We start from the raw sequence: 72,089 nt of genomic DNA, 5'->3' as shown, positions 1-72,089 counted from the left end.
GTCTGAAGCACAGATTGAACAGATCCCAAAAGCTGCTTTCATATCTGTTTGCCAGGTCTCTATGATCAGATGGCCTCACTAGAGCAGGACAATTATTGGGCTTTAAACCCTGCAACTTAGCTGCGCACATGAATGCACACACACGCATGCACACTCCCTTCCGAACAACATCTGTTTTATACGGCTCCAGAAGAGCATGATGAGTCCATCTGTAGCATGATTACGATCCTCACTGCAGGTTTGTTAGTGCGCATCTGCGTTATGGTCTGAAAAATAACTTTTTTCAGCTTGTTTGGTTGTACGAGTTTATTTGGTAACTGAATCATTTATCATGCTAAGACTGCTTTCATTTCTGAATGCTTGGTCTAAAACGAAGTTCACTTCCACACTCTTTTGCTTCGGGGTAAACTGAGGTTGGCTGGTTTCTCCAAGCAAACAGCAACCAAACGAAATGAACGCTTATGTCAGCTGGACTTGAGTTCACACAAAAAGTAATAGGGTGAAGGGGCATTAAAAAGAGCTAGAGTACAAAGGAATGAATGCAGGGATCTTGAAAAGTTTGAGTTGAGCTACTTTTGTTTGATACAGCATTTAAAAAAATGCAGTGCTCATAGGGCAAGACTCTGAAGAAAAAAAACAGTGACTTGTAGTAAAGACGTCTGATTTTGATGCGTAGATTTGCCGTTATCTTTGTTCTAGTCTAATAGACCTCAAGTCTCAAAGACTTTCGTTTTACATTTCATTTTAGAAGTAAGCTAAAAAATCAGGCCATTGCTTTATCAGGTCGACTCATTCCACCGTGACCTCTTTCCTGATGGTGGAGGTCATTTGTTCCAAGCCACAAATTTGTCATGATCCCTGTAGGCAATGGGGTCAGGTGCATCGTCCATCCCTTCGGGTAAGGTGACCCAACTCTCCTTTGTATCGCCAAAGGACCCAAATCAAAGCTCTCTAGTCCTATTTTTTGTAGGGGCGTAGGGAGTGTTACAACAGACAGATGAGAAGGCTTTGTTTTTAACAGCACTGGTGGCCCAGCCAGGCTGATCTGACTGACAGCTCCCCGCTGATAGAGCAGAAAGCGTGGCCGGCTGAAAATCTGTCTTGCAGGCTGCAGGGCCATCTGGACCTTCTGCACGCTAAAAGGTTGGACACGGTTTGAGGCGACATCACAAAGCTGTACACAGTTCATTTTGGAAGGGCGGGGGCTTCGTCAGCAGTTTTCCCGCTTCCCTTTTTGTTCGCGCAGAAAGAAAGGAAAACAAACTGTAAAACAATGCAAACAGAAATGAAAGTGTGGGCTCCTTGTAAAGCCAAGGTGAGAAATAGAACCTGAGAGTTTAATAGCATGGGTAACCGAGAACAAACAGGAGTGAAATGTGTGGCACTGTGGGTACCTGCCACTTTGAGATTTTCCAAAGCTCCCGAGGCAGGCTTCCAACGGATATTGATTTTCAAAGAGCCCACCCTGGGCAGCAGGGCGGAGGATGATATAACCGTGGAAAGACACTATTAAAACTTGGTGAATGAATTGTTAAATACCTCTATAAAGAAATAGAAGACATGGCCCCATTTCTTTGCAGGCACGGCTGCTCTGTTGGGCCCTGATAAGCCGTGGGGGGAGGTTTCTGGAGAGTTGGCCCTCACGCGTGCCGTCATATGATTGGATTCTCTCAAGCTGGAGATTGTAAAGCACACGGCCGGCCTGCTTGGAAATGTATGATTCTCACGCCATGCGATGGAAGCCGTTAATTGTGGCAGTGTTACCCAGAGTTGTTAGGATTTATTGACAAGGTGTGTACAATAAAAACGTAATGATATAAAGACTAATTTCATAATGATGTAAAATTGCTTTGTTTTTTCAATAACTTTTGTCTGTTTATCGCTTTACATCAATGTATATAACTTATCCTTTAAAGGTCCCATGGCATGAAATGTTCATTTTATGAGGTATTTCAACATTAATATGAGTTCCTCTAGCCTGAATATTGTCCCCAAGTGGATAGAAATGTTGATCGGTGTAAAACCGAGTTCTGGCTGTCTTTCTCTGCCTTTGAGAAAATGACAGGCCAGACTAGCCAATCCTGAAGTCTCCTGTTTTGACGGCCTCACAGGAACGGTTACCTCCCTTTCCTCCGCTCAGAGAATCTGGCACGCCCATGGCCATGCAAGCGCTGTATTTGTCCGAGAGATCATGGCTTGTGAACGAGTGAATGCTGGCAGTTTCTCAGTGTTTGGATGTACAAATGAAAACAGAAGTCTTTTTTCAGTTCCTTCTGATCTGAGATCAGTGATTTCTTATGTGTAGCTAATTATTTATTATTCGTGCACATACTGCGGCTTCTCTCTCTCCCGACAGAACGGTGTTTTCTATCTTGTGAATCAGTGTTTTTGTACGTCCTCGTCGCGTCTATCTGTTCTACAATGTGCATACAGTCATGAGTTTCTGCTCAACATCGGCAGACTCACATCTCTTTAGAGATAAACCTCACACACGCCGAGGCTCGGGCTGCACTGACCGGTCGGCCTTCAACATCCCCGACCCCCAGTACTGCATCTGGCCCACAGCGGAGGCACCAAACGCGGCGCGAGATTAAGCAGAAGGGGGGTAAGCGTGAGCATATCCGGGCTAGCCAGCCTAGCCCCACAATAAACTGGATTACATTCGATTACTGCTGTTGTGTCTTTGTTTGTGCTGTGTACTCAATGCACGTCACTGACGCTTTTCATATGATAGGAAAATATCTAAAACTAATGCTATAATCAACACTTACTAACTCGTTCATCTCGCTGTAATGGTACATTGCATGTGTTACAAAGTTGGTAGAATAATGATGAAGATGGACTCGGCGTGACTGGGACTCGTGTTTATTCAGAACTCTCAGATACAAACACAATAAACTTGCGCTGACAGACAGCGCTCTCACAACTCAGTAGTTACTATAAATAACTTTGTTAGCAATCGCTCCGTCTCCGTGATGTCCGGTTCGCGAATGAATCATTCTTTTGAATCGGTTCTTTTTAGTGAACCGAACCAGTTCACCAAATCGGACTGAATCGTTCTAAACGGTTCGCGTCTCGAGTCAGCGCTGATCCATAATTTACTAAAGTTACTAACTTTCTGACATGAGTGACAGTCCCTCCGACTAGAAATAAACTAATAACCTGAAGTATATTCTAGTAACTACAACAGTTCACCCTGAACTGAGACATGCTGAGAGAACTGATGTGAAGTGAACTCCGGTCCATCCGTCTCTCTGGCAGCAGCTCGTGCCTGCTCGTGCGTCGTAGACTTCGTTAAACCACGCCCCCTCCGCTCATATCAAATGCAAAGATGTCAGCCAATCACAACAGTGGGCGTTTTAACTGAAGTCTCACAGCAGACACGCCTCTTGAAACAGGGCACTCAGCCACAGGGCAAACAGCAGTATAGAAAAAATGCCTTTTATTTCTAAATTATGACATTTTATGATGTAAAAATCATACTAACAATATAAGTACACCTCAGTACACATTATAAAATAATAGAAAAATGCCATGCCATGGGACCTTTAAGGTATTGGTCCTCACTGAATTTGCACACTTTTTTGCATCCTATGAGATGCATTAAATCACCATATAATCATTATAACATTTTGGGCTTGGAGTGATTCTAGGGCTTCAACATTAGGGGGGGCTCAGCCCCCAATGAGGGTATGATTAAAAAAATAATAATAATTATATAGGCTATTGTTTGTCTACTAGGCTTGGCATGAACAATACAGTAGGTTCTACCTATGAAGTCAATCGCTGAATATTGAATTAATCTCTAATTATTTTAATAACCAGCTAATATTCATTAATATTAATTAAGAAAATAGACACATTTTATATTACTGTAATTGTTTAGATTGGCAATATGTGGGTACAAATTTTTTTTTTCAACACATAGTTTTAAACACTATTATTTTTAACTACATTTGTGCAGTAAAAGCTTAACTTTAAAGATCATCAACATTTATAATTTTCATTCATGGAGATAACATGGAAAATGTGCCATGCTTTAGTTGAGGATTTCTGTCACCTGGTGGGAAAAAAACACTTTTAACATGAAAATTACATGGAATTACCATTATAACCATTAGATGGCTGCAGAGGACCACTATAGCTCATTTGCCATTTCCACTCCCTTTTATAGTTCTTTTTGCATGTCTTTCTTTTTGATTTATTATCAAATTAATATTATAACAAATTTTATCAATACTCTCATGCCATTTAGATTAAATGAATTTCGTAAAAAAAAAAAAAAAAACATAAATAAATAAGCCCACATTTTACAGTGGATGTTGAAACCATCTTGAATTGCTCCTGCATCATATTATGTAGTCTGCATTTATGACAAATAACTATACAGATGTAGCCTATAAATCTAGACACACCCTAGCGGCAGCAAATCTAATTTGCAGCCAGGGTCATCTAGCAACTCTCCGTTTTAGCCCTCCTAAAATAGGCCTAGTCATGCCCCTGTTTTGGGCTTTTACCTTTTGTTAAAAAAGGTAAGAAGGTAAGAATTTTTAGCAAGTAAAGTCAGTCGCTAAACAGGGTGCACACACATCTGACAAGTTCTCATACTGTGTTAGAGAAAAATCCCAGCCCTCTTCCTGTCTGCTCACCTGAGTCTGAAAGCAGGCAGTGGAATTCTCTGCATGGTCCATTTCCCTGCAGAGAAAATCATGCATTGCCATGGCCATTTTGTCAGCAGGAAGCCCCCAAGGGACAGACTTCTGGGTCAGGGATCAGTCGAGAAAATTTCCCTGTTGACATTTGTGTTCCTGGCACAATATTGACTTCTGAGGGGAGATGACGGCAGCAGTGCTACTGACATTCTACAATGGAAAGAGAATTGTAATGAAACCTGTTAAAATGTTGTGCAATTAATGCATTATTTGTAATATAACACTGCTAATTATAGCCGCTTCCCAAGCCCGGATTTTGTTTTAACAGCTGCTTTAAAACTGAAGTGTGAGGTTTAAGCAAAAATACTTGTTAGGTGTGACATCACTATTAGCAGTTAAAGGAACACTCCACTTTTTTTGAGAATAGGCTAATTTTCCAACTCCCCTAGAGTTAACCAGTTGACTTTTATTGTTTTCGAATCCATTCAGCCGATCTCCGGGTCTGGCGGTAGCACTTTTAGCATTTTTCCTCCATAATAATCAAGGAACTTTGCTGCCGTACCGTGTGGGTGTAGCAGGTGCAATGATATTAAGCTAACTTCCGTCAACATAGCCAATAGTGTTGTAGTCAAGACCACCTAATCCAAGACCAAGTCGAGACCAAGACCAATGTGTGTTGAGACCAGGACTTTGAGGGGTTGAGACCAAGACAAGACCAAGTCGAGACCAAGACCAATGTGTGTTGAGACCAGGGGCCAGTTGCATAAACTAAGCCATTATGTTAAGACAGTGTCTTAAGATCTAGTAAGAGCCACTAGCAGTTAGGCAAGTGGCATTCAGTCTTACTTTTCGTATCAAATAAGGCCAGTCTATGTTTTTATGTAACTGATTAAAAAAAATTATGAACAGTCTTAAAGAAAAAAATGTTTGTCTAACTTGTAAGACTAGTCTTAACGGTTTTTGCAACCGGCCCCAGGACTTTGAGGGGTTGAGACCAAGACAAGACCAAGACCAAAACTTTGAGGGTTTGAGACCGAGACAAGACCAAGACCAGGGCAGGACGAGACTGAGTCAAGACCAAGACCAGACCAGCACTCCTTAAATTCATAGAGATCCACATTACCACCTGAGAAACAACTTATAATAAATGACTTATAATAAATATAATCACAATAAGACACTATATCGAGCTGTTACCAATCAAATGAAATAATTAAAAACAAAATTCATATTTGTACTACAGAGGTGATACAGAAAATGCATCTGAATTGGTAAATTACAAATGCATAAATAATGTTGAGGATAATGTTTTTAAAAAAAAATCTATATCATTTTTGCAGTCATGCTCAAATTTGTGAAAACAGCTCTCTTGCTCTTGTGATATTGGTTAATTATATCAGATATTATAAATCCACATCTCATTCAAGAACTTTTAGCAACAATATCTTCAATTTTGTGAGTCATTTTTGGTGACATTTTTTGCACAATCCCTAATTAATTTCTGAATCGGCACAATAAATAAATCAAATTAGAAATACGTTATTGATTGCATGTGAAGTAGTACGTTTTACATCCAATCACATTAATGATGTTAATAAATAAATCAGGCAATGCTCTGGCAATTTATTAATATCACAGCAGTTGTGGTCTTGACAAGTCTTGAAACAAAATCCCGAGTCCTCTTAGTCTGAGACCAAGACAAGACCGAGTACAAATGTGGTCGGGACCGAGACAAGACCAAGAGCGTCAAAAAATGCTCTTAAGACCGGTCTTGAGTACTACAACACTAATAACCAACCTGCTTGCACAGTGAGCATGCTGGGGAATATTTTCAGGTGCTGCGTAATATCATTGCGCCGCTGCACTCATGGTACGGCAGCAAAGTTCCTTGATTATTATGCAGGAATGAGAGAATAGTTCCTAACTTTTAATTTTCCGTCGGTCTTAGTATGTAACTACAGAAGAGTCAAGTTTTAAATAGGAAAAGTATCGAAACTCTTCGGTCATTTTTTGAGCGAGATGCTAATCAGATTCAATGATCTATGCTAAGCTATGCTAAAAGTGCTACCGCCAGACCCGGAGATCGGCTGAATGGATTCGAAAAAGGTAAAACTCGACTGTTTAACTCTAGGGGAGTTGAAAAATGAGCCTATTTTTCTTTAATGTTTAGAGACCTTCATATTCTAGAAATTCTTTTTGATTATGTTACATGAGTGAAAATGGAATTATTATAATTTCAGAGGTAGAACGCAATGGTTGAAGCTAAATATAGCAGTAATGCAGTGTGTCATATCAATATGTTTTATTATTTAATTTTTTCTTCCTAGATGGTTGGAAAAAGCCTCCGCACATCACAAGATGTTCTTTTTGCTTTGTCACATGATCCACACCTTGCAAACTGAAAGGAGTTGGATTGCAATTTTTTTCTCTGATTTGACAGAGCCGTCTTATTTTTTGCCTCATTAACATTCAACACAAATTCTCTAGCAATGTGCCAGAGACTGAATCACAATTTTTCTGCTTTTGATTTTTCCTTCCTTTTCATGGCCACTTTCAAGGTATTAGAGGCCCTTTTGAGTGCTCTAAATATTTTATTCCTGCCTTTGATAACTAATTTCATTCCATTACCTGCAAGAGTTTCCCCTTTTGCGAATCAGAGAGAAATTATTCTTCATTCAGATTTGTGAATACAGATTTATGGAAAAGACTTCATTATTGCGGGATATCTTCAAAAGGAATCAAATGATTTGATTGCCATTAATGGTGTTGAGACAAGTCTTTGAAATTTAAAAGCTCATAATGTGCTGTTGGCATATAGCAAACAAAAGACAGAAGCCACTTCATTTCCGAAATGGCCAACCCTGAGGGTTGTTTATCTTTATTTTTCTTTCCTTCCGTTTCATTGCTCCTCTACCCCATTTTTTTTGTGTTTGAGTTTGTTTTTATTAGTGGTGCTTTCACATGAATTACTTTTGCTCAAGTAACACTTAGTATTAAACTTTGTCCCATTACTACAGACATGATCGATAAGAAACTACATAGCAGCCATTGGTGCACGCTCGTATAATGACAGCAAGATTTGCAGAAAATGTACAAATGTAGCTGTATTTCCAGTCTAATTCCTGTTTGGATCATGAAGACACATCTTGAGCACAGTAAGGTATGAGCATCATCACTGAACTCGGGCATCCGTCCAACCATAGCTCACGCCTCTGTCTTTGAAGTGTGGAAATGTTTAGCATCCCTCTTAATCCTTTTAATGTCACCAATAAAAGATGTTTTATTAAGGTGACATTGGGATTAGTGTTTAATTACCACTGAGAGGCATTTAAATATGTCTGCTGGCTTGGCAAGCTCAGGCTAAAGGAGCACTTTACTGTGTGTTACTGCTAAAGCAGCCAAACCAGATTAATGATGACACCATCGTTTTGTCCATATGATTAGGTAATACAGTATGGCACATTTCCAGAGTTTTGTTGCTACATTTCGAACAGAGTGTCTATTCACACCAAGTGCAAATAGCGTGCCTTGTTGGCAAGTGCTATTCGCACTTAGACTGCAACACAGTCTGGAAACCTGTACATTCATTTCTACTGCTTCTGTTACACTTTTGCGGGAACCAATCACAGACTGGCTTATCCACCTGGCGCGCTATTGGCGGGTTTAACAAGATGACGGATAGAGAAGCGATGGGTCGTTGCCTGTTGATCACGCCTCTTGTGGTCTGATTGGTTGAAGGACTATCCAATTTTATACAGAGTCATTTGAATTATGCTCGTTTATCACGCCGCTTGTGAAGTAGAAAATACATAGCAGACTCCCCAGACCAATGTTTAATCCTAAATTGAGTTTGGTCTGGTGATAGCCAGACAAATTCGCACTAGCTCCGCCTAACAATGCCTGGTTGGGCCAAATAAGATAAAAAAACATTTGTATTTCTACGTCTTCAGTGGTGTAGTCCGTAGAGCGTAAAACTTAAGGATCTTGGTTTTGACGTGATCGACCCGGGTTCGAATCCGCCTTTTGGTGAGCTTGCTCTTATCCCTTTTCTCATCACATCGGAAAGGCATTTACCTTCAATAAAAATTAAGGAAATGTTCTAAATGTGGAAATAATGTGTCTAACGAAATGTTTAATAATAATAAAAGCATTTATTGGGTAGGGTTAGGGGTAGGTGTTGGGAGGGCTTTTATTGTACCATTACGGCGGCATCCATTTAAAAATTTTAATAAATATAATCATTTACATTTTGTTATTATTACATCCAGTTAATGTACAACAAATGCAATTTCTATTTACACATATTGCAAAGAACTGCTACTTTTACATGGTGTAAATAGAATATATCGCTATTTTCACTTAGCTATTTGCACTTAGTGTTAATATAATCTATCGCTAAGAAAATATGATATTTTCACTTCGCCTTATAATAAATGTCATATTTACCTGTGGCCTTCCTACCTGTTAGACATACAGTATACAAAAATTTAATAAAGTTATCAAACACCTTTCTTTACTGCATAAATTATAAATTAAATATAGATTAATCCTTCTTAAAGCTACAATTTTCTCTGTTACCTTCTTTGATTAACATTAATGACAGACATCATTAGTGGCTGCTGTCACTTTAAGATCTGCCGCTGCCGAACATGACGCGGATCTGACGCGCTGTTTTGCACATCTCTCACAACTATATACATTCATCTAAGATGTTATTTATCCCATTTAAGACCTCTCTTATGAGAATACTCAACAAAAGGGGCATTTTGGCATAATTGTGTGTGTTCAAGCGTGAAAGAGCATTATAATTCTCGCGTTCTCTTTTGTCTTGTTGTGCTTAAATTGTTTAAAACCATTTGTATGAATAAGAGCGTGATCATATAATGTAACTCTAGCCAAAGGATGATAGAAAAACCAATGCTGCTTTAATCCGTGTTAAAACGCGTTAAAATGAAAAAAGGAAAAAAATTGCATGCATTAAAGGTCCCGTTTTTCCTGTTTTTTTGAAGCTTTGATTGTGTTTACAGTGTGCAATATAACATGTGTTCATGTTTCGCGTGTAAAAAAACTGTATTTTTCACACAATTTACTTATCTGTATACTGCTGTTTTCACTGTCCTAAAAACGGCTTGAGGATTTCCTTATTCTATGAAGTCCCTCCTTCAGAAATACGTAACGAGTTCTGATTGTGCCAGCGGTTCCCATGTTGTGATTCGACAGCAGCTTAGCGCACGTTGCCCGGAAAGGTCACGCCTCTCACCATAACGGGGAGATGCATGTGCTCAAAGTACAGCGTCCCTGAAGGCCAAACAAAGGTGATTTGACTCCGGGATGAAAATAACAGTGTCTCGATCGGTCTCGACGACATGGCGACAAACACACTCTTGCGAACGCAACACTTCCTCTTCTCCACGTGGGAGAGCAACAAGACCACGCCCCCTTTTTTGCATATTCTTGTGGGCGGAGGTTAGTCAACAAACTGTTCTATCACTCTAAAAAAAAAAAGGTTCTATATTGCACCAAAAATGGTTCTTGGCTCGTAATCATAGGGGAACCTTTTTTAGTGCTATATAGCACCAATTTTGGTGCTTCAGTGGTTCTTCAGTGGTTCTTCAGAGGTTCTTCAGCGGTTCTTCAGCGGTTCTTCAGCGGTTCTTCAGAGGTTCTTCACCGGTTCTTTGACTAAGGTGCTATATAGCACCTCTGAAGAACCGCTGAAGAACCACTGAAGCACCAAAATTGGTGCTATATAGCACTAAAAAAGGTTCCCCTATGATTACGAGACTTTTTTTTCAGGATGTACAGGGATGTAGTCCAAACAGGCCGTTCGCTGTAGGCTTTGAAAGGGAACTTCTGTTAAATAAAATATCTCGCTTGGCATTGAACTTTGAGCTTTATAATTTTACAGGTATTATTTATGCTCTAACAGCAACATTACACACTAACTAAAGTTTGAAAAATGGGATCACGAAGAACAGGACCTTTAATGCACACATTTTGGCAGCACTAATAAATACCAATAAAATAACATGGATATTTTTGTGCTTTTCTGCTAAATGCAAAGTTCTGTCTTGGTGCAGGTCCTTAACTCAATCTGCTTGCAATCGCATCATTCTCTATATGGCACAGCTGATTGGTTCCTGCTGTATCAGTAGCCAATGAGTTCGCTGCTCAACCTTCAAATACTTGGTCAGCATTTGCTGTAGCAGTGCAGCGCGCTTTCAGAAACCCTCCACCTTCCCCAGCTCCACCTGTATAGATCTGCTACGGGTATAATTCATGTACGCTACATTGTGCAGCAGCAGCATATCTTACTTTACTCACAGCAGCATGTCTGTATGTATTGGCAGTAGCAATAACAGCAGCAGTGTAGCAGATCCATTCCGCTAAGACCAAACACACCAACATTATCATATCCATTTCCATGACAAACACTCAGCAAGTTGTCATGACAGTAATGTTATTTAGGGTCCATAGACAGGCACATGCCTGTTGTGTTTCAATCAGTTCATCAGCGCTACATACTGTGAACATCCTCAGTAAAGAGATGCATCTGTTTTTGTCCTCTAAGCACTTTGCCCACATTTTATTTCACCAGACGCCTGGCCGACCCCTTAGAAGTCATAATTATCATCTGGCACTGTATGTGTGTATGTACTGTATGGATATGTGTTTGCCTCCATAAGCCACTAATTGTCACAGAAACGTAATACCATCAGTTGTGGACTTTGTATGAAAAATCCAATCGCACAGGTTCGGGAACAGCTGTACAGGGCAGGATTGGGCCGAAGCCCGTCTGTTGAATGCAAGCACAGGGTCCAGGTTATTTTTCAGCCTGGCGGCCTCAACCCTGAGCTCAAAGCGATGGACAGATGGTCCATTTGAGACGCTACCAAACTAATCACGCTGTTCCATTAGCGAAAGTGTCTCAGATAAACGTCTGACCATGAGCACGCCCGTGGACTCTTCGCCTTCCAATTACTCTATTGATGGCCGATGTTTTGACACAAATTAATTGGGTCACCATGTTGGTGTGATGGGGGAAAAAAATGCTACAGGCAAAGTCATTGTGTGATCATGGAAGAGTAAAGCTATTCACCGAATTTAATTGATTTGCAATTAAATATGCTTGATATATATATATATATATATATATATATATATATATATATATATATATATATATATATATATATATATATATATATATATATATATATGATTTATGGCCTGTTAGAACCTCTATTATGCAATATCCTATCTGAATGAAGTCAATTTATTTCTAATCCAAATATTGTAGCAGTAATATTGCAGATAATAAGTGACCCTGGACAACAAAACCAGTCATAAGGGTATACATCATCCGAAAGCTGAATAAATAAGCTTTCCATCGATGTATGGTTTGTTAGGATAGGACAATATTTGGCCGAGATACAAAAAATGAATATCTGGAATCTGAAGGTGCAAAAAAATCTAAATATTGAGAAAATCGTCTTTAAAGTTGTCCAAATTAAGTCATTAACAATGCATATTACTACTAATAATACATGTTTGATATATTTACGGTATAGGAAATGTACAAAATATCCTAATGATTTTTGGCATATTTTTTTCAAAACATAAATTTTGACCCATACAATATATTGTTGGCCATTGCCACAAAAATTCCAGTGCGACTTATGACTGGTCCAGGGTCAAATATGGTCAGTTATTAACATTTATTTGTATTAATACTTAGCAGTACATTCGGATATTTAGACAAACTTTTGTTGATATATTTTTATTACATATAGATTTGTGATATGCCTTGTAACTATGAAGCAATTTAAATTCAGTTTCTTGTGCAATTTAAATTTTTTCAGTTTCAGTCAGATATGTAATTTTTTTTTTTTTTCAAATGCATTCACATTTGAATTTAGATAACCTGAACATGATCTGGGAAATTCTATGATGTTTGCAAATTAAAGTTATTATTTGAAGTTACTACGAATTGTTTTAAGTATTGTGGGAAATGCTACATGAACACCAATATCGTCCATATTAACTTTTTTTTTTTTTTGTAAGGAATCAAACTTACCAAGACCCTGTTGTGTATTGCAGGAGTTTGCGGATGCAATTTTCCACCTGGTGCGAGAGAAATACACAGAGCTGGCCGGCTGCTCCTCACTGCTACATGCGCGTCACAAAGGCCTAGCGGGCATCGTCATGACCAGAGGTATGGCATCATTTCAATCGGCCTGTGAATTATTTAAGACGTTCAATAAGGGGAGAGAAAGCACCTCTAAGTCTCTTTGTGTCCTCTGAATGTGGAGCTTTGTATGAAATATTTACTACTTTATCACCTGTGAAAAATCAACAGAAAAAGATGCACATATATCAGAAAGAATTCAAAGAGTAGTCGAAGAATAGACTAAAATGATTTACAGGCAATGAAGATCTTTTTTTCTTCTGAACAATATTAAAGGTGATGTGCGTACTTTTTTTTCCAAAGTTAAAATACTTTCTCTTATCATAGATTTATATTCTGCGTCAACTATAAGTCATTTATGAAAGGTGCAAGCACTGTGGCGCTATCAAAACATTGTTATTAGTTTAAGCATCCAGCCAGCCTGACATGGCAACAGCTCAACCAATGATGTGAGTTCGGGGTGTGTTAGTCTGACCAATAGCAGACTTGGGGAAAGTGTTTGGGAAACCTGTTTATAAACAGTCCTTTTTTGCACTTTTATTTGGTGACTTCAGCTTTCATTTTAGATTTTAACTTTTAAATGTTACATTCTGTGAAGAAAATGGTTTGTTTGGTTGCTTGTGAGTTAGACTTGGTTATTGGTGTGTTGATATGTGGTTGCTAGGGTAGTTGAATATGCCTTTTTAGGTTGTTGCTAGTGTGTTGTAGTTGATGTTTGCTTTCTCCACCAGCTGAAAATCACAATGATCGCATGATTCAGTCCATGATCGCATGATCGCATGATCGCATGATCGCATGATCGCATGATCGCATGATTCAGTCCATGATCGCATGATCGCATGATCGCATGATCGCATGATCGCATGATTCAGTCGCATGATTCAGTCCATAGAACTAACAACTAACAACTAATAGTTTAACACACTATATAATGGCATAGCTAAATGCAACATTTGTTATTATGGGTTTTTGTGAATATTGTTTTAATTTCACTTTTACAATTAAAAGTTCTGTAATTGGTACATAAAAACAATATAATAATTAGCAGTTTTAGGCCTGGCTTTGCACTGTAATGTTAAATTCTTATAATTACTCATTTTACCTTATTTTTAGGGGAATCATTCAGTGCTTAGTAAAAAAAAAATGCCATTAAACAAATATCAAATATTTAAAATAATGTGTGAAAATGTATTTATGATAACAAATTGTGAGGTTTTTGCCATTTACCACATTAACTTTTTTTGCTTACCAGCCACTGTGGCTAGTGGTTTTCCAAAGTTACTAGCCACTCAGCATTTTCACTGGCCATAATTTTGACATTGATACCAGAGGTAGAAACTCCCATATAGATATTTTTAATATTATCTCGTAATTTGGCAGCAGGTATATTAGGCTGCTGTCACTTTAAGAGAAATTTGTAGCAGCTGGTACTGTGCGTCTATTCTGCTGAAAATTTGTATTATCGATATTGAAAAATCCATATTTTTGACAACTACATTGCACTTATTTTATTATTTCAGAAGCCTTTTTAAAGCACTACAATTGAAAATGTTATATATTATAGTGACTCGCATTTGGCGGGTTGGCGGGTGTTAACGTCAAGCCCTGACCACGATTATTTGCAGAAACCGGAGCGATTTAATATTTAGGGTTAGTGGTTTAAATCACTAACCCCAAGTATAAACTATAGTGATGCTTGCCTTATCCCATATTGGTATTTAATGGTTTATTCCTGCTAGAATATACAGTACATATACCGTGATGAGTTAAAACGGCTTAGTTGACTAGCAGTGAAAGGTTGGCGCGATGTGTTTGTGTGAGACACAGCTGCAGGCTTTCAGGAGTCATTGCAGGATCAGTATCAAGTTTTTCTTTTGAAGACCACAGCTCATCAATTTAGACTTCAGTGAGATCTGACCTAATCCCTGTCCTCGCTGCTCTGTCTCTCTCTCTTTCTCTCCTTCTCTCCGCTCTGTCAGCCTCACAGTAATTGCAGAGCATGTTTATTAAGACTGTTATCTTCAAAGATCCAGACGGCGGTGCCCAAGAATTTGTGGCAGGCGAGCAGACACGCAAACTTGACAGAAACACTAGGGGTTCTGTTCACTGCTCTTTGAGCATCTATTGAATCTTTTAGACTGGCACGGCCACCGGTGGAATATTAATGCGGGTCCATCTTTGAACCGCGGGACTTTCGCAGAGGGAGTCATAACCTGAGCGAGAGTGCTTCTCACAAGACTCTTATTGGATTATTTCATCTGGTAACGTAAAAGAAACTGACACCGCTTGAATCAGATGGTGTGAATAATCGTATTTCAGCCAGGCACAGTATGGATGCTGGGATTCTGGGTTTTGAACATCAGATGCACAGTTAGGCTGGAAAAGGGAACCAAACATGTCTGCTTCCACGTTTGGAGAACAGATGATTGTGTTTAGAGCAATTCAGAAGTGGAAAGAACGATTTCTATGGTGGAAGAATGCATATTAAATTCAACCAAGGGTCTGAAAAGTTTTCAATATTGCATTTTATTCCCTATTCAGTATCCGCTAGTTTCACAAATTGCAGTTATTTTCCTAGATATTTGTGTAGTTGCAATATTGAAGGTTCATCCAATCCTCATCATTTAGAGGAAACATGGTGGAAAAACTTGAACTGTAATGCAGTCAACAGAATTTGGACTATTATAGAAAATTAACACACTGAAAAAAATCTAATTGCTTAGTTAAAATGAGCTAAAGCAACACAATTGCTGTACATTTTGTCCTAACTTAATTTGATTGTGTTTATTCCACTTAAATATATGTCAAATTGAAGTTTACTTAATCCGTTTGTGTTGACATTACATGAATGATTTGTGTTGCATTAACTGAAACTGGGCGGGGCTTTTTTGTTCCCAGCATGCTTGGCATTTGGCTAACTCAAGAGAGCATAATTGGCGCAAGTAAATGGCGCAAAGAGTAGATGTTGTTATTTTAACTGCAAATTTTTTATTTTATGTATTTTTGAGCAAGATGAGAAAGGGGGAGACTGTATTGTGTTTAATAGCCTATATTTAATTATGTTGGAATTATTGGAACAATTTAAATTACAGTGGGTTACCATTGTAGAGAAGAGTGGAGCATTTGCTTATAGGGTGTGGACTAAAACAACTAATGTCGTAACGGCTTTGCTGAAGGCGCTTTTAATGCTTAGCATTTAAAATACTAATGTGTGCAATTGCTAGATAAAAGTTTGCCAATTAGCTAGTGCAGTATTATAATTCAGTTGTGTAACATTTAAAATATGAATATATGAAATTGAATACCTGAATCATGTCAGGGAGCCATATACAATTCACTTTGAGGCTACTTAATTGGGTCACTTAAAATGTTTGTTTAACTTAATTGATTCATGTGGGACCTATGAACACATCTAAATCATGTAAATCCAGCACACTTTTTTTTCAGTGCACATTTAACAATGTTTGTCAGCAAGTCAGATTCAACATTTGACAATGATAATACCATTTATTTAGTCACTTTTTGTAGATAAAGCTCATTCTCTAAACATATCATTTTATATAAGCATGCCATATTTGCTCAAAGGTTTCCATTCGGTGGGAATTATCTCTGGAACACAATTTGTAAAATGCTGATGATGTACACCATTTTGACCTTGTTTAATATTCAAACATTTTAACATGCAAGAGCAACTTGTAAAGGATCAATTCACGAGCCTCTTTATTCCTAATGGCATGTAAATGACTTGGTAGATGACGACCTCGGCCATTTGCTTTACCCCTGAAGAAAATATGTTTAATGCAAATTCATCAATTTTCAGTAATAATTGCTTTCTGTATTTTTTTTAACAAAATACACGGTGCCTATTCAATCCAATATGGTAGTTAGACCTCCCAAAGCAGAGTACGCATAAAAACCCATCTAATGATTCCTTATGATTTGATGGCCTCATAAAGGAGCTGATGAACTGCATTCTTTCCTTGTTGTGCGAAACAAAACTCATTTAGAAAATGTGGGGGTAATGATGCTTATTAAGCTCATATCAGCATATGGGCTTCCCCTGACAGACCTCCACTAGAGTGACCCATGTGCTGATTAATAGTGTCTTGCACAGACAGCGTTCACAGTGGAATACTCTCTTTCCACTCTCTGAATACTGCACTGTATGTGACACCTTTTATAAATTGGGTGCAATTTGGTGTCTTGTGGCAGCAAATCAGTTAGAGGCCTAAAGTTTTGTGTCTATATCTGTCAGAAAGGCTTTTAATCATTGATTAATTGCATTGATACCTATATTTGGCTTTAATGTTTGTATTGTGTGGTAACCGTTTTATAAAAGCAATAAGGTACTCGAGGCAAGTGCTGTACCGTGAATAAGTCACGCCCTTCAGCCGTGATTTATTCACGATATAGCCTCTCATAACTTATTGCTTACTTATGAGTTGATGATCTTGAGCCCTTAATGCAACTACTAATAATAATAACAAACACACACAAGTGGGGCCCAAAAATGAGATCACATTGATTTTTTTTTTCAATCCAGAAATAAACAGAGGTTTAGAATTTTGGTCTTCAGAGGTCTTCAGAGCGAGTTTCACGTGTCTTTTTGGTGTGAAATCTTTGCTGATTGTTATAAAGTAAATGTAATAACATGTATATGGTTAGTAATATTTCAAGATTAACATTTGCTAGACTGAAGCAACTTCAGCAATAAGTAAAAAAAAAAAATAAAGTAAACTTTTGCATGCATATTGTTTATCGAATTAAGTCAAATCTGCTTAACTGAGTTAAGTAACATTAACAAATAGTATCTGTGACACTGTATTCAGGGCCGGCCCTGACCAATTTGCTGCCCTAGGCAAGATTTTACTTGGTGCCCCTTGTATCAAGGTTTAGCACTACACGTTATCATTCTAAGTTGTGGAAACACTCGTACTGTTTTATTTTTGTAATGCATTGATGTTTTATTTTTATTGTTGTTTTATATGATGTCCAGTCCATTCTACCCCATCATTATGTTCATGATATTATTATTGTTTTTTATTTGTTAAAGGCTGATGATAGTAAAACTGTACAAATATTACACCTATGCCACATTACAGCCTAAACACAAATAGCAAGAGTAATTGCATCTAACATTCATGCACAAACTATTAATTGAGAACTAGCAAAAGTGTTTGTTTTCCAGTAGATGGCAGCAATCTTCCACTAAACTATGAGCATTCATGCTTTCACCAGGAATTCAACTGAGAAATTTTGATATTTAATGTGAATTTTACATAAAATGTTGCCATTTTAAATAAACCTGTATATAAATATCATTACTAATTTAGGCAAATACATTTTAAAATTGCTATACACCCCCTTAAAACTGCACAACTGCAGAGTAAAAACATTAGGCTATTAAAAAAGTGATATTACATGCGTTTAATATTTTTATATTATTTATTTTTTACAAAATCACACTGGCTGTGACCTCTGGAGAACCCAGAACAGCTGCTTGCATAAAGTTTAAGGTAAAAATAACTGGAATTAATTAGCAAACATTAGTATTTTACTACTATGCAATTAAATAAACTGTTCATTAACTGTTCAACTAATTTGCCTACATCCCTTTACTTCTGTCTTTACACAGCAAAAAATGCTCTTCTTATTTAGAATCTTTTTCTTGTTTCCAGTCCAAATATCTAATAATTCTTAAATCAAGGTGCATTTACTAGATGAGTAAAATGACATACTTCATTTTGATTTGATTTTCAAGTAAACAAGAAAAATGTCTTGAGTTTTTGCTTAAAACAAGCAAAATTATCTGCCAATGGGATGAGAAAAATAATCTTATTTCTGTTTGGGACAGAAAAAAGATTTAAATCAGAAATAAGATTATTTTTCCACTCCATTGGCAGATAATTTTGCTTATTTTAAGCAAAAACTCACTTCATTTTGATTTTATTTTCAAGAAAACAAGAAAACTGTCTTCTGTCATTTAACTTATCTAGTAAATGCACCTTCAACCTTGATTTAGGAATTTTAGATATTTAGACTATAAACAAGACACAAATACTACGTAAGAAGAGCAGTGTATCCCTTATCTTCCCTGCATCAGAGGGCTTCTGTCTTTTTTTTAGACCGTCCGTCATAAATAATCAGGCAACTTACACCGTGTCAACACCTGGCGCGAACGGCCAAGCACCCTAAAAAATGAAAGCAACCTTGTCTGCGTTGGATGCGGCGAGAGGCGACGCGACACAACAAATTCCCCTAACGATAAACTGATCGCGCGTTGTATTTCTGACGCACTTCAAGTAGATCGGCGGGGGGAGATTGATGAGGCGGACCGGAAAGATGCGGGGACTTAGTTACGTTTTTTTGCGCTTTATTTGGTAATATTTCAAATTAATATTAATAAAATAGTATCAGTAATACATTTTGGCGCCCCTATGGATGAGTGGCGCCCCTAGCATTTGCCTATTCCGCCTATGCCACGGGCCGGCCCTGACTGTATTCAGCACAAACTGGGCTACCATAATTTTCTAAGCAATATGTATGTACATGCTTGTATTTTTGAGAGAAAAATGTTTATGCACGACTTTTGAAAAAAACTAAAAAATGTGTTTTATTATAATTTGTTGTGTTCACAAGACTTTTGACTCCATGGTGTATTTGCATTGAGTTTTTGCTTCAAACTGATGTGAGAATCATTGAGCCTACTCATTCAAATAAAACAATGCACTGATTTCAAATTTGTAAGTTTTTCTTCACAAAGCCAGTATGCGAGGAGGCGTGATATCTAATGAATAATGATGAGTATCACCTGAGAGCACAATAGAACATAATAGCCCGCATAATGAGCTGCATAATGAATGAGCTTCAGGTGTGTGACTGAGAGAGCAAAGAAATGCTCTTCTTATTTAGTTGAAAACTGTACTTGTCTAGTAAATGCATCTTGATTTAAGAACGATTAAATATTTAGACTAGAAACAAGACAAAAATGACTAAGAAGAGCAGCTGTGTAATATCATTGCGCCGCTGCACCCATATGGCAGCAAAGTTCCTCGATTGCAACGCAGGAATGAGAGAATAGTTCCTAGCCATATCAGTCTAGAAAATCGCAACTTTTCATTTTCCGTCGGTCTTAGTACACGATGTAACTATACACATCACAACATGTAAATAGGAAAATGTTGCCGTTATTTTGTCTCTTATTGAGCAGTAGGCTAGCTGGAGCTGTTTACCTCCAGTCTTTGAGCTAAGCTAGGCTAGCGGTGGCGTCAGACAGAGGAATGGCACGCACGGAGATGAGAATGGTATGGACTTATCTAACTCTGGGGGATATGGTGAATAAGATAAAGTCCCAAAAAGTCGGCGTGTTCCTTTAAAGTTTGTTGAGATATTTCTACTTAGTTGAAGTTCACTTTGCAATACAAGTACATTTTACTCAAACAATGTAAAACTGAACAAAGCCATGTTTTTAAAGTGTGTGCTTTACTTAAAACATCTAAGTAATTAATACAGTAAATATTGGGATCATTTTTGAGGATGAATGCGTCATTTTGAGTAGAAAATTAACTCCAGATGTCACAAAACAGCAAGTTACTAAACCCAACAACAAAAGCAATGATAAAACAGTGTAAATACAGCTGGAAAACAGAGGAAAATGCAACCTTGTTAACTATTCATGAGTATACAGTATATAAAATATATTCATAATTATCCCCAGTGTATGATGGGAACAGCAGTATCAGAAAGTTGAGTAGGTTTTACTTAGTTGTATAATGTTGATATTTACTCTTTCACTTCTACAAGCTTAAATTGAGTACTAATATAGAATTTACTTAGTTTTTTACTTATTTTTAGAAAATCTTATTTTGTTGTACATTCCTTTTTTTAAATCTTGTTAAAATATATCAAATATGATCCATCAGGCATTTGAGGAACATTTATTTGTTCATCTCGCAGTCATTGCATTGCTTTGTATTTAAAACTCAGAGCTTTGATCATAAAACCAAGCATTTAAATATCATCTTACTAAGACATAATATTGGGAGAAGTAGTGACAACTGATATTTATATGCATTTTATGTGAGGAGTCTGTTGTACTGTTATCTCACTGATTTGCATTACAAACATCAGAATTTCAATATGATGCTCAACAAAAACCACAGATACAACGGTTCAATGGACTATTAAAATGGACATGATTTCATGTCAGGCCTTGGTTACATCAGATTTTTGACAGTAATGTAAAGCACATGTATTGCTTGCTGCGAGTTGTTCCTATAGTGCATGTCTTTTAGCACACTTGCCTTTGATACTGTGGTGTTCTCTATCCTCTTCTTTACACAGTGGTCTACTGAAGGGTAAAGAGAGCGGCAGTCATGTTCACATCCAGGGTGTTTGCCTTTGTACCCACCTCGCTGGCACAATGTGCTTTCTCAGAGATGTTGATGATTATTGCTCTTCTAAAAGCAGCAGTGCCCACAGGCCTTTCCACCCCCACACACAGAGAGAAGAGCCTTTACAACAATTTCATGCCGGTACAGAGAGAAATTACTACACACTCGCGTTTCTTTCTCTCTGCCATCACCAGATTGATCTAAACTATCATTAAATGGAACAGCATGGAGAGAACGGGCTGGGAGGGTGAGGTGCTCTGGGCCTTTTGACTTTCATTTTTTTCTAGAAAGTGTTTTTGCTGTTGGGGATTGTTGAATAAAGATGCCTGAACACAAAACCCGGGCATGCTGGGACCCTGCTGTGCTCTGTACCAATGCATGCTGGGATAGATCAGGTAAGGCAGGTGGAGACCGGGCAGAACCAGCTGGCATTCGTCTTCAGAGGGACGTTTGGGACGTTCCAGTCGGTCTTTGATAGATGGAAAGGTTGAGTTCATATAATAGTGTGCGAACAGTAGAGCATAACTCATTGTAATGGTTTATTGCTGGACGGCTGCACTGTTTTCCTCAAGGATTTATTTTCCCTGGAGTTCCAGGAATCTGCTTGTCACATGCAACAGTAATGCTGTCATGAGTGTCAAAAATATGTTGTATGCTTTATTTATTAGGAATGTGTTAAAGGGTGCACACATAAATGAAAATTGAATATTGTGAAGAATGTCAATGACACCCTTTTCTCTTCACCTTTTTTTGTAATTGTATCACTCCTATTCTATTCATTCCTGCGATCATTATATCATCTGTGTCACGTGATCCTTCAGAAATCATTCTAATATGCTGATTTGCTGCTCAAGAAACATTTCTTAGCATCAATGTTGAAAACAGTTGTGCTTAATATTTTTGTAAAAACTATAATACATTTTTCAAGGCTTCTTTGATGAATGGATGGTTCAGATCATCTTTTGTAACATAATGGGCCCTATCACACACCCGGTGCAAAGTGGTGCCAGGTGTGACGCATTTGTGTTTTGCTAGTTTCAGCCTGACGCAGTTATTATTTTCACGTCCAGTGCCATGTTGTTTAAATAGCAAATGCACTCGCTGAACAGATGGTCTAAAAACCAGGTGTGTTCAGGCGCATTGTTGGCGTGTTGCTAATTTGAGGAACTGCAAACGACTGCGCCATTGACCTGCTCTAAATTCAATATCGCAGTATTTTTTGTGTTATTTAAAGGGTGTGTTTGTAATATGCACCTATAGGCGGGTCCACAACGCACGTACACTCTGCTTATTACACACACAGGAACGCGCAGCACCACACAAACATTTTTAAATATTAAAAATAAAAGGATTCCTCTCTGGAGAAGCATTCAGTCTTTCCGCTCACAAATTCTCCATGTAAATAGCAAATCCGCCATGGTGCAACTGGCTTTTAAAGGGAATGGGAGATGAGACTCTGATTGGTTTATTGCATGTTAAGCACAAAACACAACCATGACTTATTAAGAGACTAGGGACAACCCTTTTGGACCATGTGCCTAGCATGCTGACCATTTTTCCATTGTTAAACTAGCAAAAGTGGATTCGGACACGCCCTAAGTGAACTGCGCCATGAGCTTCAGACCATGTGCTCAGATCCTTAAAATAGGGCCCTATAAAAGTCTTAATTTATTTTATTACTTTATTAATTTAATTTAATTAGTGTTCTTGCTGAATAAAATTATTTGTTGTTTTTCTACACTCACCTAAAGGATTATTAGGAACACCTGTTCAATTTCTCATTAATGCAATTATCTAATCAACCAATCCCATGGCAGTTGCTTCAATGCATTTAGGGGTGTGGTCCTGGTCAAGACAATCTCCTGAACTCCAAACTGAATGTCAGAATGGGAAAGAAAGGTGATTTAAGCAATTTTGAGTGTGGCATGGTTGTTGGTGCCAGACGGGCCGGTCTGAGTATTTCACAATCTGCTCAGTTACCGGGATTTTTCACGCACAAGCATTTCTATGGTTTACAAAGAATGGTGTGAAAAGGGAAAAACATCCAGCATGCGGCAGTCCTGTGGGCGAAAATGCCTTGTTGATGCTAGAGGTCAGAGGAGAATGGGCCGACTGATTCAAGCTGATAGAAGAGCAACTTTGACTGAAATAACCACTCGTTACAACCGAGGTATGCAGCAAAGCATTTGTGAAGCCACAACATGCACAACCTTGAGGCGGATGGGCTACAACAGCAGAAGACCCCACCGGGTACCACTCATCTCCACTACAAATAGGAAAAAGAGGCTATAATTTGTACGAGCTCACCAAAATTGGACAGTTGAAGGCTTGAAGTCTCAATTTCTGTTGAGACATTCAGATGGTAGAGTCAGAATTTGGCGTAAACAGAATGAGAACATGGATCCATCATGCCTTGTTACCACTGTGCAGGCTGGTGGTGGTGGTGTAATGGTGTGGGGGATGTTTTTGTAACCCAGGTCACTGACAAGGTCACTAGTAATTATTTTATTTAAAATTATTATTTTTTTTATTAATATCTGTTTAGCATTATAACAAAAGAAAGCAGATTTAAGTTAATTTATATTATATTATAAATATAAATCTAGAAAAAGAAATTGGCCAAAGGAAGTTTTGATTGGATGAGGTCGGAGGTTAGTCCCGCCTCCTGGAAGTGAGTTCGGAGACAGAACAGCTGAGAGTGTAACGAGTGAAAACGCAGATTGATGCGAGAGAGTGCATTCGCGTTTTCATAGTTTTCAAAAGAGAATTTAAATTATCTAAAAATAGATTATTTAAGTGGAAAAATCCTCAAAAGTAACGCTTTAATGGTGATCGAAGCAGACGGAAAGAGAGAACAAGACTAACATATAAAGTTAGAGATACACGTGAAAGAAGAAGATAACCATCTGGATTAAGGCCAAAGCACAGGAATACTTTATTTTATTTTTCTCTTTCACTTACCTTTTCCTTGGTGAGTACAGTTTTGCTGTAATATATGTATTAAGTGACTTTGAGATATGGAAAATTATAATTTTAAGAATGTAATGTGCATCAGAAAACGGTTATCTAATCTGTATTTTCATAATTATTGTGTAAATAATGTCTAATTGTTCAGAATATATATATTTGTTGAAGTAGTTATTTTGTTTGTGAAGAAATGTGTTGCATGTGACGCTAGCTTTGCTAACTGTGCACATAGGTTTCAATGCACAAAGAGTGAACATGTGGCTGATTAGCATTTATGTTCAGTGAAATTGAGTAACGAAACAGATCATTTATTTAATTTAAACAGTTTATTGAACAGTTGAATAATGATTATTTTTGGCTTTGTTTCTGCAAGGCCGGGTTTTTTTTGTTTTTGTTGTTTTCTTCCATCTCATATTGCATCTGAGTATTGCCCAACCGAATCCTGATCTGTCCCTGCTGTGGATGCTCTGTCTGTGGTTTGGACATGGCGAGCCAATCATCTAATTGACCGTACCTGGAAGTAAATAGAACGATCATTTTGCTGAACTGGTAGGACAACCAATACTCACCTTGAACTGTTTATTTAGTGTTTTTTTTGCTTTGGATTCCCCCTGGATCACTCGTTGGGATATTTTTTTTCCTCTGTTGAACTGAAACTGAGCTTAAACATTCAGTGACATCTGGACATTGAATCTGGTTCTTGAACATATTTTTGTTTTTTTTCTCTGGACACACATTTTGGATTGTGAAATCTGTTTTTGAATCTTATACTGATTCTGAAATTGAAATTCCTAAATTCAACTGAAGTGTGAATTGTGAATTGAACTGTTTATTACTGCTGTTTATTTGGGTTTATTTCTATTATTTATTTGTCAAAATATTTATTTTATTTTATTTAATTCAGCAACAATACATTCAATTTCTTAGTACTTAACAGTTGCCGAAGAGTCTGAGTGTTTTCTTTCTTTAATTTCTGTTATCAATTCCCTATACTCCAGTGAGTCGACCCCACCCCTTCTGTAAGCTGGTCCTAGACATAAATAGATCACATGTACCAAAGTTATCACGCCATAAGCGAGTAGCTGCGGGTTACAGGTGAAAAGTTGGCGAGCCAGCCAGGAGTATATCCGGTTAATTGTAACAGATTTAAACACACAGAAAGCAGCTAAATTAATAGACATGGAGATTGTAAAACGTGAAAATATCAAAGTTCATAATTCAGTTATTGTCAGTGGCATGACTCTCTCTGACCTGGACCAAGAGCTAGAAGACTGTCTGAAGAGCTATGGTTCGATCAAGCGCAACTTGCTTATCGACAATCCAGAATCAGAGCACCACCGCAATGCAATTGTGGAGTTTGTCTATGAAGCTGCCATGAGTAACCTGGAGCCCTTACTGCCTATGATTATCCAAAGCACTCAAGATGAAAGTGTTATCTTTCAGGTTCGCAGCCTAGGGAGTGTGTACGTCTCTGAAGTTAGCAGCAGTGCTACTGAAGGGTACTTGGAGAAGCTGCAAGCCATCGCCGAAGCCAGTGGAAAGCCTCTGCAGGATGTTCTTCAAATGGAGCTACATTTTCTTGGCACACTTTAGGCCCCTTAGTGCCAATTGGGCATCGTTTAAATGCCATGGCCTACCTGAGCATTGTTTCTGACCATGTCCATCCCTTTATGACCACCATGTACCCATCCTCTGATGGCGACTTCCAGCAGGATAATGCACCATGTCACAAAGCTCGAATCATTTCAAATTGGTTTCTTGAACATGACAATGAGTTCACTGTACTAAAATGGCCCCCACAGTCACCAGATCTCAACCCAATAGAGCATCTTTGGCTTGTGGTGGAACGGGAGCTTCGTGCCCTGGATGTGCATCCCACAAATCTCCATCAACTGCAAGATGCCATCCTATCAATATGGGCCAACATTTCTAAAGAATGCTTTCAGCACCTTGTTGAATCAATGCCACGTAGAATTAAGGCAGTTCTGAAGGCGAAAGGGGGTCAAACACAGTATTAGTATTAGTGTGTTCCTAATAATCCTTTAGGTGAGTGTATATTATAATTTCATAATTCATAATTTGCATGCAGAAAAGGGTAAGTTGTATCAAAAAGGCTGCCTTTCATGACTTTACAATTAAAAAAAAGATTTAAAAATCAAGATATGTGCACTCACAAGTATTCAAGGTCTAAGAAAATATGGTCTTGCTTTTTATTTGATGGTTACACCCCATTGTCCTCCGATCAAAAGTAAGGTTGAGAAAACGATGACAGAATTTCCATTTCTTAGTGAACTAACCTTTAAAACTCACAGTTGATCTGGATACATGTAGTGTTTCACAGTTAGAATGTCCCATAACCCTGATATTAACAAGTATGAAAAAATGAGCTATTGACCGCTTCGATCTGGAGTTATGATTCATTTGAACCCAGTCTTCTCTTTCATCTATTTCTCCTCTTCCCACGGCCTCTCCTCTCTCTCACTCTCTCGGTTCAGCAGGCAGCGAAAGGTGGAAGAATGGATTTCAAAGGCTATGCCTTTAACCCCACCTCAATATTAGTTTTTATTATTGTTATTGCCAGGCAGCCGCGCTGGTGGCGGCCGGGCCACGGCGTGCAATTCCGTCTGGGCCCCGACTGATAAAAGCTCATATGTTGCCTCTAGCCTGCAGGTCTACATGAGGCAGTGAACACTAAATTTTTGAAGCGATGGGGAGATATATTTTTTTCCAGCACACAGAGCTTTATGGTTAAGCGTGCTGAGACATCCGCTCACACGCTTGAGCTGTTCTCCTGTATCCTCCTGCTCGGTGGCGTATCGTGGCCGAGCAGCTGTGAGACAGGTACAGCGGGCCGTGGCAGGTGGACACGCTTTGTGCCGGGGTTGTGGGTTTCGTCTTGCTGTGGCCGATGAAAATGTCACAGGAAAGCTTTGTACACTGATGACCAGTTACTCATCCTTGTGTAGAGAACATCAGCAAAGAACAACTTTTACTGTGGACTACAGCAGGATTTATAGTTGTGTATGCTGCTTACTTTGTAAACGGTCATGTCTGACATATTTAGCTTTTTCTGTTTTACTTGCACCAAATTTGGACCGATTTCTCTCTGATCCAGTAACACGTGATGCATGTGAATGCCAATGCATTGCAAGTGTGCAGTGTTTTTCTGTGGCTAGAAATCTTACAGCTAGAACTATCTGCATTTGCATACTGTACATGTGTAGAGTATGTTTCATTGTGCTGGGTGAGCATCTCTTTCAAGGATGCTCTTCCAGGCTGCATTTGTGGCAAGGGACTGTGAGATAAGGGGCAAAGGGACCGTGAGAACGGGTATAATCCTTATGTATTTCCATTGAATAATTAAACAATCCTTAATCAGTTATTCAATTAAAATACATAAGAATTATTTAATTCAATTTGATGGAATTTTAGTATAAATAACATTTTCTAAATCTTAAAAAAAGGCTTACAAATTTTTTTGAGTGCATTTTTTTCTGGATTCTTTGAGGAGTAGAAAGTTAAAAAAAAACATTGAAATAAAACATTATCTTTCTTAATATTAACTTCATGATGTCTGTACTGTCACTTTTGATCTATTTGATACATCCTATCTGAATAGAAGTATTAATTTCTTTAAAAAAAAGAATATTTCTGACCCTAAACTTTTAAACAATAGGGCCCTATTTTAACGATCTGAGCACATGATCTGAAGCGCATGGCGCAAGTGCACTTAGGGAGTGTCCAAATCCACTTTTGCTAGTTTAACGACGGGAAAATGATTGGGGCGCCAGACACATGGTCCTAAAGGGTTGTCCCTAGTCTCTTAAAGGGGTGGTAAAACACATTGTTTTGAAGGCTTGATTGTGTTTGTGGGGTGCACTGTAACATGTGTTCATGCTTCGTTTTAAAAAAAATTGCCTTATTTTTCATATATTTGACCTTTATTCTACACTGCTCTGTCCCTCCTTGTAAAACGGTCTGATGCTTTCCGGGTTGTATGAAGCCAGTCCCTCAAAAATACGCAGTGGGCTCTGATTGGTTAGCTGGCCCAGTGTGTTGTGATTCACTAACCAACTAGTGTACGTTTGTCGGAAACGTCACGCCCCTTACCGGAGGCTGTGCTTTGGTCAGTATTAGAAACAACGGCGTCAATAAAACCATATGAGCCCGAATCAGACCCAGAACATTTGAGTGAAGATGATCGAGCAGAACCTGTCCAGTCCTCAAGAGTAAAGACTGCGGATCTATAATGATCGCTACTGAATGGCACTTTAACTTTTGTATTTTTAGAACGATTATAGCCAAATATCTGTCGCAAGAACTAACCCAAAACGAACACTAAGCACTGGCTTTAACTAGTAAGTTAGCCAAATCACACACAGAACCATGTTTAGCATGCCTGTAGATAAACAACACATAAAAGCTCTAATCAAAGAATCATTTACACTAATGTCAGGTTCGCTGTTGAGATTTTAACGTTAGTGTTTGTAACGATAGGTGTTCGTCGGATAACGTTAAGTATGAATGAGCATTTAACAGACTGGTTTGCAGAACAGCGTTGTCATCTGTTTACTTCCTTGCTACAACCTATTACAGGAAAACACATCGATGAAAAATAAATCAGACTTACAGGTTGTGGCCCGTAAACAGCTTCTGTTTGTAAATCCAGCTTTCAGGACAAGCCGTTGTGCATATCCTGTATTGAACTCGCGAAGTTTGTGGAAGTTTGTGTTGTCCTCCGTGAAATGTGCAGCGCGTGAGTCGTGCATCCACGCACCGGCAGTGTTTTTTTCACGCAGATGACGTTGTGCAAATCCGGCATTGAAATCGCGAAGACGGTGGATGTTTTCCTCTGTTAGATGTGCTGCAGGGAGCCCTGCGCGCGCCTGATTCCCCGCTGACTCAAACACACGTGCATATAACATGCTGTATGTTAAACACTCTGCAACGCACCCCCGTCCCAAGGAAGGCTGAACAGAGCAAGTACCCCAGACCTGCAATCCAGATGAAAATAACAGCGTTTCCTCGGCATCGCGGCAACAACACTCCAGCCTAACTATACCACAACAGCGCCGCGATACAAAATGGCCTCACCCCCCCCTTATTTAATATTCTCGGAGGAGGGGTTTATGTAAATATTGAGCCTGTTGATGTCACCAACCCTGGAGGAATGTGTGTAGTCGCCTGCTGGCCGTTTGCTGTAGTTCTTAGAAACTGATTTCTTTAAAAGCAAATATCTCCCTTTGCTTTAAACTTTGAACGTTGTAACTTTGCAGATGTTGTTTATGCTCAAGCAGCAACATTACACGTTAGCTAAAGTTAGAATAGTGAAATCGTGGTTTACCACCCCTTTAATAAGTCATGGGTGTGTTTTGGGTGTAACGTGCAATAAACCAATCAGAGTCTCATCTCCCATTCCCTTTAAAAGCCATTTGCACCATGGCGGATTTGCTATTTACATGGCAGAATTTGTAAACGGAAAGACTGAACGTTGTGCACCCGCCTATAGACGCATATTACTAACACTGCCTTTAAATAACACAAAAAATACTGCACTATTGACTTTAGACCAGGTTTTTGTCGGTCAATGGTGCAGTCGATTCAGTTCCTCAAAATAGCAACACGCCAACAATGCTCCTGAACACACCTGGTTTTCAGACCAGCACGCCCATGGGTGAACAGATGGGCGCAAGTGCATTTACTATTCAAACAATGTGGCGCTGGGCGTGAAAATGATAACTGCGTTGGGCTCAAACTAGCAAAACACGCTTGTGTTGCGCCTAGCATCGCATTGTGCTGGGTGTATGATAAGGCCCATAGTGTCAAAAGTTTAGAAATAAACAGGTTTTAGGTTACTGTATCTTTAAAGGGTTAGTTCACCCCAAAATGTTGTCATTTACTCACCCTCGAGTTGTTCCAAACCTGTATGAGTTTCTGTTTTCTGCTGAACACAAAGGAAGATATTTTGAAGAATGTCGGTAACCAGACAGTTGACGGAAGCCAGTATGGGGAAAAAATACTATGGAAGTCAATGGCTTCAAAATATCTTCTTTTGTGCTCAATAGAAGAAAGAAACTCATACAGGTTTGGAACAACTTGAGGATGAGTAAATGACAGAATTCCAATTTTTGGGTGAACTATCCCTTTAAGACATCTACAGGTCTATTTATGATATCTGCTATAACTGACTTATGGCTCTTCACCTATTCAATTTGTAACAACACTTATTCACAGTAAGTTCGCTGTCAGATCCAATATTATTACGCTGCAATATGATGACTAAATGCGTTTGTGTCTTTGTGCTCCTCAGGTGTGGATCTAAGACAGGCCCAGGTGGTGGCGCTATCAACCGGCACTAAATGCATTAACGGAGAATATATTAGTGACCAGGGCCTGGTGGTCAACGACTGCCACGCCGAAATAACGACTAGACGAGCCCTGCTGCGGTTCCTCTACTCCCAACTAGAGTTACACCTCAGGTAAATGACACACATTTAGATAAGATATATCAAGTGTGCCACACGTTCTGAAAAGTGAAGCCAAAACATGTCGACCGCCCCCTGGTGGCTGCCGTATAGCTCATAAACCCCGACCTCTCTGTGTAAGCAAATGAGCCAAACAATAACAAAGAAAATCCAATTGAACTTCCAAACATTCCAAGCTTTCATCATTTTATGACATTTTATGTATCTTTAAAGGGATAGTTCACCCAAAAATGAAAATTAGCCCATAATTTACTCACCCTCAAGTCATCCTAGGTGTATATGACATTCTTCATATAGAATTATATGAGTTATATTACAAAAGTCCAGGCTAATCCAAGCATTAGAATTTGATTAATAGATGCTCTGTTTTTGAAGTCCATAAAAAGTGCATCTGCCCATCAAATAACGCTCCGGGGTGTTAATAAAGGCCTTCTGAAGCAAATCGAAGTGTTTGTGTAAGAAGAATATCCATATTTAAAACTTTATCAAGTAAACTTTCTACCTACCGCCTTCCGTGAAAAAGTGTTGAATGTTGACAGTGAAACTCAAGATGTGTACGTGACGTCATGACGAGGGGACCTGGTTGCGTTACTGTGCGTTCAGAGCAGCGCGGCACGGCGCGTCTTGGACGATTTGGGCGTCGTGGAGAGTTGAAATCAGGTCAACTTTATGGTAATGAGCTCTGACGCGGTTCGGCAGCAACCAGTGGGAATGTAGTAGTGCTCCGCTTGAGAGGATTCCAGAGAACGCAGTGCTGTAAACTTTGGTTCCGACCACATTATTGCCCGATTGCTCCTGCCTGATCGATTGCTTCTGTCTGTCTCCTGCAGTGTCTGTTGCTCTGTAGCTCAAGTCTGTAGCTCTGTAGAGCCTTGCTTACGTTTGAATCTTTATTTTGATATTTCCTCTTTCTTCTACTGCTAAATATAACTTACTCATCACCATACATTGTTTAAAAATTGCCTATCACGTTAAATTTGACATCGCTAGCTTTTAATCTAAATCACTAGCATTTCGCTAGCCTGTTAGCTTGTTATCTCTGCACCCGGGTCTCCCTTTTTCTGAGTTCATAACTTGGATTAGTAAATTGTGTCCAGCAAACGGTTGTAGTAAGTGGTAAGTTGGATTAATAAACAAACACGGTAAGTCATGTCTTCTCCTGTCATTATCACTTGCAGCGCATGCCACATGTTCAGTATAGGCTTCTCCGCTGGCGAACAGAGCTTCACATGTGATAAATGTAAGGAGATAGTTAGGCTGACGGAGAAGATTTCAGAATTAGAAACACGCATCCATACTTTATCTGAGAGTAGTGAGGATGTAACAGCTTTAGACACTGATTTGGATGCGAATAGCTTAGTGAACTCTGTACATTCTTCGGTTCCGGCTGCAGGGCCCTCGCATCAGGGAAACTGGGTAACAGTGAGGCAGCATAGTCGCAGACCAAAGAACCGCTTTTCCGTTCCGGTTAGAACATCAAACAGGTTCTCCCCTCTCAGTGAAGCACCCACTGAGTATCCTGTTGAAAGTGCCCTTTAAGTATTAAATAATCCTTAAATCGATATGTCATCCTCAATAAACCCGTCTCCAGCGTGTTGCCTCCGATCATTCGAATATTCTGATCTATTATGACCTCTGAGCTGTAAAGCTGCCAGAATAATAATAATAATACGCTGTTTGTTAATTGGCCAGAGGAGAACTGGCCCCCCGACTGAGCCTGGTTTCTCCCAAGGTTTATTTTTCTCCATTAGGTCACCTAATGGGGTTTTGGTTTCCTTGCCACTGTTGCCTCTGGCTTGGCGTGCTCAGTTGGGGACACTACATTTTTCAACTAAACATCGAAATAAATCTAATTAATAAACTAAATTAACCATTTAAACTAAATTACTGATCGAATTATTGATCTAAAGCCCACACTGTCACTGTATGCTAATTGAAATGAACTGATGACATCAGCGTTTTCTCCAGAATGGCTATACAGCTGAATAAAATTATGCTGCATTATTTTCCTGTTTAACACTGTAAAGCTGCTTTGAAACAATCTACATTGTTAAAAGCGCTATATAAATAAAGTTGACTTGACTTGACATTAGTTCCCAAGCAAAATAGAGGAGAGGTTGATCATTCCTGGTGCGGCGGGTATGATAAGAAGATGCGCAACTTTATTTATACACCACACAAATGGCTTTTAATTGGTTCATTTCGTTAGCAAACATGTAACTATAATTGTTAAGTTCTTTCCATCGATCTGCTTTTTTTTTAACTTTCACATTTAAATGATTTCATGAGGTTATATTATACGGTTATACCCTACCTGTGGTCAGTCTGCATAAACGCCGATCAACATGATTGTTTGCTTTACAGCCCCTTTAAATGCAGTTTTAAAAAAGACCAAGCATTCGATCTACGTCAGAGCGGCAGCGCGTCCACGAATCTTTCTACAGCGTCGATGACAGGGCGTCCAGAGCGAAGTTTGACGCTCTCGCCGGCGACGGTGTGAACGCACAGTTAGTCTTTCGATCGGCAGGGGAACTTTCAACAATTTTTCCATACATTGAACAGGGAAGGCAGTCGGCCGAAAGTTTACTTGATAAAGTTTTAAATATGGATATTTTTCTTACACAAACGCATCAATTCGCTTCCGAAGGCCTTTATTAACACCCCAGAGCCGGGTGGAGCAGTTATTTGATGGGTAGATGCCCTTTTTATGGACTTCAAAAACAGAGCAACTATTAATCCAATTCTAATGCTTGGATTAGCCTGGACTTTTGTCAAGTAAACTTTCTGCCTACCGCCTTCCGTGGAAAAGTGTTGAATATTGAAAGTGAAACTTAAGATGCGTACGTGACGTCATGACGAGCGGACCTGGTTGCGTTAGTCTTTTGATCGGCAGGGGAACTTTCAACAATTTTTCCATAAATTGAATAGGGAAGGCAGTCGGCCAAAAGTTTACTTGATAAAGTTTTAAATATGGATATTTTTCTTACACAAACGCATCGATTCGCTTCCGAAGGCCTTTATTAACACCCCAGAGCCGGGTGGAGCAGTTATTTGATGGGCAGATGCACTTTTTATGGACTTCAAAAACAGAGCAACTATTAATCCAATTCTAATGCTTGGATTAGCCTGGACTTTTGTAATTTAACTCCGATTTTATTCGTCTGAAAGAAGAATGTCATATACACCTAGGGTGACTCGAGGGTGAGTAAATTATGGGCTAATTTTCATTTTTGGGTGAACTATCCCTTTAAGACAAGTCATTTCACTCGGCGGCCATCTTTGAAATGCCTCTTGGGCATGGGGAAACATCAAACTCTCCAAAACTGTTCGAATCAGGAAAAAACTGCCTGGACAAAGCTAATCCTAAACGCGCGTCTCACAACACTGCCAGTTTTTATAGCAACCGGAGCTTCTAACGGCAGTGACACAATGACTTTACTTAAGCTTGATATACACTCCGCAAGAACAAAGTTCATTCTGGCCAGGACATTCCATACTTCACGAGAACAGCAGGTGCTGAACCTCGCCCACTTTACAGTTTGTATACAATGAGTATCTAATAGAGAAAATGATAAAGTTCTTTGGCGTAGGTCCCGTCCATAGTCCGAATCCGGAGGGTAGCGGACGCTTGCAGTTCCTGCCTGAAGATGAAGGCAGGGGCGGAGCCCACCCCCTGATGTATGGACAGGGACCGACCTGGTGGTGTTGGGGAGGATGGGGGTGAACGCCGGCGTCAGTATCTGCGAACGTAGTAATGGGTGGGAACAGAACTTATAAACTACAGAAGACGAATAACGATTGGCTAGATAGATAATTATTGAATGACGTTGGCGGCTTCCAGGTAGAACTACGCTAGAGCTCCCATTTCACCACAAGAAAAAAAAAGTTTTGCTTCGATGATGTGTCGAGAACAAGTTGCGAGAACTCCCAAACCAGGGCTGCGAGAACAAAAAGACTTCATTCATCGCAGCCCTGGGAGTGAGACATTTTTTCTCTGTTCTTGCGGAGTACGTAATGGCCTTAATCAACGATTGGCTCTTCCATTTAGAAGGCGGGGTTGTTTTTTTCCAGTAAGTTTGGTTTTTGTTAGTCATTTGATGCTATAAAAACGGGGTGTAACTTAAAGGGTTAGTTCACCCAAAAATGAAAATTCTGTCATTAATTACTTACCCTAATGTCGTTCGACACCCATAAGACCTCCGTTCATCTTTTGAACACAAATGAAGATATTTTAGTTGAAATCTGATGGCTCTGAAAAGCCTCCATTGGCACAATGCACGGTTCACTCTCAAGACCCTTAAAAGATACTAAAGACGTTGTTACAAAGTCCATCTCACTACAGTGGTTCTACAATAACTTTATGAATCGGCGATAATAGTTTTTGTGCGCAAAAAAACCCTATATAACGACTTACATAGTGATGACGATTTCAAAACAAGGCATCATGAAGCTTCGAAGCGTTATGAATCAGTGAGTCGATTCAGCAGTTTGAATCGCCAAATTTCAGCAGTTTGGCGGTTTGACATGCGATCCGAATCATGAATCGGCTCGCTGAATTATAACGCTTCGAAGCTTCATGATGCCTTGTTTTGAAATCATAGGGAGTGTTTTTGTCAGATTTAGCTAACTTCTGAAGACAAGTTTGTAACCAATATAAGATACGTAAACACACACACAATGCATTGGCTTCACTGTTTAACATTATGATGCATATTGCAGAACTGATTGTGTTTTTCAAAGAAACAGCTTTAAAAAATGACTTGAGGAATGAAAAGTGAACAGCATGATGTGTATATGCATAAATATAGTGATGCATTATGATATACATTGTGTTTCCCTAAAACACATTAAAGCAATGTTCTGTGCTTAAAACAAGTTCAACTCTGTATGGGAATGCTCAAATACCATCGAAAAATATTAAACTTGTTTATAAGTTTGTAAAAAGAAGCACAAATCGAATTTATCGTAATGCACTTGCATAGGAAGTCAAGTATAAATGTGAAGCTTGTTTTTTGTTCTTTTGCCTTTTGTTCTGGTATCTTTGTGAATGTCGACCCTTGTGAAAAACAAGTACACTTCATTGTACTAGGCATATAACTAGGCTGCTATTCCATATTATATTTAAAGAAATGGACTATATTGCAACTTTATCATTACAAATGTGTAGTTACAAATATATATTAAATACCTGACATACAAGCTTCAATAGAAATGACGTTCAAGTGTATTTTAGTTTACCATAAACAACATATTTCAAAGACAATATAAGTAATTAAGAACTTACATATAAAAGTGAAGTGTCAAAAAGCACTAAAGTTCAGCTAATTGCATTTAATGTAAAACTATAATACATTTGCAATTAACATGCAATTAAATGTCTGAAACGTATACATTCAGTTCACATGTTTTATACTTGTTTGCGAAAATTTACATGTTTTTCACAAGGGAAGAGAAAGTTGTGGGGGTTTTATTACTTTACAGGACAGGCGCTAAATAAACTTGTATAATGTTTATTGTATATGCCTTGTTGCTGTAATTTTGACAATGTGTATGTGTCAATGAAGCCTGTTTCCAAGTTTATTTCTGAGAACGGTTTATGAGAAATAAATATATAAAGTAACAGATATGAAGTGACATTGCAATAACAGTCACTCTGTGTGTTGTGAAGTTGCAATGACAAGAAACAAAGTTGCAATTGTAAGATTTAAAGTTGCATTATGATATATAAAGTGATATTGTGAGTTATAAAGTCACATTTATGACATTGCAACACAGGTCACGGGTAAAGTTGCAATTACCAGAAACAATGTTGCAATTGTGAAATTTAAAGGTGCACTATGTCAAATTCTTTCAGTAAAATATCCAAAAACCACTAGGTCAGTGTTATATATATTGTTCAGTTGAGTTCTTGCAATATCCCAAATGTTTCCAACTATGTGTAAATCGTGAGAAATTGCTATTTTAACCAAGGAACCGGGACGTGTGAGGGAGTCGCCTGTCAATTGAGTCATATCTGCGTTCCCCTCGGTTTCTGGTTTAATTTTGCAGAAACGCTTTACTCTCACTGCAGTGTGAACAAGTGCCATAGCAGCCGCAGAGAGAACGCACAGAGTAACGTCATAACATAATTTTCAACACACTCAGATGGATCTAATATGATAAACAGAGCTGCATTACCTCAAACTCATGACCGGAAAAGCGGAAGTGGCACCAGCGACTGTGGCATAATGAAAGTCCCGCCGGCGACTATGCCATAATAAAAGTCCCGCTGCTTGCGAGGCGTGTGTTCCGCTCTTCTTATTAACAATAGCTCCAGCGGCCTTGCTCAGCTCCACAACACTCGGTCCTGCTCTGCTTCAGACTACAGTAACATTAATAATCACATCCATGAACATGATTTCTGCCCGAATCCTATCCCTATTCTTTCCACCGGCTGTGAGGTGAAGACCACATGTCCCAAGATTCTGCGCTCAAACGTAGCGTCATCAAACTACGCCTTTGTTTTGAACAGGCGACCTCTAGCGGACGGAAAACTTACATAGTGCAGCTTTAAAGTCAAATTGTGAGACAATAAGTCACATGTGGGATATATAAATTCAAATTGCAAGAAACAAAAGCATCATTTTAAGATATAAGGTCATAATAAAATTTTTGGTTTTACTCTGATACCCCTTTTCCATCAAGGCAGTGCTAGAGCTAGTTCAGAGCCAGAGCTAGTCCAAGCTCATAGTTGGTTCGTCTGAGGAGCCTTCTAAGAACCGTTTGCTTTTCCACATGCTGAGAGCCACAACAGAGCCATGACTTACGTCACTGTATACGTCTCATCTTTCTCAGCAACGCTAGCGAGGTAGCGGCAATGTTGCCAAGTCCGCGGTTTTCCTGCGGAATTGGGCTACTTCATCACTGTTGCCACGGGCTGTTTTTCATGTCCACGGGTTGAAGCGACCCCGATTATGTGATATTTAGCCCCGGGAATGCGAATTTTAGTACGCAACCATGCCAAAAAAAACACATATTTTACCCCCAAATGTGATTTTTACCAGGGAAGCCACCCTGAAACGCGGTTGGGCGGGTTTTGTTGTGAAAACCTGGCAACCCTGGGCAGCGGGAAACACAAACACACCAGGCTTGTTCAAGATGCATCGGCGCTGCGCAGACCGATCCATGAATGATATTTAAAAAAAACGCATGAGTGAATCAAAAGCATAAGGAGTCGTATGCTCTCGCAGAACTCGTTATCGTACGGCGATCGGTCTGCACAGCACCGCTGCGAACAAGCCTTCCATCAACAATGCAAACGTTACGTTACTAGACTCACATGGCTTTACCATCCTACATCGGCATCAAAACACAACAAAAACACAGCGAATCCAACGCATTCATGCAGTTCGCCGTAATTTGTATAACGTAGACGGAGACTACAAACGAGCAGCAGCTGTTAGCTCTATTTGCTGCTATTTCAACAATGGCGGATCTCAAGTTTGTGTTCGTCTTGTTGACCCCGCCCCCACCGCCTGACGTAATCGGTTCTTACGTCTAGCCCTGTTCTAGCCCAGCAATGTTTTGGTGCTTAAGAACCACTTTTCCTGGCTCGGAGCTGGGGCTTTGGGTATGGAAACACAACGAACCGATTTGAAACTAGGCTCTGGCTCCGATCTAGCTCTAGCACTGCCTTGGTGGAAAAGGGGTATGTGACATAAATGGGCATCCACAGTAAAACTGTTTATCCCATTGCCTTGTCGTTATTTACAAGATATTTGGTATAAACAAGATATTTGCTTGTTATTTCACAAAAAAAAAAGTAATTTTCTGTGCTAATCAACAGCGTTGTCACATAGCTTGTCGAGAATACTTGGCACGTGATGAACCTGAGCTCCGTTAGAGCTTTAGGCAAACAACACATTTTCTCACAGACGCACATTTTACACCTAGAAAAGAACTCGGATGTACTTTCACATTTCAATCCTTCATTCATAAAGACTCTGCATTATCATTTCAGTCTGGTCTGGTGTTTGGAGGTATCTTTGTGCGGCGGCGAAGACTCTAAATGTCTTCCTCGATGTAGCAGATTGCTGCTTAGAAAAGCCTCCTGTAATGTCATATTTGCATATGCGTCTTCCCAAAGTGCATTATCTGCAGCTAAATGGGCCCGCTCGGCTGAGTCTGGAGTCTAGTTTGGAAGATAAGTCATTATGTTCGGCAAATAAAATAGCGCAGCGGCCATCCGCTGCTTCCTCAGTAGACAGATCTGGAGCAACACGACTCCCACCCTTGACATCGCAGGTCATTTGTGTAATTAGCACAGCTTAGGTGCCAATTAGAGACGATGATGTTTGCGTGTGTAATGCGCTCCCCGTGCACAGTTCACCTCGTGCACTATTCCGAAACGTCTTTTGTAACATGTCACAGTGAGGCGCTAATGCTAATTATGATGATATGTGTAAAAGTGGGGCGGCTCTGCAGGAAACGGCGTGTCCTCCCTGCAGCTGACTTGCTACAGATCATCTGGGTTAAAGAATTACAGCACGCTGTTCTCGCTGCCATTTATTTCCGCCTTGTTCTGACAGAGTAATAGCGTGAGAGCGAGAGGGGAATGTGACAGTGACGGAACTGGCCTTGGTCGTGGCAAGGCCAATATTTGTCTCCTTTGTGTCTTCGGCCCATTATTAGCCAGGAATGTGAGCGCTGAACACTTTCAGACGTGGTTGTTTCTCATGTCTCCCCTCTTTCTTCTTTCTTTCCGCCTGGGGTCTGTGATCACTCTGAAGCAAAAGGAAAGAGGACTGGGAACAATCGATCTTCGTACGGCACAAAGACTCCTGTTTGAGACTGAGAGAGAATGTCCTCTTCCACATGTACATCAGCACTTCGCCCTGCGGGGACGCCCGTGTGAACTCGCCGTATGAAATCACCTCTGATTGTAAGATTATTTGCTTGTCTGTATCATCTCTTCTGCTCCCTTGCACATGATGTATCTAATCCAGTCTTGAATGTGTCCAAATGCAACATGTGTTAAGGTTTCATGTGGTTTCAACATCTCCACCATGTTTTTGTTGCACCTTGAATGTGAATACACACATAATAATCATTATTTTCAAAAATGTTTTTGTTAACACTTTATTTCAATGGTCCACATTAGACATTGTACGAACTATAAATAACTTTGCAACTACCAGTCAGGGACGGACTATGAAGCGGTTGTGCTCTCGACACCAATGTAACTACTCGCCCCACTGTTTCCGGCATGGGAGGCAGGTGTGCTAACAAGGATGCTAAAGATCGCAGCCTCTGGCATTAGTCGCTAGAGCGCCACTTGTTTACACACAGCTCTTACTGGCCTACGTTAAACTCATTCCCCTGAACCTCACTCCCATCTGGGTCACGGCACCAAATGTAACCGGTCCTACTCGACTTGCTCCGAGCGGGATTCAAACTGGGGTCTCGGGTGTGGGAGACGGGCGGTAACAAGGATGCTTAAGACAGCAGCCTATAGCATCAGTCGCTAGTGCGTCTCTCGAGATCAGGGGCCGGTTTCACCAGTTGTGCGCAAGTTACAACTTAGCCTAGTTTTGACGTAAATGGGCACTAAGTTACAACCTACGCACTACTAAATATTTTTGCGTTGCACCATTAAACTTAGTTGAAGCGGAACTCTACGTATAAACTAAATATTTACCGAAGCCTCCGATCAGGAGTAACGGTTGGAATAATAAAGCAGACTGACTGAACTGCATAATAAGCTCTTGTTTTACATGACAGACTTCAATTCTTTACACATATATGATAATGCTGACATTTACACTTGCTTATATTTTAAGAGAGAAAACATTATGTGAATAGATTACTTTATTTGCAGCTCTTCAACACGAAACCATCCAAAACTGTGCGCGCTGCTGCGTGAATCTGTCCCGTCGGTCCGTGTTGTGCATGTCATGATGTCAAATAAAATCAGTCATAATCAATAAATGTAATTTTTAATGTTTTTGTTTGTTTCAGTATTTATTTATTGATCCTTGTTAATCTCGTTTCATATACTGAAGGCTTCTGAATGTTATTTATAAAAGCACTTATGTTATTCATGATATATGTTATTCAGTATATTTAATGGAAACATATTTTTACCGTTGGTTACGTGAGGCAAAAGAAGTTATGATAATGAAGGACACTGAAATTCACAGTATTTCAACACAACTTTTGCTCACGTATTTGAAGGCTGCTATTGGATCATTGAGGGTAAACGTCATATTATGCGACTACGCATTACTTTACGGAGAGCTTACGACCTACTAGTTATGTTCTGCCTTAAGAACAAATGGTGCAACCGAAAAAAGTATAGAGTTAGTTACAAACTATCTAGTAGTTACTAAGCCTCTAGTGTGGACTTTACGTTCCAATTTAAGAAAGAACTTACGAACGACTGGTGCAACTCTACCCAAGGGAGTAAGGTTTACCTGCACATCTCTTACTATCCAGCCTCCGTTATACTCACCCCCTAAACCTCACCCCCATCTAGGTCACGGCACCAAATATAACCGGTCCTACTCACACGCTCCACGCAGGATTCAAACCAGTGTTTCCGGCATGGGAGGCAGGCACACTAACAAGGACACTAAAGATCACAGCCTCTAGTGTTAGTTGCTAGAGCGTCTCTCGAGATCAGGGGAGTGAGGTTTACCCATATAGCTCTCACTAGCTGGCCGCCGTTACACTCACCCCCCTAAAGCTCACTCCCATCCGGGTCACAGCACCAATGTAACCCCTCCGGGTCCACTCGCTCCGCTCCGAGCAGGATTTGAACCAGTGTTTCCAGCATGGGAGGCAGGTGTACTAACAAGGACATTAAAGGATTAGTTCACTTGCTGATAATTTACTAACCCCCATGTCATCCAAGATGTCCATGTCTTTCTTTCTGCAGTCGAAAAGAAATGAAAACATTCCAGGATTTTTCTCCATTTAATGGACTTCAATGGGCTCCAAACGGTTCACGGTCCAAATGACAGTTTCAGTGCAGCTTCAAAGGGCTTTAAACGATACCAAGGTCTTAGATCTTAGGTAGTTCTCATCACGCTGACGAATATTCAAGTGTTCGTTTTTCCAATAAGTTTGTTTTTTGTTAGTCATTTATGCTATTATTTTACCTCTTATTAGACGAACGTGATCATCTCTGAGCTCAGCCATTACTTCCGCTAAGTGAGGTCAAAATACGAGCGTGGTCATAGATATATCGATCGTAGATGCCTCATTCTATTGATCCGTGCAAGCGCTAATGCGGCATCTACGTATACATCTATGACCATACTCGTATTTTGACCTCAGTTAGCGGAAGTTATGGCGGAGCTCAGAGATGATCATGTTCGTCTGATAAGAGGTAAAATAATAGCATAAATACTGCTCGATTTCTCGCAGAAACTGATCGTTTCGCTAGATAAGACCCTTATTCATCGTCTGGTATCAGTTAAAGCCCTTTGAAGCTGTCATTTGGACCTTGAACCGTTTGGAGCCCATTGAAGTCCATTATATGGAGAAAAATCCTGGAATGTTTTCATCAAAAAACATCATTTCTTTTCAACTGCAGAAAGAAAGACATGGACATCTTGGATGACATGGGGGTGAGTAAATTATCAGCCAAAGTTTATTTAAAAGTTAATTCTTTTAACTAATCCTTTAAAGATCACAGTCTCTAGCATCAGTCGCCACACTCAGAAAAAAAAGTACAGTGTTATCACTGGGGCAGTACCCTAAGGTACAAAAGTGAAAAAGTACATCTTGTACCTTACTTACCCCTAAATGGCACATATTTGTACCTATGGTACATATTAAAACTTTATAAGTACATTTTAGGACTCTTTTGTACCTTAGGGTACTGCTCCAGTTTTTTCTGACGGTATAGTGTGTAGTAAGATCAGGGGAGAGAGGTTTACCCACACAGCTCTTACTAGCTGGCCTCTGATACACTCACCCCCCTAAACCTCACTCCCATCTGGGTCACGACACCAATGTAAACCCTCCTGTTCTACTCGCACCACACCTAGCAGGACTCGAACCCGCTGTTTCCAGCATGGGAAGAAAGAATGATGGGAAAAAAACAGCCTCACCTCACCTCATCACCTCTTGAGGACAAAGTTAGTTATAGTTAGTAGAATGTCAAAAGTGGACCATCAAAATAGAGTGTAACTGGTTTTAATAATTTTAAATAATAATAAAATAATTTTTGGCCAGTCCGTCATACAAAGAAATTATGAACATGAACCAACAAAATATTAGGAACTGATTATGTTGTAGTCAATGTATGCTTTTTTGCATCATAAAATATGGACAAACCCAGCGATTGGGTTGTTTTAAGCAAACATTTAACCCAACCGCTGGGTTAAAACAAACCAATTGCTGAAAAAAAGAAAATCCAAGGCACTCTTCTTCAAATTATTAAAAAGCCTTTAATTTACTGGCTATTTCATTATAGAAAATTTAAAAGACATGTCTTTTAAATTGTCTAATTGCTGGGTTTGTCCATTTTCAACCCAACTTGGGTTGTTTTTAACCCAGCATTTTTTAGGGATATTAAAAACAAATATCCCTTCCGGTCATCACTATATACAACTTAAAATAAAAATGTATATTCATATCATTATTACAAATTTGGCATCCACATAAATCTTAGAAATGCCTTCATTTTAAAATGCACTTCTTTACATTTAGGTGGAAAGTTAAATAAAATGTATTGGTTTTATTTCCTCACAAATATCATAATTCATAAATATTCAGGCTTTGGGAAGTCGCACGACATAATATTTTACAACCGGAACTTTACCTTGTCATAAAAGAGGTCAAACTATCAGATATTTAAGGAGACTTTTGAAATACTGACCTTGACAGAAAGTCATGAGGATCTTTTCAGGCAAAAGTTGAATTGTATGTATGAATTGCAGTTTTAGTGTATTTTTGAATAAATGAATATATAAGCTATTAAAAATGAGCATCGTTCACAACATTGTCCCTACAACACTCTATTTTTTATGCAGTGCACAGCAACAGACACTTAGTGAAGAAGTTTCACAGCCACCTACGGACAAAGATTGAATCAGGAGAGGGGACACTGCCCGTGAAGTCCGCGGGTCCCGTTCAGACGTGGGACGGAGTCCTTCAAGGAGAACGTCTCATCACCATGTCTTGCACCGACAAGATTTCCAGGTCAGTATCAAAAACACTGAACATTCACTCGAACTTCTGCGCAAAGAAAAGACAGGAATCAAACACGGGCCACAACAAGAAGACATTAAAGGATTAGTTCACTTCAAAGTGAAAATTTCCTGATATTTTACTCACCCCCATCATTTTTTGAGGAAAACATTACAGGATTTTAATGGCAACCAACTGGTTGAAGGTCCAAATCAATGCAGTTTCAAAGGGCTTCAGAGGCTCTGCGCAATCCCATCCGAGTAGGGTCTTATCTAGCAAAATGATCGGCCATTTTCTGAAAAAATAAACATTTATATACTTTTTAAAATAAATTGCTCATCTTGCGCTGCTCTGTGACGTGCCATGGATTACGTAATCACGTCAAAAAGGTCACGAATGTAAACTAATGTGTACCTTTGTAATTAGCGTTGTACATTTTGGAAAATGTCTTGTGTAACTTTATTTGTATATTTTGTACTAATCAAATCGAGTAGAAAAAAATTATAATTTTGATGCTCATTAGATAAATATGTATAAAAGGGTAGGCATAATAAGCAATGGCTTCAGCCTACACCATTTTCGGTTATTATGTATATTTTTTTTGTTTGATTTATTATGAAAAATCCTCTGTAAAGACCGAAAAACGAACAATAATGAACGAATGAATCTCTGAAGCGTGATTGTGAAGCTCAAGTGCTGGACAGTGTATTGATTTAAGGTTTATTTTTATTAGAGGATTAGTTTTTATGAAGGTCTCGTTTAAGCAGGGCGACTTTTATACGGCATTATAATGGCCGAGGGAAAGGTTGGTGTGATATTTGCCTTGAGGAAGGGAGTTATCCCAAACGATGCTCTTTGGGACTGGCGCGATCATCATTATTGTCTCATGACGAGCTGTGCTTTGATAATCCTTCAATAATTAGCTTCTGTGGGACACGTCACTGTGTTAATCTGGACTTAATGTGCATGATTCATCAGTGTTTTTTATTTCAAAATACACTGATCCGACATAACATTGTGAAGTGAATAACACTGATGATCTCTTCATCACGCCACCTGTTAGTGTGTGGGATATATTAGGCAGCAAGTGAACATTTTGTCCTCAGAGTTGATGTGTTAGAAGCAGGAAAAATGGGCAAGCGTAAGGATTTGAGCGAGTTTGACAAGGGCCAAATTGTGAAGTCTATACGACTGGGTCAGAGCATCTCCAAAACTGCAGCTCTTGTGGGGTGTTCCCGGTCTGCAGTGGTCAGTCTCTATCAGAAGTGCTCCAATGAAGGAACAGTGGAGAACCGGCCACAGGGTCATGGGCGGCCAAGGCTCATTGATGACCGTGGGGAGCGAAGGCTGGCCTGTGTCCTTCAAACAGACGAGCTACTGGAGCTCAGACAGCTCAAGAAGTTAATGCTGGTTCTGATAGAAAGGTGTCAGAATACACAGAGCATCACAGTTTGTTGCGTATGGGGCGGCACAGCCGCAGACCAGTCAGGATGCCCATGCTGACCCCTGTCCACCGCCAAAAGCACCAACAGTGGCACGTGAGCATCAGAACTGGACCACGGAGCAATGGAAGAAGGTGGCCTGGTCTGATGATCACGTGTTCTTCTACATCATGTGGACGGCCAGGTGTGTGTGCGTGGCTTACCTGGGGAACACACGGCGCCAGGTGCACTATGTGAAGAAGGCAAGCCGGCGGAGGCAGTGATGCTTTGGGCAATGTTCTGCTGGGAAACCTTGGGTCCTGCCATCCATGTGGATGTTACTTTGACGTCTTGCTTAATATTTTTGTGGAAACCGTGATACATTTTTCAAAAGAATGTTTATTTTAAATAGAAATCTTTTGTAAAACCATGTCTTTAATAATTGCATTCATTGTGCCCTTCCTGAATAAAGTATTAATTAACTTTTGAACGGTTTAGTCATGTTTTAATGAAGTCTCTCTCTACATGATCTTAAAGGGTTAGTTCACCCAAAAAAAAAATTATGTCATTAATTACTTACCCTCATGTCGTTCGACACCCGTAAGACCTCCGTTCATCTTCGGAAGAGAAATGAAGATATTTTAGTTGAAATCTGATGGCTCTGAAAGGCCTCCATTGGCACAATGCACGGTTCACTCTCAAGACCCTTAAAAGGTACTAAAGACGTCGTTACAAAGTCCATCTCACTACAGTGGTTCTAAAATAACTTTATGAATCGTTAATGAATCATATGAATCATAGTTTTTGTGCGCAAAAAAACCCTGAATAACGACTTACATAGTGATGACGATTTCAAAACAAGGCATCATGAAGCTTCGAAGCGTTATGAATCAGTGAGTCGAATCATGATTCGGATCGCGTGTCAAACTGCCAAACTGCTGATATTTGGCGATTCAAACTGCTGAATCGACTCACTGATTCATAACGCTTCGAAACTTCATGAGGCCGTGTTTTGAAATCGTCATCACTATGTAAGTCGTTATTCAGGGTTTTTTTGCGCACAAAAACTATTATCGCCGATTCATAAAGTTATTTTAGAACCACTGTAGTGAGATGGACTTTGTAACGACGTCTTTAGTGCCTTTTAAGGGTCTTGAGAGTGAACCGTGCATTGTGCCAATGGAGGCCTTTCAGAGCCATCAGATTTCAACTAAAATATCTTCATTTCTGTTCAAAAGATGAACGGAGGTCTTACGGGTGTCGAACGACATGAGGGTAAGTAATTAATGACAGAATTTTCATTTTTGGGTGAACTAACCCTTTAAGGCCCCCCAGGGTCTGTATTGGCCCTCAGAATGAGACTGCATTAGTGTAACAGGTGGTGTGAGAGGATGATATTTGCTGAGGCAGTTCGTCTAGAGAGTGTGATCACTCCAGTTTCAGACATCGTGTCACTTTCACATGTATTTTTCGATGTCCACACCCTCTATGAATGTGTGACTCGCATTGTCCAGAGAACACACACACACACACAGCAGTGTTTGAGCTGACTGCTATATACTTGATTTAATTACTGCCTTCAGTTGGCTTCTGTTTGTTTATGTGCACTTGACAACCTGAGAAAAAGGTTGTGATTGTGAACGTTTCCGTTTACTTGTACTGTTACGCACACTTCTTGTAAACAAAAGTCAAGTCAATAGCTGTGTCCCAAATGACGCACTATACACTGTGCACTTATACACTATGTACTCAACCGTGCAGTGTTTGAACTTTACATGGTTATTTTGTCATTCAACATCGGAATCTGGTAGCCCCTCCCCCTCCGCTACGTAATTAAAGCTGCGACAGTCGAGTGCATGAAGTGTCCAGCCTTCAACACTTTGTTTTTCCGTTAATTTAGTGCATCATCTGGGTATTTAAAGGGCACTTTTTCTTTTTGGAATTTTCAGTGTGAACACACTACTTATACTCAGGGGCGCCGCTAGCAATTTTGGGCCCTATGAAAGAATATGAGGTTGGGCCCCCTATCACAGCCATTCCACCCCAAACATACAAGCCAAGCTAGCTATCCAAAATCTAATACTGACCTATTACACGAGCTCGCTCATTCCGCTCAGCCCAGAATGCCCGTTGTGACATGCTGGTTCGCAAATATGTGAAATAAGTAGGGCTGCCCGGACTAAAGTTTTTTTCTGTACTCGATTAGTAGTCTTCATTAAGCCAAAACCGCTTCAGTGAGCTCAATTATAGTAACGCCGCATTTTTTTTCTCAGTAACGCTAACGACGTTGTAATGGGAGAAGCAGTAATTCGTTTGATTACTCGTTACTGAAAAAAATAATTCCGTTAGTAACGCCATTTATCTATAACGCCGTTATTCCCATCACTGAATGCAATTAATTGCGCCGACGCTTCCATGTCTCAATTACATTGTCTGCTATATTTGCTTATTGTTTATTAAATCCAGGAAATTGGTTGATGAAACATTGATTAAAATTAAGATAAAATTTATACAAAATAAAATTCACTTTAAAGAAAGGCTTTCTACAAGCCATAACTTAATGAAGTGGTCAAAATCATGCTGTTCACTTTTCATAATCAACATAGATGAAGTTAAAAAATAACATTAGTTATTAGGGATGTGACGGTGAGGAAATTTCCCCACCGGTTAATTGATGTGTGACAACACCGGTAATACCGGTATCACCGGCGGAGGCTTTTAAATCACTAATTCTATCTAACCGAAAGTAACATGCACACGACCGCTCTGAACTGAAAACGCGTCAGTGCGCACAAACCGTGAATGACAGCTCGTCTGTAAATGCGCGCTCTGTGAGGCCATGGGTGCGTCTCAATCAGTTCCCTAGTTCAGTAGTCAGGGCACTGATCAAGCATTGATCAGTCTATGATTGAGATGCACGCCATGAATGAATAACAGTTTGTCCGTAAAGCCTTGTTTATACTCGGTGCGCGTGGCAAAAATAAATGCGCGCAGTCAGCGTAGCGCGGAGGCTCGCACTGTGGAGCCAGGCGAAAGTAAACAATGCGCGCTCTGTGCGGCCGTGCACATTTTACTTTCGGTTTGAATTAGCGCCAATTCGGCTGCGGGTTGCTTGAATTGTGGGTTCATTAGCCTATTATTTTTAATGAAAAACACAACAACAAAACAAATGACAAACTCCCTTAAATAGGCGCTTTTACGTTTCGCTTTGAAACCAGATCTTCCGCGATCATCTCCGTTAGCTCCTCACTCTTAAATCTGATGAATGACTCCTGCCGCTGCTGAGACTCACGGTCGGATCCTGCTTTATTAAGCAGATACATTCAGTTTTTATTTGTATTGTCTGTTCTCTAACTGAACTAAATTATTTTATTACCATAAAAAAATCAAAAAGACGGTGGGCGGTGCCACGGTGGGCAAGTGATGTAACCGGTGTTGAGTCTGGACACCGGTAACACCGGCAACACCGACTATCTTAGCAAGCCTATTAGTTATATTTATGTTTAAAAATGATATATACATTTTCTTAATGGCTACTACAAGTATAGTAGCCTACAGTTTTGAGTTTTACTGGTGAGCGTGAGCAGTTCATGAGTGGAGTGTTTTGTCGGAAATGCTGAAATAAGCCATAGTTTTGTTTTATTTGTAACTCTTTGGTAGATTATACATTTATAATCATTTAGTTTAGTTTTTATGTTTTTTGTTGTTGTTGTTTTCTATTATTTGTATACATTATATAATGGTTTACATTTATATTTCTTACTTCATTTTGCAATTGCAGTGCAATTTATACTTTTAAATGTAAATTTGCTGGTCGCACCACCTGACATTTTAGGTCTTTGAAACACCACAACTCAAAAAGTCAATTGAATAAAAAAAATGTATTCAATTTGATATGTGACATGTATTTATAATAATCCTTTTTTTTAAAGGAAAATAATGAATTCGGACACAAAAAAAATACGTCATGTAATTGACCCTTATACTTAAAAACGTTATAGAATAGTGCATAAGTATGCAAATTGGGACACACCTATTGATTTTATTAGTTTATTAGTTAATATTGAAATATTCTTAAAACATCCTTTTGACTAAAATGAGACATTTTAATTTGTGATTCTATGGAAGCATGTTTCCGCTTGTTTTGCAGAATAAAAAAGGTAATTGCAACTTTTTTTTCCCACAATTCAGAATTTTTTTCTTGCAGTTTCAAGTTTACATCTAACAATTATGACTTTATATCTCGCAATTGCGAGTTTATATCTCGAAAGTCTTAGAAAAAAAGTCTGTGAGATTGAAATTGTGAGATAAAAATTGCAATTATCTTTTAAAATGTTTTATTCTGTGGCCGAAACAAGCTTCCATAAGATCTCCATCACTGAAATGGTGTTTTAGAATGAAAAGGAAAATGCTGTAATACAATCTTTTTTATTTATATATATTTAATATAGCACAAATTAAAGGCAGTACAAAAGATTTAAATTTTTTTTTACAATAATGAGAATTTATGCCAATTTTCCAATATGTGTTTAAAGTAGAAAACCACCCATGATATAATTTTTTTTTATAAAAATTGTTTTTCTTTTTGCAAAAAAAATATTTATTTATTTGATTTTGAGGTGAAATATGACCTGTACATGTTTTTTTTTTTAAATGAGATTCACCCTAGTATAACTGCTTATTAGAGCATAGCAATAGTATCTAAGGGGGTGGGGCTTAGCGGAGAAAGTGTGCCTTTTTTTCTAGCAAGCTTTTCTTTTCTTTTTTTTTATTTCCTCTTCCCTCATTTAAATGTTTGGAACCCCTTCCTTACCAAGTGTGAGCATTTTACATTGCCACAACAGAAACATGCTCAAATGTATACCAGTTGACAAATTCCTGGCAGTAAATCAGCAAGCCCTACCTGTAATGTGTGTATGTTAGGCTGGACGACACAGAGTCACACCAAGGTGAAGCTCTCTCCCCAGGGCCATTAATTTGACCAATCAGATTGCATCGTCCAAGACCACAAGGGTCTGATTCTATCTGGCTAGGTCATCGTGCAGGGTTAAAGTAATTACTTTAAAAAAACACACACAGAATAAGACAGAATAGAGCATCCAGATCTTTTTTTCTGAGTGCCACTCCTTTTCTATTTTGTGTCCTGTTGAGTTATCCCGCTCTTTTGTTGAGCCCACAACTCAGAGGGGCCGTTGATCAAGGTCACCATCAAGAGCCGGCTGGAAAACAGGTTTAAAGTCCTTATAGTCCCTTATAGACCAACTCCATTCATCTCCACTGCCCTCAACCAGCTCACCCTGTTTTTCATCCTTAGTCGCAGTCATTTTTTTCATCCCTTCATCATCTTCCCTGACCTCACATCATTATCCTCCATCTCCCCCTCCTGCACTCCTCCGCTGCCTCCGTTCAGCCACAGGAAAGCTGCTCTGTGATAATGGGACTGTAATTACATGGCAAAAAAATAGTTTTCATAATATATATTTTGTACTATTATGATATTATTAAGAATAAGAAATATATAATATTGTAATATAAAATATGATAATAATAATAAATAAATGAAAACTTGAAAAATACAATTAATACTAATAAAATATTAGATATTTTGAGAATATAAAATAAAATGAATAAAAACAGTTTATCCCACTGCAATTACACTGCAAAAATGTTTTTATTTTAAATTATTATAATTTTTGTTTCTAGTAAATATGTATATAGCATTAGATATTAAGAAGAAATATATAATATTGTAATATAAAATAATAACAATAAAATAAAATGTATTTAATTTTATTATGTTTTACAAAATAAATATAATAATAATAATAACATTGAAAAAAAAAGATATGTTAAGAATATAAAATAACATTAATAAAAAAATATCAGATTGATAGGCCTAATTGAATATTATGAAATATATCAAATAATAATATAAAATTAATATTATTAATAAAAAATATCAGATTGATAGGCCTAATGAAACATTATGAAATATATCAAATAATAATATAAAATACAATTAATATTATTAAAAAAAATATCAGATTGATTGGCCTAATGGAACATTATGAAATATATCAAATAATAATATAAAATTTAATTAATATTTTTAATAAAAGTATCAGATAGATAGGCCTAATGGAACATTATGAAATATATCAAATAATAATATAAAATAAAATTAATATTATTAATAAAAGTATCAGATTGATAGGGCTAATGGAACAGGTTTACTGGTTTCCAGTAAATATTCATAAAGCATAAGATATTAAATTAAAATAACAAAATAAATATTAAAATAAAATAAAATATAATTTATTTAATTATTTGTATATATATTAAGGATATAAAAGAAAAATATATAAAAAATATCAGATTGATAGGCCTAATGGAACATTATGAAAAATATCAAATAATAATATAATATAAAATGTATTCGTCATATTTTGTTAATCATAATGGTGTTTGTTTAATGTTTCCAGTAAATATTTATATAGCATAAGATATTAAATTAAAATAAAATAAATATTAAAATAAATTATTTGTGTATACTGTATATTAAGGATATAAAATAAAAATTAATATAAAATATCAGATTGATAGGCCTAATGGAACATTATGAAATATATCATTTACATGTATGCATTTGGCAGACACTTTTATCCCTTATTACATGGATATCAAATAATAATATAATATAATATAAAATACAATTATGACAACGTATTCGTTAAATTTTATTTATCATAATGGTGTTTGTTTAATGTGTCCAGTCCAGTTTATATAGCATAAGATATTAAATTAAAATACTAACAGAACTATTAAAATATAATGTATTTTACTTCATTATTTTTTTATAAATTATTATTAATAATAGTAATAATAATAATAAAATTAATAAAATATTAGATATACTATCAAATAAAATAGATTAAAATGTTCAGATTGATAGGCCTAATGGAACATTATGAAATATATCAAAAATAAAAAGTTATTGTCGTATTTTATTTATCATAATGGTGTTTGTTTAGGTCAGTTTAGGAGGCATTATTCTCCTGGTTATTGTTTGACCCTGGACTCGATACAGGGAGATTCCTACTTCTGCAGAGTTATGATGTGTTATTATTGTTCGGAGGCAGTAAGGTATGCCGAGCTGATTGAGTGGAGTGGATGTTTAATTAAGTTGATGAGTGCTTTAATTGAAGGCATAAATGGCATGCCTGTGAATATGATCCGTCATATTCCATTTGAGTTTTATGTAGATGAACACATTATTTTAATGGTCCGTCATTTTACAGCACTGGAGGGAGGGGGTGCTGGGAGAGAGAGAGGGCAAGAGGAGGGAGACGGAGGGGTGAGGGAGGTTAGGAGGAGGAGACGTTTCTCCAGAGTCAGATGGGAATTAAAAGATGTTTCTAATTCACAGCGTTGCCTCCTGGGTACATTAATAATGCAAGGCCAGTCATTTATGTTTTGGTAGAATCTCAGATGAAGAGAGAGAACAGAAATTCACTTTGTCTGGATAAGCAGGAGGTTCCACACACAAGCAGATTGTTGCTCAGGTAAACGGATTTGAGATGCTGGGCGGCAGCTCTTAAAGAGCGACCCATGTTAATTGACTGCTTGGGAAAGCAAAAACTATAATGGCTTATTAGTCATGAACAGGGACGAGCAGAGAGGGAGAGAGGCGCCTGCAATCATTACCGGCATGATAAAGAGACATTAATTAAGCAAAAGAACAATGTTGTAAAAATTAGCTGCTTAATATTTGTAAATGATTGCGCTTTTCATACATTCATTAGCTTACAGTCTGGGGTTCAGAACAAAATGTTTATTCAGTCTAGTGAAATTCTGCATTGATCTAGCCTGTGATCAAATGCAATTTTGTAAAATAGCCTATTTGTCATATCCCTCACATCCGTCCCTCCCATCCCCACCCCACAAAATTGACACAAACTGGCTAAAAATCACAAGCTCCAATCTGATTGTCTGTCTGGTCACATTTACCGTTGTTTGCCGAATTTTCGCAAGAGAAATCTAGTCATTTTAATAGGAATACATGCAATCGTGCATTTGTATGATGGTGAAATCTTTTTCCCTGCTTAGACTTCGCAACGGGTTCAAGTTGTCCTTGCTGATTCGCCACATTTATGGTTTGAGAGGGGCTTTTGTGAGCTGTGATACACTATTGACAATAGACAGTTAAATTTCGCCAAAATATTGCTAATGTGACAGCTCTAAATATGCTCAAGTACACTTAAACTTGAAGGGTTAGTTCACCCAAAAATGAAAATTCTGTCATTAATTACTTACCCTCATGTCGTTCGACACCCGTAAGACCTCCGTTCATCTTCGGAACACAAATTAAGATATTTTAGTTGAAATCTGATGGCTCTGAAAGGCCTCCATTGGCACAATGCACGGTTCACTCTCAAGACCCTTAAAAGGTACTAAAGACGTCGTTACAAAGTCCATCTCACTACAGTGGTTCTACAATAACTTTATGAATCGGCGAGAATAGTTTTTGTGCGCAAAAAAACCCTAAATAACAACTTATATAGTGATGAATATTTCAAAACACGGCCTCATGAAGTTTCGAAGCGTTATGAATCAGTGAGTCGATTCAGCAGTTTGGATCGCCAAATTTCAGCAGTTTGGCGGTTTGACACGCGATCCGAATCATGATTCGACTCACTGATTCATAACGCTTCGAAGCTTCATGATGCCGTGTTTTGAAATCGTCATCACAATATAAGTCGTTATTTAGGGGGTTTTAGCGCACAAAAACTATTCTCGCCGATTCATAAAGTTATTGTAGAACCACTGTAGTGAGATGGACTTTGTAACGACGTCTTTAGTACCTTTTAAGGGTCTTGAGAGTGAACCGTGCATTGTGCCAATGGAGGCCTTTCAGAGCCATCGGATTTCAACTAAAATATCTTCATTTGTGTTCCGAAGATGAACGGAGGTCTTACGGGGTGTCGAACGACATGAGGGTAAGTAATTAATGACAGAATTTTCATTTTTGGGTGAACTAACCCTTTAAGTACACATAGTTAAAAGACTGGGACGAGACTACACTTTTTCTAACCCCTTTGCACTCTCTACAGGTGGAATGTGCTCGGCCTGCAGGGGGCGCTGCTCAGTCATTTTGTGGAGCCGGTATATCTGTACAGCCTGACGGTGGGCAGCCTGAGACACACGGGTCACTTCTCTAGGATGATGAACCACAGGCTGGAGAGAGTCGGCCCTCTGCCCACCTGCTACCGCCGTAACCAGCCTTTACTAAGCGGTATTTCCCTTTCTCTCTTGACTACATGTTAAATAGACTATGAACAATAGTATGTGTTTGTTTGGCTAATTGGAATTACCAAATATCAATGTCCCTGTTGAAATGTAGATCCCTGATGTAACTGGTCTTACTTGCACCTCTCCGAGCAGGATTCGAACCCGCGTTAACTGGCATGGGAGGCAGGCTCCCTAGGATGCTAGAGTAACGGAGGCCAAGTAGTAAGAGCTACCAGGATGTTAAAGGGCAGCCCTGAGTCGTGTCATTTACAGGACATTCACTTGGAAGAATAGAAGTAGTATCGGATCCACAATTGCATTCAAAGTTTAGAACATACTTGAGCTTATTTCTCTCCATGAATTTGCCGACCTGAACACATATTTGTACTTTTTCAAACACAAATTGTATACTCATCTTTAACGTCCTTGTTAACGCCTCCCACGCCGGAGACCCCGGAGCGAATCCCACTCGGATTGGGTTGAGTACCAGTAACAACTGTGCGTGTAAACCTCACTGTCACTCCCCTGGCCTCATAAGGTATGCTAGTGACTGACACTAGAGGCTGCAGTTTTTAGCATTCTTGTTAGCGTCCACTTCCAATCCTTGTTAGCGCCCGGCTCCCACACAGGAGACCCTGGTTCGAATCCCAATCTGAGCAGGTTGAGTAGTCAAGTCAAGTCAAGTCAACTTTATTTATATAGCGCTTTTAACAATGCAGATTGGACCGGTTACATTTGGTGCTGTGACCCGGATGGGAGTGAGGTTTAGGTGAATGAGTTTAACGTAAGCCACTAAGAGCTGTGTGTGTAAACCTCACTCGTCTGATCTCAAGAGGCGCATTAGCGACTGACATTAGAGGCTTCTGTCTTTAGCATCCTTGTAGCTTGCCTGGCTCCCATGCAGGAGACCCCGGTTCGAATCCCAATCTGAGCAGGTTGAGTAGGACCGGTTTTGTTCGGTACCGTGACCCGGATAGGAGCGAGGTTAAGGGGGCGAGTGTAACGTAGGCAAGTAAGAGCTGTGTGTGTAAACCTCACTGTCACTCCCCTGGCCTCAAGAGGTGTGCTAGTGACTGAAACCAAAGGCTACAGTTTTTAGCATTCTTGTTAGCGTCCACTTCCAATCCTTGTTAGCGCCCGGCTCCCACACAGGAGACCCTGGTTTGAATCCCAATCTGAGCAGGTTGAGTAGGACCGGTTACATTTGGTGCCGTGACCCGGATGGGAGTGAGGTTTAGGGGAGTGAGTATAACGTAGGCAAGTAAGAGCTGTGCATGTAAACCTCATTCCCCTGATCTCAAGAGGCGCACTAGCAACTGACGCTAGAGGCTGCTGTCTTTAGCATTCCTTGTTACCGCGCCTGCCTCCCACACCCGAGACCCCAGTTTAAATCTCGCTCTGAGCAAGTCAAGTAGGACCGGTTACATTTGGTGCCGTGACTCGGATGGGAGCGAGGTTTAGGGGAAATGAGTTTAACGTAAGCCAGTAAGAGCTGTGTGTGTAAACCTATCTCCTCTGATCTCAAGAGGCGCACTAGTAACTGACGCTAGAGACTGCTGTCTTAGCATCCTTGTTAGCTCGCCCGGCTCCCACACAGGAGACCCTGGTTCGAATCCCAATCTGAGCAGGTTTAGTAGGACCGGTTACATTTGGTGCCGTGACCCGGGTGGGAGTGAGGTTTAGGGGAATGAGTAAACGTAGGCCAGTAAGAGCTGTGCATGTAAACCTCACTCCCCTGATCTCGAGAGACGCACTAGCGACTGATGCGATAGGCTGCTGTCTTTAGCATCCTTGTTAGCGCCCGCCTCCCACACCCGAGACCCCAGTTTGAATCCCACTCGGAGCAAGTCAAGTAGGACCGGTTACATATAGTGCCGTGACCCGGATGGGAGTGAGGTTTAGGGGAATGAGTTTAACATAGGCCTGTGAGCTCGGCTATGTAGCGTGCTCGGCTCCCACGCAGGAGACCCCGGTTCGAATCCCAATCTGAACAGGTTGAGTAGGACCGGTTACATTTGGTGCCGTGACCCGGATGGGAGCGAGGTTTAGGGGGCGAATGTAACGTAGGCCAGTAAGAGCTGTGTGTGTAAACCTCACTGTCACTCCCCTGGCCTCAAGAGGTGTGCTAGTGACTGACACTAGAGGCTGCAGTTTTTCGCATTCTTGTTAGCGTCCACTTCCTACGGCAGAGACCCTGGTTCTAATCCCATTCAGAGCAGGTCGAGTAGGACCAGTTACACGTATCACCACCTAGTGGACTCTTCTGTCTCAATTCACCTTGAGCATGCTCAAAAATTGGGCTACACATCAATATGGACCCTATTGACCCTAAGGTAAAAATGATGTAATGCGGACAGTACACAGACTATCGAAATGAGTATACGACCAAAGTATACTTTAGGCTTTACACTATCAACCCCAAGGTTATGAGTTTAATTTTAATGGAACACACATATTAATAAAATGTACAGCTTGAATGCACTGTTAAACCTTACACCTTGCCAATGCTCTAGCAGATGTGACCTTAAGCGCACTGAGGACACTCTGTTTCGCTCCATCACTTTGTTAAACTGCTCTCTTGAGCCTCAGTACGGCAGACGGACTGCTCTATTGGATCTACCCATCCTCCAAGTCAATCTCATCAAACACCTTATCACTGCCATTGAAGAGAGAGAGATCCATTCACTCTTCCTCACATGCCCAGTGGGCCGCATGTCTCCGGCACGACCCTATTCACCACCATTGATGAGCTTCTCTTCCTTTGTCTGGTCTCTCTTGTTGGGGAAAATGGACTGGTTATTTTAGGCATCGCCATCATAAAGGGTGCAGAGTTCCCAAGAAGCGGCTGAGATCTCTTATCATAAGGAAAGCAAATGGCCCCTTCAGTCAGGACGCTAAAGTGAGGCTGTCCTCAGTGGTCATACCTGCACTAAATCAGATGTCAAATACATCAGATTTATTGTTTTAACAGCATTCTTGTGTAAAATACTCTGATAGACAAAATCATTAGTGACAGTAAATGAAGACAGCTTGAGGGAAAATAAAAATGAACAGCATTTCCTTCAAACTTTTCCTGAGACTCATTATTTGTTTATTATCGACTTATTTAATTATTTAGGCATACTTATGCACAGAAGAGATCATTAAAATGTGTTTTACTTAATGCAGGTTGCATTTTATTATGCAAATATTAGATTAAAGCTCCAAACAACAGTATGTTTACAAATAATGTACTGTATGTATAATAAATGTGCAGAATATGAAGGTGTTTAAAGGTTAAGAAATATTAAAATTATACACATACATGAGATGAAAAATAGTCTTCCAAGAATTTTTTTTTATTCTACATGGAGGTTGTAACCTCATGGACATCGTGTTGCGATCACATGACCAGCTGTCACACAATTGAAAATCTATCCAGTAGGGCTGTAATCAACCAAAGAAAATCTTGGTCGACTGAGGTCCTGAAATTTTTTGACAAAAAATCTACTAAAAATGACGTTACTTGGTGGCCTTGTTGTCTGGCTAAATGAATTATAAATAAACTTAAAAACTAGTAGGCTATTTGCAGTATATTAAATCGTTTTTGACATTTTTATTTTGGACTAAAATGAGTCTGACACACGAGTCTGTCGGCTCTGACAGCGTTGCATCACGTGCACCTGCGCAATATCATAGCCTATGATTTCCGAAAATATAGTAACTGTTACTATGTTGTCAACTAGTGATATCATCACAAGAACTTTTGAGGAATATGCAACATAATTTAGACAATTGTTTTTGTCATATGTATTATAATAACTGACAGACACTATGATTTCAGCCGCTCCAACGATGATTTCAGCTCCAACATAGAAGCTCAGCTCAGCTACGTGGCTGAGAGACAAATAGACTATTAACTTAAAGCGGTAACACTTTAGAATAATGGTCATTAGTTAACATTAGTTAACTAAATTAGTTAACATGAACTAATAATGAACTGCACTTATAAAGCATTTATTAATCTTTGTTAATGTTAATTTCAACATTTACTAATACATTATTAAAATCTTGTAAACATTAGTTAATGCACTGTGAACTAACATGAACAAACCATGAACAGCTGGATTTTTATAACTTACGTTAACAAAGATGAACAAATACAGTAACAAATGTACTGCTCATGGTTAGTTCATGTTAGTTAAAACATTAACTAATGTTAACTAATGACCATTATTCTAAAGTGTTACCCTTAAAGCTTTTACTCTTAAACATAAAATGCACGTCAACTTTAATAAAAAAGGAATATTTATTAAACAAGCCAGATCAAGAGCAGAAACGAAATAAAGTGCAACTCAAAACAGACGGGGCAACCTAACGCAGACAAGTTAGCGTACCGTTTTTAGGTGATATGACATGTTTGTCGTCGAGCTATGATAAGCAAACTGTTGCTTGCAAAATTTGCATTCAACTTTTTTCCCATTTTCTATTTTAAAAAAATGCTGCCACACTGCCGATGTCTTTGTTGACATGGTAGAAGAGGACTAACTAGGAAAACACCCTCACAATTAAATAAATAATTGACCTATACAGCAAAGTAGCGTCAATCTGTCTCTCTTCTCCAGTAGGTTGGGCTAATCCAAAAGAAGTGAAAACTAGGGGGTGTTCTGATTATTATTATTATTATTATTATTATTAAATGAACGCGGCCAAACTGATGAAATGAACGCGGCAAAACTGAATAAATGAACGCGGCAAAACTGATGAAATGAACGCGGCAAAACTGATTAAATGAACGGGGCCAAACTGATGAAATGAACGCGGCAAAACTGATGAAATGAACGGAGCCAAACCGATGAAATGAACGGGGCCAAACTGATGAAATTAAGGCGGCAAAACTGATTAAATGAACGCTGCAAAAAAACGACCAATCAGAATTTTGGTCGAGCCAGAACGTATCGACTAATCGACTGGGAGATTACAGCCCTACTATCCAGACTGAATCCATCAATGTATGAAAAAGAAAAGGAACAAAAGACAAACTAAAGAAGTTAGTAATCAAATTTAACCCTTAAATGCATGAATGTTTTGCCAATCATTCTTACATATTCGGGTCTGGTTCTCTACCTGTCGCGCTAATATAAAACTCCCCTGATATTAGAGTAACAATTACAGATGAATAAAATGAAGCATATTTTGTTCCCTTTTGGAGCTTGGAAGGGTTCAGTTTGAGCAGACATTTTATCCTGTGGTCTGTGTGGGTCCTAACACCCCAGTATAGTGATGGGGACACTATACTGTAACAAGCCCCGTCCTTCGGATGAGACGTTAAACCGAGGTCCTGACTCTCTGTGGTCATTCAAAATCCCAGGATGTCCTTCGATAAAGAGTAGGGGTGTAACCCCAGCATCCTGACCAAATTTGCCCATTGGCCCCTGTCCATCGATATATATATATATATATATATACACAGTGCTTTAAGTGGGCCGGTACGCGCCGGTACTCAGTACCGCCACTTCCAAATATAGCTCTTGAGCTCCAGAACGTGCTTTTAGCGTACCGGTACGCTCATTTGCGAGCAGAGACTACATTACCCATACACCCTTGAGTTTTAAAAGTGAAAAGCGCATGCGTCGCTTTTGCCTCTGTCAGTAGGCTTGTTTGAGATGCGCCTCGCCTGAAATTCAGCCGAGACTAGGCGGCTGCAGTGAGGAGAGGAGTGAAAAAAGTGCAGGCAAGATGGACAGTTCTCTCTTCTCGTAGTGGATCAGACAACTGCGAGATCAAAGGCGGATATCGCGGGATTCACACTTGTGCGCTTTGTTGCTGATAAACTGGATGTAATTTAAGTTCTTTTGCTTTTATATGAAAATAAATATGATGAACAAGACACCCAAATGTTTTATTTATTTCCATTCGAAAGACGTGTTTATCAATCATTTTTACTTTAATTACATACTAGTTTTTAATAAAAACTTAATAAAAATTGTTGTCATATATATAAAAAAGTATATAAAAACGTTTTATATACTTTTTTATATATGACAACAATCACATAACCCACAGAGAGATCGCACTGTCTGAGAGTTTGGGAATATTCAAACATAAAAACATGATATATCAGAGTTTTAAAATCAAACATTTTAAAAAAGAACCATTCATCACGGTTGTTTAAACCAATAAGCATTAAGCTGTGTTGTCAGCAAGTCATTTCCCATCATGCTTTTGATCAGCGCAGTCGGTGGAGAGCAACTGCTCTCGACTGCAGAATCCGACACATCCGCCTTTCGCTCGCGAGAGTTTTTTGACATAGGTCAGCATGACATCAGAGCAAGGCGGACCGCCCTCGGACACATTTCTAACCGGCATGCATCTTGCGCTGATCACCGGTGATCGGTTCTGCGCAGATTTTGCTAATCTCAGACAAGCCTAGTGTCAACAACTCAGAGAGGGTGTGTGAAACACGCAACCATAGCTGCTCGGTTAAAGGGTTAGTTCACCCAAATATGAAAATTCTGTCATTAATTACTCACCCTCATGTCGTTCGATACCCGTAAGACCTCCGTTCATATTCCGAACACAAATGAAGATATTTTTGTTGAAAGCTGATGGCTGAGAAAGGCTTCAGACAGGCCTCCATTGGCATTCAGTACATTGACACTTCCAAGACCCATAAAAGGCACTTAAAACGTCGTTACAAAGTCCATCTCACCACAGTGGCCCTACAATAATTTTACAATGCGACGACAATAGTTTTTGTGCGCAAAAAAAAATCAAAATAACACCTTTATCTAGCTTGTTCTTGTCTTCCGTGTGTGCCTCCACGACGCATGTGACGTAGCGCCGGCGTTCGGGAATCCATGAAATACACACTTAAGCCCCATTTTGAGCACTACGCCGAGACCTAAAGCACGATCAATGTAGAATCCAACAGCTTAGACACGCGCATCTTCCTCTGCTCGTAAACAAATCACTTCTGGGTCATGTGTCCGAACGCCGGATCAGCGTCATATTCTTGTGCATGCGTCGTGGAGGCACACACAGAAGACAAGAACAAGTTGAATAAAGGTGTTATTTAAACTATTAAACTATTGTCACAAAAACTATTGTCTAACTATTAACTATTAACTATTGTCACAAAAACTATTGTCGTCGCATCGTAAAATTATTGTAGGGCCACTGTGGTGAGATAGACTTTGTAACGACGTTTTAAGTGCTTTTCATGGATATATGAAGTGTTAAGGTACTGAATGCCAATGGAGGCCTATCTGAAGCCTTTCTCAGCCATCAGATTTCAACTAAAATATCTTCATTTGTGTTCCGAATATGAACGGAGGTCTTACGGGTGTCGAACGACATGAGGATGAGTAATTAATGACAGATTTTTGGGTGAACTAACCCTTTAAAATACAAAGCACTTGTGGTGACGACGAGGACGAGAGCGACACTACTTCTATCGATGACAACAGCCGCATGTTGTAGCTATAGTTTCTAACTGTGTTGCTATTTGATTAGAAAAAAGTTAACATTGGCCTGCATGGTAGGCCTAATGAGGTGCCGAGGTGTCTTGCTTTGTAAATAAACGGTGAGTACCTCTGGTGAGTACCGGCACTTTATTTTTTCCACTTCAAGCACTGAATATATATACACACAATTGGCTTCATCACTCTGTCTCCTCTCCACCAATCAGCTGGTGTGTGGTGGGCGTTCTGGCGCAATATGGCTGCCGTCGCATCATCCAGGTGGTGCTGCACATTGGTGGTGGATGAGGAGATTCCCCCCTTCTATGTAAAGCGATTTGAGTGCCTAGAAAAGCGCTAAATAAATGTAACAAATTATTTGATATTGCCTGCCGCACTGCGTGATGTCAGTCCGAAACAGTTATTGAATAAATAAACTTAAAAATATTTCCACATGACTCTGCAAATGTTTGGTAGACACCGCACATATATTTGCATATATATGTTATAAAGAAAAATTCACAATTTTGTAAATTACCGTCATGTTTGTTTTATATAGTGATGAACAAGCAGCCCTGGTGGTTCGGGGCCTTAAAGGGTTAGTTCACCCAAAAATGAAAATTCTGTCATTAATTACTCATCCTCATGTCGTTCGACACCCGTAAGACCTCCGTTCATCTTCGGAACACAAATGAAGATATTTTTGTTGAAAGCTGATGGCTGAGAAAGGCCTCCATTGGCATTCAGTACATTCACACTCACAAGATCCATAAAAGGCACTAAAAACGTCGTTACAAAGTCCATCTCACTACAGTGGTTCTACAATAATTTTACGAAGCGACGACAATAGTTTTTGTGCACAAAAAAAAATCTAAATAACGACTTTATTCCACAAGTTCTTCCGTGTAGGCCTCGGACGTGAACTCACGAAGCACCACGACGCATGCGCGAGAATATTACGCAGATCTTTTAACTTTCGTAGTTTGCATATAGGGAGGATCGGCTCTGGGGTGGCGTGTCTAGATGGTAACCTTCGTACTGTGAAAGTCTTGCATGATTCACTCAAACCTACTCTTTGTCAGCAAAAAATGAAATTGCATGACTTTAGTGAGGATGTCCTTCAAATACGGGTCATACACTTTAGCACATCACTTTTAGAAGATACAAAGTGGCATTTAAGAGTAGCTTTATGTCAAATACAGCGATCACATTCAGCAGCATCTTGTGTAAAATACTCTACATGATGGATAGACGACAACATTGTGACTGACAGTAAATGATGAAGCCTGCTTGCGGTAAAATACAAATTAAGTGCTCTATTATAGACGTATATGGATAAACGGAATGAAGAGTGTGAAATGACACCGTGAAAGAGTGAGCGAGGCTCCAAGAAGGACGCTGCGTTACGGCATAAAAGGATATGCACGTTATTATAGCAGACAATTTATTCCACCTGTTTGAGGCCTTGGATAGAGAATCTGAGATTTGCCGGAGGATTAAAGGAATAGTTCCTCCAAAAATGAAATGCTATATGACCATCTTTATAATGTGGAAAACAAAAAGACAACAATTGCTCTTTTTCAGGATAGGAGATCCAGCAACTAGTTTTTTTTCCTCACAGTTTTATCATATGGCTTCAGAAGACTTTGAATTCTCATATGGTCCTCATAACTCATATGGTCCATTCTTATATGTGACCCTGGACCACAAAACCAGTCATAAGTCTCACCGGTATATTTGTGGCAATGGCCAACAATACATTGTGTGGGTCAAAATGATTGATTTTCCTTTTATGCCAAAAATCATTAAGATATTAAGTAAAAATCATGTTCCATGAAGATATTTTGTACATTTCCTACCATAAATATACCAAAAATGTATTACTATTAGTAATATGCATTGCTAAGGGCTTCATTTGGACAACTTTAAAGGCGATTTTCTCATTATTTCGATTTTTTTGCACCCTCAGATTCCAGATTTTCAAATGTACCTCGGTCAAATATTGTATATCCTAACAAACCTTACATCAATGGAAAGCTTATTTATTCAGCTTTCAGATGATGAATAAATCTCAAATTCAAAAAAATCGACCTTTATGACTGGTTTTGTGGTCCAGGGTCATATATGGTCCTCATAACTCATATGGTCCATTCAGAGCGCGGCAATCACAGGCCCCATAATCCAAAAATAGCACATTTCGGCAATATTTCTTTTAAGTTCCACAGCAGAAAGAACGTCACACAGGTTTGAAATGACAGTGGGTCAGTAAAAGATGAGAAAAATGACATTTCTAGGCAAACTATCCCTTTAAGGCTGCTTAAAATTGAGTCCTCTGCTAGCGTGTTTTGCTAAACATAAACACCAAGCTTCATGTTTGGATTTGTGAATATTCACACGAGCACAGTTGTCCTCCATGTCAAAGTTCTCTCCTTTATCAATGCTTTCCACAGTTTAGCAAACATGCTACTGCGTTAAAACGCGTTACACCATTGTGTCTCGTGTAAAGCAATCCAGAAGTCAGCAGCACAGCTCATGGGCATGCTATCATACTCTCCACTTTAAGAAAGAAATAATGCCATGCTAATTGGTGTAGCGATGCGGCAATGATTGAGGAGCCCGAGAGATCCTTTGTGCCTGGAACCAGTGTTTACCTCAAAGATAGCACAGACGACACACAGACATGCTCGCCTGCTAATGAAACACTTCAGCAATCACATGCTAAATAGAACCTCCCTCGAGTGCTCTTTCTCTTGCTTTCTCTCACTAAAGTCTCCCTTCTCTTTTCTTGCATGCACAGGCCTGAGCAACAGCGACTGCAGACAGCAGGGGAAGTCTGTGTGTTACAGTGTCAATTGGACGGCAGGCGACACCCAGCTGGAGGTGCTCAACGCGTCTACAGGGAAGAGGAGGGACTCCGGAGCTCCGTCCAGACTTTGCAAGCATGCGCTTTTTGCACGTTGGATCAGACTCTATCGAAAGGTGAGGTCACCGCTGAATAGAAAGTCTTTTTATTTAACTCTACGCGCATGATGTCGGCATTTTAAATTGTTAAACGACTTGGCATTAATGCACAAAAACTAGATTCCAAAAAAACTAGATTGCCACTGGGGGCACTATAGCAAGCATTTGCTTAAAGGGATAGTTCACCCAAAAATGAAAATTAGCCCATGATTTACTCACCCTCAAGTCATCCTAGGTGTACATGACATTCTTCTTTCAGACGAATAAAGTCCTGACTCTTCCAAGCTTTATAATGGTGACTACTTGGTTCATTTTTGAAGTCCATAAAACGGCATCTATCCATCATATAACTGCTCCACACGGCTCTGGGGGTTAATAAAGGCCTTCTGAAGCAAAGTGGTGCTTTGTGTAAGAAAAATATCCATATTTAAAACTTTATAGACTAAAATAACTAGCTTCCGGCGGTATGCAAGTCGACTAGCGCCAAAAGAGTGACCCCTGACAAGATGTACAGGAGCATCTCAAGCTTTGACGCCTCTCGTGGATAGGGCTGGGCAAAAATCTCAAGCCCCTCTTCTCTTATATTGAAATCCTCCGCCATTTCTCTTTAAAAAATTCTCGTTTTAGACTAATTCATGACCGGTGTTTTGTTTTGCTCCATCCTCTGCGCTTCTGGGTCAAGGGTTCAAGTGTCAAGTGTCACTCTTTCACCATAAGTAGACTTGACTGCCGGAAGCTAGTTATTTTAGTCTATAAAGTTTTAAATATGGATATTTTTCTTACACAAACACACCACTTCGCTTCAGAAGGCTGTGTGGAGCAGTTATATGATGGATAGGTGCACTTTTATGGACTTCAAAAACAAACCAAGAAGTCACTTCCATTATAATGCCAGGACTTTTTTTTAATATAACTCCGATTTTATTCGTCTGAAAGAAGAATGTCATATACACCTAGGATGGCTTGATTGTGAGTAAATCATGGGCTAATTTACATTTTTGGGTGAACAGTCCCTTTAACTGGAGAAATAACCAGATTTGAACCCAAATTGTCACCACGATGTACCATACTCTAGATAAAAAAGTTCCGCATTTTTACTGTTTATCAACATTAGTCATTAAAAAGTATGCCGTGTACAGTACAGACTGCGCAGTATGCAGTACACTAGTATTTTATTACGGACATAGCCTTAAATATGGAATGAAACGGAAGTTGCACTAGTCTTTTCTTCCCTATTGTGACGTACATCTGAGTGAACCGGCTCAACCCAGGAGCGGGACTTGATTTTGTCCACTGGGAATTGATTACATCGTTGTCGTTTGTTAATTGCTGTGATCTCATGTGAGTGACAGGTTGCTGTAGGGAAGGGATAATTATCCTGCCCTCGCGCCGGTACACACTCATCAGAGAAGAGATGTCATTGGATGGGGAAGTTAATGTTTACGTAAAAAATAATGATGTGCACAGATAAATCATTTATAAAAATCACTGCAATAATGTATACAAAATAACAACTGTCAGTTTTGATTCCATGGTGACTATAGCCGCTTTTCCACCATCAGGCCGAATGGTTCTTAGAACGGTTCCAGTTATAATCCAGTTATAGGATTACAAACCGTTCTCAGCCCGGGATTCTCAGCATGGTTGGCTAACGGTTGTGTTTACTTCAGTCAAATTGAAATAGAGAAACTGGCAGCCAGGCAACATACAGCGACCAATCCTGAATGGTGACTTCACAGACGCATTCTCAGCACGGTTAGCCAACCGTAACGCCATAACATCCTCCATAACGCTGTCGCTATTGACATCTCTTATCAACTGAACACTCTTGCATTACCAAGGCAACGACTGACGCATTTGTATTACATTCCAAAGAGCTCTGTTATCAACCCCACATGGGAAAATTAAACCGCATACCTGCTGGGCCGGATCGCACGGAATGGAATGATTAAGCAACGAGAACATTTTGGCCTGATGATGGAAAAGCGGCTTTTAACTCTTGCCCCACCATTGACCGAAATTTACGGCTTTACGTGTTTTCACTGTTATACGGTAGGGGGCACTATGACATCTGAAAAAGTACAGTATTTCCTGATCAAAACACATGCGAAAAAAAGCAGAAACAAGCAATATCATATATAAACGAATGCATATGTAAAATAACACGATACTAAATGAAATGACGACCCAGGATAAGCTATAGGATTGTGAAGCTTTGGATTTTAAACCCTCATTTGTCCTCCTTTTTGGAGTTCCGCCGAATCGGCCTATAAAAACCCGCTCTAGAATCTTTATTGGGATGCAGCAGCATAGCGTCTAATGCCGTAAGATCTCTGGTCAAACAAATGATTGGCTGAAAGCGGTGTCAAATAAATATCTGATATATCATTGGTTAAAAACATAAACAAGTCTCCACAATGTGCTGGCTACGTCATATCATACCAAATCTCAAACGTTAACATGCCTAAACGTCAGACAATCAGCAGACCACATTTAATCCCGAATGGACAAAAGAGCACAAATTTATATCAAAAAGCACACTGAGTCGCTGTGAAGTGGACGTTAGTAGTCAAGGGAAAGCCGCCATTGACCGACATGCCAGCACGGAAAAACATAAAAGTAACCGACGAGCCCAAGAAGGCTACGTCTTCCCTTAGGTCATTTTTTCGAGAAGCAACATCACCTCAGGATGACAAAATCTCCGCTCCAGAGCTTTGTAAATATCTATCATAATCATGCAGTCAAGAATCACCAGTCATACAGAAATACATAACCAAATAATCTGGCACAGTGCCAGAAAAAATGTAATTTCTGGACATAAATAGACAAATAATGAATGCGAAAAATAAATACATAAATACACATTTCAGATAACAAAGAGCTGCCTGAGCTGCTAAAGAGGGGGAACTTCTTTAAGAACTGAAATGTGTATTTATTTATTTTTCGTATTCATTATTTGTTTATTTATGTATTTCTGTTATTTCCAGAAGTCCAGAAATGTTATGTTTTCAGACACTGTACACTTTGCAAGACAGGTTCCTCTCAGTAGTCAGTTTTTGAAACAGACATCACAATGTCTTGAACAAACACTTTTTTGCCTCTTCTGTTACACATAGGTCTACATCAAGATATATCGTAGATCAAATGGTCTGGCAATGAATAGAGTAGGCTATTGAAGAATCGCTGTATCATGATACCATTGATATGATGGACAAAATTGTATCGTAGTTGTGAGTACACCAGAGTCCTATATGCAATTATTCTTGCCTCACTAAATTTCGCAAAGTGTGCTCCTTTTTGGTGTTATGGAAATGGCCACCCTAGTGATCAGTGGCAGTGCTTTCGAAATTGAAAGTGAAAGTAAACCCGAGCGCACATTCAAACGTGATTTCAATACGTTACCACTGTTTGAAAGCTGCTCCCTGACCTGAGGCATGCGAATATCTCCCATTATGAAAGCTATCTGTGTAGTTAACCATCTCTTAGCTCTGTATCACGCTTGAAGAAAAATTTGCTCTCTATTTGCACTTTGAATATTGAGATAGTACTTTGATTATGGTTGCACTGAATATCTATGATCAATTTGTGGAAAAGGGTTCAGTTAGGGGGTCAAAAGTTGTAGAAGCTCATAAATCATGTGCAGTTCTAATGTCTGAAGAGACAATCATTCATAATCATACAATTCATAAACCTATGGTCGACTCGAACAGCTTGTGTTAGATGAGCTGATGGAATTGAAGCGACCGTTATCCACTGGAATTAAATTGGTTTTATTTCTATAAAAAGCTAAACGACAGTGGGGGGCGTAATGTAAACGTTGCCGCGGCATATTCTATCCTAACTTCACCATCACACTCTTCATATGACAATATGAAGCGAGACGAGAGATCTCGTCACACCCCAAGTTCCCAGCTTGGATCCGGCGGCGATTTCTCAGGTCAATATAAAGGACTGGTAACGCTTTATTTTGATGGTCCACTTTACAACCCCAAATCAGAAAAAGTTGGGACAGTATGGAAAGCGCAAAAAAAAAAAAAGAAAGTGATTTCTAAATTTACTTTGACTTGTATTTCATTGCAGACAATATGAACACAAAATATTTCATGTTTTGTCTGGTCAACTTCATGTCATTTGTAAATATGCATCCTTTCCTGTCATTCAGACCTGCAACACATTTCAAAAAAAGTTGGGACAGGAGCAATTTAGGGCTAGTAATGATGTAAAATGGTTAAATAATGGTGTGATTTGAAACAGGTGATGTCAACAGGTGATTGTAATTATGATTTGGTACAAAAGCAGCATCCAAGAAAGGTCAAATACTTTAGGAGCAAAGATGGGCCGAGGATTGACAGTTTGCCAACAAATACGTGAGAAAATTATTGAAATGTTTGAAAACAATGTTCCTCAAAGAAAGATAGGAAGAGATTTGGATATTTCACATTCAACAGTGCATAACATAATTAAAAGATTCAAGGAATCTGGAAGAATTTCAGTGCGTAAAGGACAAGGGCGCAAGCCTAAGCTGAACAACCGTGATCTCCGATCCCTCAGGCGGCACTGCATCAAGAATCGTCATTCATCTATAAGCGATATCACCACATGGGCTCAGGACTACTTTGGCAAACCTTTGTCAAGTACCACAATACGTAGTTATATTCACAAATGCCAGTTAAAACTGTACTGTGCCAAAAGGAAGCCCAATGTTAACAGTGTCCAGAAGCGCCGTCGACTTCTCTGGGCTCGGAGGCATCTGGGATGGACCATCACACAGTGGAAACGTGTACTGTGGTCAGAAGAATCAGTATTTCAGGTATTTTTTGGGAGGAATGGACGCCGTGTGCTCCGGACCAAAGAAAAGGATCATCCAGACTGTTACCAGCAACAAGTCCAAAAGCCAGGGTCTGTCATGGTATGGGGTTGTGTCAGTGCCCTTGGCAAAGGTAACTTGCACTTCTGTGAAGGCACCATTAATGCTGAAAAGTACATAGAGATTTTGGAGCATAATATGCTGCCTTCAAGAAGACATCTTTTCCAGGGACGTCCATGCATATTTCAACAAGACAATGCAAAACCACATTCTGCACACATTACAAAGTCCTGGCTGCGGAGGAGGAGGGTACGGGTACTTGACTGGCCTACCTGCAGTCCCGACCTGTCTCCAATAGAGAATGTGTGGCACATTTTGAAGCGCAAAATGCGACAACGAAGACCCCGTACAGTTGCCCACCTTAAGACTTGTTTGCAGGAAGAATGGGACAAAATTACACCTGAAACACTTCATCACTTGGTGTCTTCAGTCCCTAAACGTCTTTTAAGTGTTGTGAAAAGGAATGGCAACATTACAAAGTGGTAAATGCTTTACTGTCCCAACTTTTTTTGAAATGTGTTGCAGGTCTGAATGACAGGAAAGGATGCATATTTACAAATGACATGAAGTTGACCAGACAAAACATGAAATATTTTGTGTTCATATTGTCTGCAATGAAATACAAGTCAAAGTAAATTTAGAAATCACTTCTTTTTTTCTTTTTTTTTTGCGTTTTCCATACTGTCCCAACTTTTTCTGATTTGGGGTTGTAGACATTGTATTGACTATAAGTAACGTTGCACCTAACCTTACCCTAACTCTCATTAGAGTATTAGTAGACTATCTGCTAACACTTTATTTTTATGCTCTCCCCAACATTCTACTGACTATAAGTAACAATTACGTCAACTTATTCTACTAACCCTAACCCTAAAAGTCTACTAATAGAGTTAGTCGACATGTAGGTGCAATGTTACTCATGGTCAACAGTATGTCTAAAGGGAACCATCAGAATGAAGTGTAACCAAAGAACTAGTTGAGGATGAATAATTCTGTTTTTATTAACCACACCAGACAGCTCCCATTTGTTATGAGATGGAAAAAAAGCGCAGGGCAGAATTAGGCCCTCATCATGTAAATGTATGGGAGAGATGCCGGCTGCTGTACCAAATGCTGGCAGTTAAAGTCTAATGACTGTAGAAATGGTAATCATCTTGAAAAGCACTTGAGCGGCCTCCCATGGCAAACGCTCAGCGCTCGCAGTCAGGGACGCAAGAGCACACACACTAATCTCCAAAGAAACTTTTCTTTTCTCCGTTCACCGCACCCCTTTTTGCTCGCACTGTTTTTTTGTGTGTGTGAGTGTGCGACAAAGAAAGGCATAAAAGCACGGAGAATGTTCAATTGCTTGTGAAATTTAAATGGAGAGATTACACAGCTGCTCAAATGCCACGTTTGTGCCGGCTCATTCGTTTTGTTTTGCACTCTCACCATCTCTTCTGTCTGTCGGATCCCTCTTTCCTTCATTCTTTCTTTGGTTTCCTCTCTCTGTAGCTGGTGGTCCGTGGGGCGAGTGGTATGCCGCTGTACTGTGAAGCGAAGCAGGCGGCCGGCACCTACCAGACTGTGAAGCTGCAGTGGTTGAAGGGTCTACAGGAAGCAGGATTAGGGACCTGGGTCAGAAAACCTCCCGAGCAGGAAAACTTCACTCTGACTGTATGAATGCCGAAGCCTACCCTGGGCGTAATCGTCCCCTCGTCACCAAAACCAACTTCACCTGCCATCCAGATGCCACAGAAGTCCTTTCTCAACCCTAAAGTCAACAACATCCCACTGCCAAAACAATGACAAGAGTCGCGACTAGGTGGTAAACCTTGTTCTGTCAAACTTTCACAAATGTTGTATTTGTCGCTACCGGGGTAAGGGTGAGGTATGGAAGCGTTTTGTACCTTGCCTTTCGTAGCTTCTGAAGGGTATAGTTAACGTTAATCCCAAACGCAAGCGATTCTACAGATTTCATTGGTCATGCCAATCACAGTGTCGATTGTCTACACAACGCTAAAACAAATACTAGCCCCAACCTTAATTTGAGTTTAGCATTGGTAGCGCATCCTGATAGATCGCATTACTGTCTGTCGCGACTGAATCCCTCCATGATTTTTCTGATGCCTAAATTTTTAGACAGCTGACTGTTATTGAGTTGACCGATAAAATCTCTTTAAAAATTTGGAAAAAAATCACGTTAAAGTATGGTTAAATTACACTAATGAAAATAAACCATGGTTTTATTATAGTAACCAGGGCCTGACATT

General features: G+C 39.4%; 1 protein-coding gene across 1 annotated transcript; it reads left to right on the top strand.

Annotated features, from left to right (window-relative positions):
- Window positions 1–26,944: 26,944 nt before the first annotated feature.
- adarb2 (adenosine deaminase RNA specific B2 (inactive)) lies at window positions 26,945–71,603 on the top strand (the record flags this gene model as incomplete). The annotated part of the gene is made up of 7 exons (XM_079805911.1): window positions 26,945–27,041; window positions 30,511–30,679; window positions 39,454–39,605; window positions 43,705–43,873; window positions 54,393–54,574; window positions 64,807–64,988; window positions 71,332–71,603. 7 exons carry the CDS (start codon window positions 26,945–26,947, stop codon window positions 71,497–71,499), a joined length of 1,119 nt encoding a protein of 372 aa, XP_079662037.1. The 3' UTR covers window positions 71,500–71,603.
- Window positions 71,604–72,089: the final 486 nt, after the last annotated feature.

This window comes from Gobio gobio (assembly GCF_949357685.1).
Source record: "Gobio gobio genome assembly, chromosome: 23".
NCBI lineage: Eukaryota > Metazoa > Chordata > Actinopteri > Cypriniformes > Gobionidae > Gobio > Gobio gobio.
The sequence above is the reverse complement of the archived record's forward strand: the minus strand, read 5'-3'. Positions and strand labels throughout refer to the sequence as shown.